The sequence below is a fragment of the Balaenoptera musculus genome, chromosome 11 (genome assembly GCF_009873245.2).
Source record: "Balaenoptera musculus isolate JJ_BM4_2016_0621 chromosome 11, mBalMus1.pri.v3, whole genome shotgun sequence".
Classification (NCBI taxonomy): domain Eukaryota; kingdom Metazoa; phylum Chordata; class Mammalia; order Artiodactyla; family Balaenopteridae; genus Balaenoptera; species Balaenoptera musculus.
Window position 1 is genome coordinate 27,297,824 of NC_045795.1, and position 72,089 is coordinate 27,369,912.

At 37.7% G+C, this 72,089-nt stretch overlaps 2 protein-coding genes across 4 annotated transcripts; both read left to right on the forward strand.

Moving 5' to 3' along the window:
* Window positions 1-6,141: 6,141 nt before the first annotated feature.
* Window positions 6,142-7,789, forward strand: PGK2 (phosphoglycerate kinase 2). The gene has a single exon (XM_036869712.1). The coding sequence runs from the start codon at window positions 6,257-6,259 to the stop codon at window positions 7,508-7,510; it is 1,254 nt and encodes a 417-aa protein (XP_036725607.1). The 5' UTR covers window positions 6,142-6,256; the 3' UTR covers window positions 7,511-7,789.
* A 21,919-nt stretch (window positions 7,790-29,708) lies between these two features.
* Window positions 29,709-59,269, forward strand: CRISP2 (cysteine rich secretory protein 2). 3 transcript variants are annotated; one of them, XM_036869997.1, is made up of 8 exons: window positions 29,717-29,837; window positions 41,917-41,987; window positions 46,352-46,468; window positions 47,260-47,347; window positions 51,126-51,271; window positions 52,002-52,099; window positions 56,308-56,396; window positions 58,649-59,269. In XM_036869997.1, the coding sequence occupies exons 2-8, from the start codon at window positions 41,919-41,921 to the stop codon at window positions 58,774-58,776; spliced, it is 735 nt and encodes a 244-aa protein (XP_036725892.1). In that variant the 5' UTR covers window positions 29,717-29,837; window positions 41,917-41,918; the 3' UTR covers window positions 58,777-59,269. The 3 variants fall into 3 exon arrangements, with proteins under 3 accessions (XP_036725894.1, XP_036725892.1, XP_036725893.1); XM_036869998.1 differs by having other exon boundaries at window positions 29,721-29,837; window positions 47,260-47,332; XM_036869999.1 differs by lacking the exon at window positions 56,308-56,396 and having other exon boundaries at window positions 29,709-29,837.
* The last annotated feature ends 12,820 nt before the right edge of the window (window positions 59,270-72,089 follow it).

A 72,089-nucleotide genomic window follows, 5' to 3' on the forward strand; every position in this document is an offset into this window, starting at 1 on the left:
TATTTATTTATTTATTTTCAGCTGCCTTGGGTCTTCATTGCTGCACGCAGGCTTTCTCTAGTTGTGGTGAGCAGGGGCTACTCTTCGTTGCGGTGCACGTGCTTCTCATTGCTTGTTGCGGAGCACAGGCTCCAGGGCGCGTGGGCTTCAGTAATTGTGGCTTCTGGGCTGAGTTGCTCCGCAGCATGTGGGATCTTCCCGGACCAGAGCTCGAACCCATGTTCCCTGCATTGGCAGGCGAATTTTTAACCACCGCGCCACCAGGGAAGTCCCTAAAAATACTCTTAAAGCAACATTTTTAAAATATTGTAAATGGATCTTTAGAAAAATAAATCTGTTAATGAGTTTGAACCCTCTGGCTTCTACACAGTAATCTAGTTAAAATTTTAATTGTAGGGATCACTTCTGAAATATTATTTTGAAACAAATATTTTTTATAACACAATTTTCTTGTTTTAGAAGTTAACTACAATTTGGTCCCAATGGGGAAAATAAAACACAATTTAACTTCAGCAAGACACCAATCCTCTCCTAGGATTTGTTTAAGATGGAGGGCTTCCCTGGTGGCGCAGTGGTTGAGAGTCTGCCTGCCAATGCGGGGTACGCGGGTTCGAGCCCTGGTCTGGGAGGATCCCGCATGCCGTGGAGCAACTGGGCCCGTGAGCCACAATTGCTGAGCCTGCGCGTCTGGAGCCTGTGCTCCGCAGCAGGAGGCCGCGATAGTGAGAGGCCCGCGCACAGCGATTAAGAGTGGCCCCCGCTTGCCACAACTAGAGAAGGCCCTCGCACAGAAACGAAGACCCAACACAGCCATAAATAAATAAATAAAAAAATTTAAATAAATAAATAAATAAATTTATTAAAAAAAAAAAATACACATTTGGGGTTGACCTAGCCGTGGGGTAACGTGAGTAAAAGTGGTGAAAGTGGCAGGGAGGCCTCCCCTGTTCAGACTTTTCACCCATAACAACAGCTACTAAGCATCATGCTCGCCCCTAAAAAATGTACACTTCTTGCTATACAGTGTCAACCTCTTCTGCTAATATTATAATGAGAAATCAAGTTTTTCAATATATTGGCTGATAAAGCATGGCAACTTGGGAGTGAATGTTAGTGTTTTAGTATATTTCGTCTAGGAGGCGATGTCATCAATTGTATGATACATAATTACTGTATAAGCCACTAAAAAGGAAAAAAGAAAAAAAATAAATACTATGAAACGTCTTCAATGCCAGGAGTATCCTGATTTCAAAGAAGTTAAATTGTGAAAAAAGCAAAGAGTATCTGAAATATGCCTGATATTATAACAAGTGTGCAAAATATTACTGGAAACCCTTGTCAAAGCCATTCAATTAAGACATGTGATATGTATAAGGGTAAGAAGGAAAGAGAAACTGATTTAATTATTTGGAGATTAAATAATCACTTAAGTCAATCATTTGTTGCTTCTTTTGAGTTTTCCGCTTAAACTAAGAAGCTTCAGTACAGAAGTCCAATATAAGGGACTTCCCTGGTGGTGCAGTGGATAAGACTCCGCGCTGCCAATGCAGGGGGCCCAGTTTCAATCCCTGGTCAGGGAACTAGATTCCAAATGCATGCCACAACTAAGGAGCCCACGTGCTGCAACTAAGGAGCCCAAGAGGCACAACTAAGGACCCTGCCTGCCACAACTAAGACCCGGTGCAACCAAATAAATAAATTATAAAAATTTTAAAAAGAAGTCCAATATAAGATCAACCTACCAACATAAACAGTGTTTCTCTATATTGGCAGTAACTATGGAATAATATAAAAATCAAGTTACCATTTACAACATTAAAAACTCTAGAAATTGTGATCATTACTTATTTAGACAGTAAGTGTCACTAAGATTTTAAATCATATTTCGTTCCCCAAACTCATTGCTTTATTCTGGATTTAAATTTAAATATTCTGGTAGAATAAACCTACCCAGAGTTGTTTTACTTTTTTCACAAAAAGACAGCCTCAGTGAAATTAACATTCTGATTTTTTGAGAACCTAAAATACCTTTATTTAACTCTCCTATTTAAATTATATGTTAGCTAGATACAAAGATTTTGGTAAAAAGTTGTCTTTTGCTTATTTTGATAAGTGGACTCTCAATCTGAAACTTTTTCCTCGCGTGTGATCTGCTTTTCCATTCTGGAAAGTTCAAAAAAAATGTTGTCTTTCTCTGTCTGACTTAATTCCCTTAGCATAATGCCCTCATTTCATCCATGTTGTAGCAAACGGCAGAATCTCCTTTTTTGCATATGAATAATATTCCATTGTACATATGTACCACCTCTTCTTTATCCACTCTATATTTGGAAGTTGCTAGGAGAGTAGATCTTAAAAGGTCTCATCACAAGTGAACAACACTTGTAACTATGTGTGGTGATGAGTGTTAACTAGACATTGTGGTGATCGCTTTGCAATATACACGTATATTGAATCATTATGTTGTCCCCATGAAACTAACATAATGTTATATGCCAATTATGTCTTAATATAAACAAATAAATAAAACTATGAAAAAAATTTTTTTATATAAACGTTCCTAAAACTCATTGTATTGTTTCCAGAGTGTGTGTTTTTGTTTCAAGTCTTGGCTCGTTTGTGTATTATGTTATGGACTCTTTTAACCTGAGATCTTATGTCTTTATTCACTTATAGGATATCATTTTTTTCAAATGTTTTATCACCTTCATATTTTTCTCTCGCTTTGTGACATCTCTGTGATGGAGAAACTATAGTTAGTTTCTGCACACCTTGGGTTTGTCTTTACTCTCTTCCTCTTGGTCCTTTTCTAATGCATTATGTAAATGTTCCTCCACAAATTAGCTGATCATTAATTCATCCTTTAGTTACTTTTATATCTATTTTACTATGCAACGTATCCCTTTGAGTTATACATTCCAACTTCTTTTATGTCCAGTGTGTTCAAGTGGTTATGCTTCCAACTGCTTCATCATCCCTGCTATTTCCATTATCTTTATTTCTCTAGGATTATTTTCCCATTTATTTTAATTTTGTGTTGAATTCCCATGAATTTGCCTTCTTTAGTATATTGTGCTATATGTTGCCTTTCTCCTATAATGTGGGAGCGCTCAGATATATTGAAATTTTTCCCCTGTAAATATTTTTTTGCCTTGGTTACTAATGTTGGCAAGGTGAGCCAAACTCAGGCACTAATTTTGTGTGTGTGTGTGTGTGTTTTGTGTTTGTTTGTGTGTGTTGAAATTGGAAAGAAATATCAAACAAGAAAGCCTCTTACGCTGAAGTGGATGATTCCCTTTTCCTTATTCCTATTTCCACCATGGGTGTCATTTGTCCTCCAGGAAATATTACAGTTCATCCACTGCAGTAACTTCTATCCCCAGATCATCAGTTGAGAGGAAAGCCTTCCAGACCTAAGCATAACTGTTCTTGGGTTCCCACTTCAGTCTAACCCTAGCATGGTCCTCACATTACTCTACAACTGGCACAGTAAGAGAGATAATTAGAACCAGTCCCAAGGCACTGGTTTATTGTTTCTTGTGTGGGTTTCCTTTTCCCTCTTTTTTCTTGTCTTTTGTTTTTTCTTTTCGTTTTTTTGTTTCTTTCTCACTTGACACTCTATTTTGCTGAGTTGTGAGGCCAGAACTTATGCGTCAAAGTTCACAAGTTGTACCCCTTTAGTGCTGCTCCAATTAAGTCCCTCCTGGCCACACTGGCCAACTTGATCTCAACAGGACACAAGGGAGAGAGAAAGAGTGCAACAAAAATCCCTGACAGCAGTCCAACTGCTCTCCTTGGGCTTTGGACTTCCACTGAAGGCTACTGCTTTCTGCCCCCCTCCCCACCCCAGGAAGTGCAAAAGCTCAATAATCTTAATCTTACAGAAATTACGGATGTCTGGCCATATGTTGAATACATATATATATTCTTCAACAATACTTTTCTTATGCTAAGTTCTCAAAATCAGTCATCCTTGTCCCCTGCAATAGGTCTCTCTAATAACTCTCCCAATTTCCCTAGTTCATGCTGGAGACACAAAGATACATTCTTATTATTGATCTTTCCTTTGCCTAGAGCTTACACAGACTACAATTCTCCTTCCCACCTGCACCCCTTCTCTATGGCAGTGTATCTTCAACATATTATAATGAATAAAGCCTCAAGAAGTATTATCAGTACAAGGCAAACGTTTTGACAATATCAAAGCTAATCAACTGGATACAATTGTTTAAGATTAGTAAGTATTTTTTGTATTATGCAGACCACTATCAGAGATATTACAACTATGATAAAGTAATTGCCTTAAGAAATAAAATGATTTGTTTTATGAAAATTCAGTGGATGGTTGCTCAAGAGATGTCATATATTTTTATTTTCTATTGAAATTTTTGAGCTCTGTAGTCATAAAAATTCATCTAATAAACTGAATCTTCTGTGTTAGATGGACAAGTAAGCCTAGAATTATTTTTTCATTTTGATGAAATAATTCATTATTTTATTGTAGAATAACAAAATATACTTAAAGCTATATGCTTAAAAGTTACTGAAATATCCTTATAAATATGACTCCGAAGTTATTAATAAGTTAAAAATAACATGTTACTGTGAATTTAAACTCTTTAACTTCAAATGTCTTTTATGAAATTTTTAATTAATGTGTTCCCGTTTGCAACACCTTTTTAAAACCTAACTTTCAGAACACATTTCCTTGTTACTCAGGGTGACAGCATCTGCAGTTTGGACTCCTTAGGGAAAACCAATCAAAACCTAACTTTAACAATACATCCATCCTCTCCTAGCATTAGTTTGAACTGGCAATGATTTGTCTTATTTTATAATATAATATTTATAATGTCTTATTAATCTCACTGTAGTGAAATTAAAATTCCCATCTTAGCTCTCACATCAAGGGTTTGTCCTATTAAGTGTTTACCTCAATTAATAATCAGTAACAAAGATCTATAAGAATCCATTGTGTCCTAAAGAAATTACCTATTTGTGATTTGGACAACTTAAGCCATTTATTTTGGGCCATATTTGTGTGTGCTCTTTGTATGTTCTATTTTAAAAAATAAGATTATAAAAACAAAATATGAAATAGTAAATGTTACCTAATAGTCATGTAACAGAACTATGTTAAAAGGATTGATGAACAGATGGAGGGACAAATAGGATAATATGCAAAAAAACAGCGATATACATTAAAATGTGTTCATTGGCTAATCTGTACATAAAGTTACTGCACGAGTTAATTTCTAACTAATTCTGCACTGCGTAAAAAGTTACACAGTTTTCATTCCTAAGCCAATCAGCCATATATAATTTCTCCAAAAATAAAAACTCTCACTCATTTTCAGTTCAAGTAGATGTTTTCATCCTCATGAAACCATGCCTCTTTTCAGATAAATTTTAAAGTTATGCAGGTAGTGAAACAGAGAAAGAGGAGAGAATAAGGTAAGCAGCCTCATCATAATTTCGTAGCCTGAAAGAAATGTCACCATTACCTTGAGTGCTTTACTCATACTCTCTTTGCTATGATGTTATGGGATTCTCCTGAAGAAGCCACCAAGCATTCTCTCACAGTAGACTGAGAATGGAAGAAGCAAGGTAATTAAAATATGCTATTCCCACCCCACCCTAGAATGTATCTAAAGCCAAAGGCTAACACCACGCTATGCTCTTAACAGAAATATTTGTCAAGACAAAGAAAAAAAACAGAAGCATATTATGTTGCCTTGAATAAACAAGGTTTCATAGACCCATTATTTCAAATCTTTCCTTTAACGTGGCATTGCACAAGTTTTTACACCTCAGTATAATCAGGATTTGACATGGGTGAGGGGGTATGTGTTTTGTTTTAAAAGAATAAAAGCAATCGTTAAAAGGGATCTGGAAAAGAACCAGCAGTAGGCTTAGACCTCAGGGCCGTTCTAATTCCAGGGTTTCTTGACCTCCCCAACTGTCACCCCAAGCCGCCAGTTACCACCACTCCGGGTTCCGCTTCAGCCCTGGCAGTTAAAATCTGCACCCTGCAACACACTCCAAATTCAGATTGACAGGACCATTGACCAATCGCAGAGCCAGGTCTCCTTTCCCCAGTCCAATCATGGCTGCCATGTGGGAGACAGCGCAGGGAAGAAAGGGGCGGGCCAAAGCGAAGGGCGTTAGAAAACACCACCCGTCCACCATCTCAGCAACAATAAAGGGGTTCTCATCAACACTGGGATCTGTGTTAGCCTGTCTTGGTACTGTCAAGATGTCTCTTTCTAAGAAGTTAACTTTGGACACACTGGATGTGAAAGAGAAACGAGTCATCATGAGAGCAGACTTCAATGTCCCCATGAAGAAGAACCAGATTACAAACAACCAAAGAATCAAGGCCTCCCTCCCAAGCATCAAATACTGCCTGGATAACGGAGCCAGGTCGGTGGTTCTCATGAGTCATTTAGGTAGACCTGATGGTGTTCCGATGCCTGATAAATACTCCTTAGAGCCTGTTGCTGCTGAACTCAAATCCTTGTTGGGCAAGGACGTTCTGTTCCTAAAGGACTGTGTGGGCCCAGAAGTGGAGACAGCTTGTGCTAGCCCAGCTACCGGTACAGTCATCTTGCTGGAGAACCTGCGCTTTCATGTGGAAGAAGAAGGGAAGGGCCAAGATCCTTCTGGAAATAAGCTTAAAGCTGAGCCAGATAAAATAGAAACCTTCCGAGCATCCCTCTCCAAGCTAGGTGATGTGTATGTCAATGATGCTTTTGGCACAGCTCACCGGGCCCACAGTTCCATGGTGGGAGTGAATCTGCCCCAGAAGGCATCTGGATTCCTGATGAAAAAGGAGCTGGATTACTTTGCCAAAGCCTTGGAAAACCCAGAGAGACCCTTTCTGGCTATACTTGGTGGAGCCAAAGTGACAGACAAGATCCAACTCATCAAAAATATGCTGGACAAGGTCAATGAGATGATTATTGGTGGTGGAATGGCTTATACCTTCCTTAAGGTACTCAACAACATGGAGATTGGTGCTTCCCTGTTCGATGAAGAGGGAGCGAAGATTGTCAAAGAGATTATGGCCAAAGCTGAAAAGAATGGTGTGAACATTACCTTTCCTGTTGACTTTGTCACTGCTGACACGTTTGAAGAGAACGCTAAGGTTGGCCAAGCCACTATAGAATCAGGGATACCTGCTGGCTGGATGGCTTTGGACTGTGGTCCTGAGACAAACAAGAAGTATGCACAAGTGGTGGCCCAGGCCAAGCTAATTGTGTGGAACGGACCTTTAGGGGTATTTGAATGGGATGCTTTTGCTAAGGGGACCAAAACCCTCATGGACGAAATTGTGAAAGCCACTTCCAAGGGCTGCATCACCATTATAGGAGGTGGAGATACTGCTACTTGCTGTGCCAAATGGAACACTGAAGATAAAGTCAGTCATGTGAGCACTGGAGGAGGTGCCAGTCTAGAGCTTCTGGAAGGTAAAGTCCTTCCTGGAGTGGATGCCCTCAGCAACCTGTAGTTGCCAAAGTGTCCCTTCCTACTGTTTTCTGTCCACAGCCTTTAAGCCAACTTAGTGCTTTTACATCTCAACTTGACTTTTGCTAAAATTGACCCCTAAATCAAGACTAAGGCAGTCACCAAGGGATGGGCCATCAGGACCTCTTAACATCAGCACAGCAACACAACTCATTTTAGTTCTGTCATGCATTTGCCTACTCTCTTCAAGATCTCATTTGAACTTCACTGTTGTGATTCATAGAAAGTGAGTTGCCTATTAAAGTGAGTTGAATAAGCTGAATCTCTCTCTCTTTTAATTTTAGACCAGCTTTATTATTGTTTCACTGCTTGAAACATGGAAACAAGACAAAACAAAAGTTGCTGAGGAAGGGTGGGGTAGAAGCTGACAAATTATTAAACAATGAAAGTGCCCAAATAAATTGAGAAAAATAATTAAATTTAAGAACTCGTGGGTACCATTAAAGCTCTGCTAAGAGGAAATTTTTACTAAATAAGAAAGAAGAGAAATAAAAGATACATATTAAACCTGAGAAGTTAAAAAGGGAAATAAATTAAACCCAAGGAAGGAATTATATCTGTGGGTGTGGATGTACAAGAGTACACATATATGCCTGTTAGAATGGGGGCTACAAATTAAATCCAGGTTTCAAATAAAGAAATAATTGTTTTATTTTTAAAGCAGATATTATTTAATAAATAGATAATATAACTGCTAAATCTTAAAACTGACGTTTTGAGACAAAAATACATACATATATATATATATATAGTTTAGTTATGGGAAAAGTAAAGATAGGAAAACTCTTCCATATTAGAAAATAGAATAATAAAATACTGAGAAATGTAGAAGAAATGAAAATACTTATTGGAGTATATTTCGCCAAATTCTGTAGACAAAGAGCTGGTCCAAAATGCTGTTAACAAATTAAGAGTGAAAGTGAAGAGCAATTTATCCCAGCTGTAATGGCCTATGTCCCAAAGCCTCTGATCAATTCTATATATTCAACATCCTGAATAATTAAGCTTAAAATTCAATCTTAATATACCTGAAATTTTGGCATATTCCTAAGGACAATATTAATGCCATGGTAACTCTAGGGAAGATGAAGGAGTTAAGATATAGACTTAAAATCAATATAGAAGAAACCGAAAATTAGAGTAGTTGAAACAAGCAGATAGCATATTACTCTCTTGCATAAAAGTCTGGGGCAAATAGGTGGTCTCTTCTCCACGAGGTCATCTAAGCAACCAAACTTGTGAAACAAACTTGCTAATCCCAATAAGGGGGTTCCACGTGCCTGAGCTGTCTGTCGGAGTTTTTATTACTTGATAGCCAGTCCAAAGGGGAAGTTAGTGCAGAGCAATGTATTTCTTTTAAATACAGGATCCCAAAATTTCAGGAATTTTTTTACTTATTCTATTGGCTATTAGTTGTGTGATATGTCCTTTTCTGCAAGGGAGGCTTGGGAATGTATTCTCTCTGGATGAATAACTCATATTCAACTACAAATCAATAGATTCTATTACTAAAAGAAAGTAGGGGGTGGGAATAAATACCAGGGGAATAGTAATGGCTTCTGATAGACTGGGACTCTGGCCACCCAAATATCCAAGTACAAGCATCCATGTATCCTTCGTCCTATATGTAGAAAACATGCCTTCTCCAAGAGGTACAATCAAATGTCTTGTTCAGTTACTGCAGTCCACTCAAAACTGGGTATCTCTGGGTGATACACAGTCTTTTCTATGTGATCCAGTAGGGAGTCCAACAGTCTGGTGAGCCAAAAAACTACAGTCATTTATTTTTCTTATACCTCCGAAACTCCTCTCCACACACACCCAATATACAAACGTGGAAAAGAACTAGAAAAACTGCAATAACATTCCCCACCTAAAAAAATCATCAGTTCATTACAATCCTGAAATAAATCATGCTGGATGGAAATTTTAAGAACTCCTTGACCTGATAGTAGAAGAATTTCCTTGGTTAGACTCTGGTTTTCTTCTTTGGGAGGAAGTTTCTTATTCATTGTCCTTTCTTGGCCCCAAGTTTGGTCATCTGGGAAATTTTCTTATTTCCTAATCTTCCATGCCATCTTCTGAGATATTGGAGAGTTGGGCCACATTAGACCACTGTACGGCTTTCCTGGCTTCCTCCTTGCTGGTGCAGTTTAAGAAACCAAGGATTTCTTCATGTATCACACAATTAAAAAGCCTTTGAAGGCCAGACTAGTGATTTTTCAACTTTCTCCAGAATCAAGATTTCTGGTCTACTTAATTCCCTGTGAAAGAACCTCACCCAAAAATCTCTTCTCTCTGTAACTCTTAATCCTTTGACTCTTGCTTTTAATTAATTGGCTTCTTTGCTGGGTCCACTTTCCTCTTCCTCATTTTAAGAGTGGTTAACTTGTGGCCCCCTGAAAATGTAGGCAGGGATTGTGGGGAGCGGGGGAGGGCAACACCTATAATCACATCTTTGCCTGTGGCGTCTTCATATTTTTGTCTGAAAAGCCAAATGGGAGACCTTTGAGAAAAAACTACGAGTGACAGTCTTTCTCTTGCTGTTTGTGGTATTGAGACAGTTTGCTTTTTCAACTCTGCTCTCAGACTTTCCTGGCCTTCCTCACTTTTCCTGGTCTATTGGCCAATCTAGATTGCAGGCAACAGGGAGATTGTCCAATATATCCTGACTGTGCTCATTGTTTGCTTAAAACCACATGTAACAGCCAAAACACACTGACATTCTGCCTCTTTCTAAACACTTTTCCTATCCTTTTAGGCTCTGTAAGGAAGTGTTCTGTCTACTCCATAACATAGGCAACAGTTTTACCAAATGCCACGGCAGAAAAATGATCACCACCTTCCAGCCCTCCATGTTGCTTTACTCACTTTCCTTTACCTGACCCCTAAGTGAATGTCATATTTCATGAGTTTTATTAAGGCAGTGTCCCACTTACCAGTGGCAATTTCTATACTAGTCAGTCTATAGACGAGTGGTTCTCAACCGGGGACAGCTTTTCCCCATAGGAGACATTTGCCAAAGAATGGAGACATTTTTGTTGTTCACGACCGGGACAGGTAGTAATGCTGGGGGCATCTTGAAGTTGCAACCAAGGATGCTACAAAACATCCTGCAGAACACAGGACATCCCTCACAACAAAGAACTATCCAGCCCAAAATGTCAACGTAGAAATTTCTTTCTTCCTCCTGTGACATTCCAGGGTGGTTATGGGTAAGTAGACACTTCTTGAGCTCATCCCAGGACCCAGGCTAGCGACTTGGCTCTGCCATCACCTGCACTTGGCCTGAATCTCTAGGAGCAGGAATCATACAGAAGCCCTCCTAAAGGTTCTCTGAAGAATTAAAGCACATAAGCACAAGGAACTCTACTCAATACTCAGTAATAACCTATATGGGAAAAGAACCTGAAAAAGAATGAATATATGTATATGTATAACTGAATCACCATGTCATACATCTGAAACTAACACAACATTGTAAATCAACTATACTCCAATAAAATTTTTAAAAAAGAATTAAGGCTCATAAAATGCTTCAGAAGATGCAACCTCTCATCATCTGAAAATAAATCTCATTTGAAAACAAATCTCTACCCAAATATGGTCTCTGAATGTGTAGGTGTTTAAATGCACACACACAAAAAAATCAACTTTAGCTTCCATAATGGCTCCACTCTTGCATTAAAATATGTTCCTGTGGGTCTTTGCACTCTCTACCAAAAAAAGGAAGAAAAGAGAGATTAAAGAGGACATGATGCCCTTCAGTGTCCCCAAGATGGGGCACTATCCTGTCTCACTATCATTCTTCATTTTCTCTGAGGATCTTCACGTCTGCCCAGAGGTGAGCAGAACAGGTAGTTGATTGAGAATATTTCCGTCAATAATCCTAGTTAAATTCTGTAAATGTTAGTTTTTTTCCTCTGAAAACATACATAATTTTTTTCATAGAAAGCAACTGGCATAAGTTAAATGTGTTATTTATAGTGGTTGATTAAAAAAATCACATTTTTAGAAAAGCAAAAAAGACCTTAAAATGTTAAAAACTATTTTTTTTTTAAATAAGGCAGTTACATTTGCTTGAAGCATTTAATATTTGTTTTCTTATATATTCCAAAAAAACCCTTGGAATTCTTTTAGACATTATGAGCTCTTTAGAAGAAGCATGATTTTTGTTGGTTTGTGTCTGTGAAACAAGAGAAAAGAAAAAGTATAATTATCGCAGGTTGATGGCCTACCTCTGGTATGGCCATCTGGATACAGGTACTGAAGCAGGGAGGGGAGGGAAGATGGAAGCAGTGGGAAGAGGTCAGGAGGAGATTAGAAATTGGACAGAATAATTCACAAACCTTGCTGCAAGGTTAGACCAGTTAGACAGACATGAATAGTGACGGAGAATAATTTTGATCAATTAAATTGAGGGTTATATGATAAAAAAGTCTTTTAGTGTTCAGTATTTTAAGAAGCATGCATACATTAACTGGCTTTAAATTAGATAAATAAGTAATTGCTCAGAAAACCTTCAGGTCTTAGAATAAGCCATTACCAAATAAAGGCTTTAAGTGCACTGCAAAGAGATGATATCTTACTGGAGGGAAAAGATGACATAGACCTACCCAGTGAGAAATGCTTAGTAGTAAATTCTCAGTGGCTTGGGATTGAGAATACTTACCCCAAACAGACTAAAGGACTCAAAATGCAAGCCGTAGAACAAGGTTCTCAGTGTGTTCTTCCCAGGCCAACAGAAACAGCACCCAGAGACTTGTTAGAAATGCAGATTACTGGGCCATCCAGCAAACCTACTGAATCACAAACTCAGAGTCGAATCCAGCAATCTGTGTTTTAACAAGCTCTCCAGTGCTCCTATTTCAGCTATTCTGAGAACCACTGGTATGGAATAAGGATCACTTTAAAGGCAAACAGGAATTAGTTCTAGTGACAGTCATGGCACTGTCTTGACGTTTTAATTGAGGCAAATCATTTCACTTCTCTGAGTGCCTATATCTGAAAAAAATGTTATATTAGCCATATGTTATCTGAGGTTTCTTCTAGTTCCCAAATTATATGACTCTGAAACCCTTATTGGTATATTTGAAACCACTGGCTGCAATTTTTACCTAAGACTCTTGACAAATAGGGACAAAGGGCCAAAAGCTAATAGACACAAGACATAGAGGTCTAATTTGGCTCTCCAATATAAATTCCTTTGCAACTTGACTGTAACTCTGTATACATGGAAGCAAATTTCCCCCAAACTACAGTATCTGAGAACTTAAAGAAGTACAGATAGAATAAAATATAGTGAAATATATCCAATTACTCTTTGCCTTATTAGAGTCATTTAGATAAAGAGAAGGTGAGTCCAAATTTCATGTCTGTAGGAGAAAACTGATTGTTCAGAGGATACCTGTACATTTTAGGGTTTGCTTTGTTTTTGTTTGCTTGTGTGTTTTCAGTGGTTGTTTAAAGCTGTGATTTGGTTGCTTGTGAAGACAGCAGAAATATATAGTAGGAAGAGGCTTAGTTTTCATTGAATGTTCTCTTCTATACTTTAAATAGGTGCATGGATCATCTTTTCAATTAGGAAAAATCATATACAATTGAGAAGAAAATGGATTTAACTGGACAGGCCCAGTTATTACCCCTGGAAGAAGCCTTACTTTAACTTCCCCCTGCCCAAGACACACATCCAGAGGAAGGAATCACACATTTGGGGCTTTTTGTTCTTTATGCAAAACTGTTATTTCACTCTTTAAGATTATTAGGACTTTTTTTGTTTGCATATCCATCTACCCCAGCTCTTGATGGTCAGAGACTACATCTTATTCAAAGGTTTTACTCCAGGGTCTAGCACAGTATTTAGCACATAGAAGGTTTCTGTTGATAATGTTGTGTTTTATAAATTAAAAGTATATAGCTCACATGATGTTTGAAAATAAGTGGTAAAACATAAGTTGCCCAATGAAAGCAGAAGTGTAACAATGTTCCCAGTGCCACATAACAGGAACTTCATTCTCACAATCAGGAAGTTTCTTTTACTTTCAAAAGAAACTGAGTATTCCATTTAGTATGCTACAGAAAAGAAAGCAAGCTGGCTAGGATACAGAATGATCAATTACTAGAGAAACACAGGAAGTGGAATTCGTGTATAACCATCGAGAACTCATTATTGAAAGTCAAGAGAAGTTGATATTAATATTCAATAATAAATATTCTGCATATTTTACTAGTGGGAAGACACATGCATCTTTAATTTCTTGTCTACAAAATGGAAATGATATTAAGGTATTAGTTGTGTGTGTTTGTGTGAAGATCATAGGAGACAATATTTCTAAAGCACTCACCACAGTGTTTGGCAGAAAGTTCTAAATATGTAAGTTCTTATATTATTAATAGTAGGAGAATGGTTTATCTGTCATACCACTCTTAGGGTTAAGAATATTTTCACAAGATCATAAAAGAGGAAGTATTTACAGGAAACAATATATATTTAACAACTATATGGGACATATAATAAAACATTGTGTTCCTTCTTCAAATTATGCTTCTAACAAAGCAAAGGATTGGAGGAAGCACTTTTAGTAGAACTGGCCTAAAAGTGATAATTGGAGAAAAAGCACAAGTCTTCTCAGAGAAGAAGGTGAAATTGGCCTGAGAAATTAGAATTATTTCCTAAAAACTGACATAAACTATTGCTACTTAAATTTTTCTGGAGAGTGCTAAAAGGACCAATGCAAAAAGGTCTCCTAAGAGTACTCTTCTGTGGTCCTGAGAATGTTAGGAATGAGGTTTCCTGGATAGGAAAGAACACTAGTGCTAACACAGGCTTGGTTAGAGGGTTAAGGGAGCTGAGAATTTCAAATCTGAAGGTGAGACTTAGCAGAAAACTTTGCCAAAGAGATAGAAATAGCTTGAAGAAATGTGATCTAGAATTAGTGCTTTGCATAAAATATTCCAAACAAAAATCCATACTTACCCCACTCAGGGAGAATGGTCAAACTGAGAAAGGGAATCAAACTTCTTTAGATATACTGGGATACTATAGACAGAGCAAAGATGTCAGTGGAAACAATATAAAAAATATCTGGCAAACTTGAATGATACGGCTAACAATGAAGTCAGAGCATTTACTCCTAATTGTTCAGTATCTGAGGTGGGAATACCTTGGAGGCACCCAGTGGTGTTTTGGAACCTATTCTTGCAGTAACTTATAATAATATAAGCAATTGCTTCTTAGTTTGAATTCCAAACTCTTGATACATACATATCCTTTACTCTCTAATGACAGTACTACATACGTGTAAAGTCAATTGTTACTGGTGTGATTTCATCCCACTTCTTAGGTATGGAGATAGTCTACACTTCAGAAGTAGAATCCAAGTGGAACTAACTAAAGAAAACAGTGTTTCCCTTCCTGAATCAACCACACGGTTTAAGTACTTGCACGATGATTTTGCAGAACCACAATATTACCCAAATCTGAAAACGCAATTATGCTAAACAAGGAAATGCCATTTATACCTCCTTTCCTTCTTTTTGTGTGATTTACCTTACATACCCAAGGCTGGAATGAACTAGATGGTGTAATGTCCACTTCATAGTTTGAACCAACATTTATGTCTGCAGAAATGCAGCTTACTTACAACTGTATTCTCCTTATTTCTAACCCAACAGAAATAAAATAATCTACAAAACTCACGCCAATAGTTATTTTGAGAGGACATATGAAATTTGAACAGTCCCAAAACACCTGTAAAATCCCTCTAGATTCACTTACACATGAGAAAAGCCAGAAAGACTTACAAAATTATATTTTTTGCAAGAATATGACAAACTGTTATGCATGGTCAATAATTAGTGATTTGTGGTCCAAAGAATTATAAGTCTTGAATGCTGAAGGGCATCCTCAACAAGTGGGACAAGAATTAGACTCAGGCTATATATGCCCTAAATAGGGAAACAAATCAGGCAATCGTTTGTCCAGCTCTTTACAGTGACATACACAAATTACCCTATATTTCATTTATTTCCCCACAGAATTTTCAATAGCTAGAAATTATACTTATCAAATCAGTAGAATAATTAGTATCATGAAGATAATCATATCCTGAAGACAAAAAAGTCTTGGTTTCTCTTTTCTGCTTCACTGCTGTGTCTTATCACTCCATATGTAGAGGATCGGAGAGCAACGCAAGGAAGGGAGATAAGCACTGGGGCCCACACAGATACTGGGCTGGCTTGAGCACTCTTCCTGGATGGTACTGTGGACTCTTTTCCATCCCAGACACAGGAAGGGGCCTTAGAAATTTTCACTCCAAAGCACAGTGGCCCCCTGAGATCCATATCATAGCACAAGGAATTATTTTAACAATGGATTTATAATAATGCTGAGCTCATTTACAAGGAATCCTTACTTTCTTATTTGTTCAGTTTGTCAGTCTTTTATTTGTCTTGCCTTGTAATCCTATTTAAGGTTATTTCCCCATTTCTCTTGTCTGGTCTTTAACTATCTTAATCCTATGTTTTCTGGTGTCCATCCACATCTCTGTCCTTTCATTTCTCTGTGCTTCTGGTACAGAATGGTTTGTGACATTCTTATTCTTTTCAATACAAATGTATTCATTAAAAGAAGCTGCAATCATCTGACAACTTCACTAAGTCTTCTGGCATTATTGTGCACCAAAATTTTTGTATTGAAGTATATGTAATTTGTTATGAATCAGCTTCATTTTATTTCCCTACGACATTATGCATGGCATTATTAATATCAATTTTTTAAAATTATATGCAGATATGTTATGTTCAATACCGTTCTTTGACATGGGCAAGCAGGGGTCCCTGCCCCCTATCTGGGTCTCAGGGGGCTCCTGTGTTTTGGGGAAGGTCCTTGAAAATATCTAAGTCCCCCTGAAGTGTATCCTAACTCTACATATGTGGGTCTCAGTTCCAGTTACTCCGCTATGGGCTGCTCTCAACCCTCTACCCCATAAATGGTGTCTAGATGCCCCCAAAAGCATCACAACTGAACCTATAGGGTGTGTCGGGCTCCATGGCAAGGCCTTAATTCCACAGGTGTGCTGCCTGGTAAATGGATTGCTCCCACTGATCTGTGTGGTATTTTTTTGACAGGATCAAATGATATTGGGCCACCAGAATGGTGTTTACATGCTGATTTTAGTTGAGTTAAATGGTTTACGTAGAAAGGAGTTCCATAAAATGTATTTTCTCAGGGTTTTGTATACCCTAGGAGAGGTCCTAGATATATTATTCCCTGAATTTATTTTCATGAAAGTAAACGAGGCGTTAAAAATATTTGTGATAAAAAGGAAGCATTGGAAGAAAAGGTACAAACTTCCAGTTATAAAAGAAAGAAGTCATGGGGATTGCAATGTCCAATAAAAAAAGGAAGCATCATATTTGATAGGGTTGAGAACCACTATATTAGACTAAGCATTGCTGAAATTTTTGTAGGGAGGTATTACTTCTTATTTCTTCAGTCTTATTAAGGATTTCAGGAGATGTCAGAGACTAAAGAAGTTTCTGAGTGCGAAGTCTCTAAGAAGAAGAACATAATCACTGTTCTTCCCTTCTTACCAGGAATACTAGCAATTCCCTTGCAAATGGAGTCAAGTCGTGGAAATGGACCAAGAGGTCTATTTACTAAGTACCTCACTGACATCTCCCAGGAGACACTAATCTCCTGGTTGGGGACCTCTATATTCAAAATATAATTTGCATATTAGTAAAATTCATGAGCAACATCAACTTTGGAACAATGTCAAGAGAAAAAAAGCAAACATACCCCCACTAAAACAAATTATGAAGAGTTACAAAACCTACACTGTATCAAATAATTCCAAGAGCAGGAAATTTCTAGTGTCTCTGTGTTTAATGTAAAGGGACACAAAGACAGTGTGTTCACCCATGCTAGATGTTGGGTTAGAAAGCAGATGAAATTTAATATGCTTTCAATCACTGATATATTATGATTCTACTTAAGTTCTGATCTTACTCTTTTGTAACTTATAGTTACAGATCAAATCCAGAAACAGTTAGATACACCCATTCTAGTATTTCCTGTTTAAGGCTGGCTGGAACCTCAGAAGAAAAGGGTCAGGGATCAAGCCACTTTCATTAAGGGTCTAAAGATAAAAAATAAAGAACTCTTCTTCCACGCAATTAATGATGGAAGTCCTAAAAAATTAATTACAAATAAGATGGTCACGTATTTTATGCTTTTAGTGTTCTATTGAGAGGAGAGAAAATCTTTAGGAAAGATGTAAGATAATTTTAATAACAATGACAAAAATCATAATGACAGTTTTCATGTATTAAGTATTCTGTGACAAGCAATATTCTAAAGCTTTACATATAAGTAAACAACTTAATTTTCACAATCACCCCAGGGAGTATTTATCCCCATTTTAGAAGAAAAAACTAAAGCACAGAATTAACAGTTGTTGATACAACTAGGAAGAGGCTAAGCTGGAGTCAGCACACAGGGCTGCACATGAGTTTTTTCTGCAGTTGGAAAGGTATTTGAATATCTATAAAAGTGTCCAACTTGGGATAATTGTCATTTACCTAATGTTGATATTTTGCCTAAAAACTCTATTCTCACAAATCTCAAATTTTAGTCAGGAGACTCCCACATGTCATGGAGAACAAAATATTAAATTTGGAAATAAGAATATAGTTTAACTTTCAACTCTTCCTGTTTATTAGCTATATGATCTTGAGATGTTTAACTTGTCTAAGCCTCCATCCTTGTGAAATGAAAATAGTCATAGTTTTCTATAACAGAGCTTTCATTAAGAACTTCTGTGTGGATGGAGCATTGCCAGGAAGGAAGGATGTGACTTTTAAGGGAAGCACAGGTGCTATTAGCAGAAGAGAACACTTTTGAGTTTGGAGCTGATAGAGGGAAAGTCAAAAAAACAGATTAGGCAATAAAATAAGGAGGCAATAAAATAAAATAATGGGTGAGTTCACAGCTGGCTCAGAACTAATCTTGAGAGCCATGCCTATAGAAATAGTATCCTACTTTCAAATGTTTCTTGAGGGAAGGGTACCCTTCAAGCAGTAGAAATACATGGATAAACAACCTAGAATAGCTGGAAACCCAACTCAAGACAGAGGAAAATTTTGAAAACTGGAGGACAGCAGTGGTAATTACATCTAAAAAGTTTTCCAGCAGGCAGAAGAGAAGTTTCTTTATAGGAAAGAAATATAGGAAAGAATATAGGAAAGAAATTTGCCAAAGGCTATATCACTTGAGTAAATAACAGGCTCTCACACCACACAAAGGGATTAGCCCTAGTTATTCATACGCACAAATCTATAATTATAGCCTGTTTTCTATTCCCAGGCCAGGATCCCGATGTTGTAAAAACTCTTGCTTTTGCTTAAGATTAAAATGAAATGAACATAGGTCACTTTCAATTTTGTGTAACTTGGAGGAAATAATAAAATCCCAGGGTAGAACTGATTTAACCTGATGGAGGCTAGATTGCTTTTACTCTGACTATGAGTATTTTAGGGATAATTATTCATCTTGAAAAGTTAGAAATAATAATAGACAACTGTAGTTAATCTACACACTCCATATTAAAGGCAGATGAGGTGTTTTCCTGAATAAGAAATAAGAAATACAGTTTCACAGCCACAAGATTGGCTTCTTTTGAGTCTTCAAACATCAGTGAGTTAGTAAACCTAACATAAAAAAGTCAGATGCCAAAGAGTACGGAACCAGTGCTGGGGCATAAATCACTAAATTGATTTCTTTATTCCTTGTGCCTTAATTCAAGGGGGATTAAGATTTGACAAAGAACCACATGCTTAAAGGACAATGAGACAGCAAGGCCCAAGCAGCCATCGGCTGACTTTTGAAAGGAGAACACGACGTGCTCAGGGAAGGTACATGCACAGGAAGATTAGTTAATGCTTCACACGGATTTGCATCTTTCTGGGACACAAAAGGTGATATTGTATGGAGTTGGAACCAAGCCTCAGGGAAGCACAAACTGCCAGTTGTAACAAACCCAAGACTATTGTGAGGAGATAAAGCTTGGATTTACCAGTTCCAGTAATGCAGCTCTGAACTCCTCAAACTGGCATAAAACGTATTGGGATAAATTTCTTACTTCTGTATCATTCACTTACTCATCCAAAATTGCCCTTCTCCACTCACCTATGTACCCATTTCTCTCTTGCTTTATTGGCCTCAGTAGGAATGGGAATTCCTTCATCCCCATTCCACCACATTTATTACTCCTTCAAAGTTCAGCTCAAAAGGTATCAACATTCGTGAACCCCTCTCTGACTAATCTTAACCAACTTCCTTTTTTCATGTATGAACTTTTTCAAATAAGCATTCTTGATTCATTATAAACTATCTCAATTTAAAAAAGAATTCACTACAGCAGCCATGTTATCCTGTTCCTATTAATATTTCAACGGCCAATGCCGCGTATTAGTCACGTGACAGAATTCTCAATGCTCCTGCGAACAAAGCCTGCTATTCAATTCCACTTCACATGCTAACACCCCTCCCACTGAAAACCAACCTCAAGGTCCAAACAGTCTACCAAAATCAAACGTTCAAACAACACATACTCTGAAAAGGAAGAGGAAACAGGTAAAACATGGCATAGAAATTCTTCCCACTGTTTTAAGCATATTTACTTACTGATGTTTTTTAATGGAGAAATAGAATTTTAAATTTCATACTCAGCTTCTTTAGACTAAGAATCTGGTCTTTAAAGATATACTTAAATCTATTAGGATATTTCCATGTTTTTCCTGTGAGCATAGGTTTTTGGAAACTGTTTCAGTTAAACCTGATAGATCAGGCAGTACTTTAATATGTGGCAAATCCTCCCCCCTTTAGGATGTGCAGGGACACTTCTTCATGGAATTGCTAATAACTAAAGAAACTGTCACATTCCTTGATCCTTGAAGAACAGGAAGCATATTGCTTTTAACAACAACAACAACAAAAAATGCTATTTTTTGCTAGCATAAAAGATGTATTTTTCTCCATCTACCCACCCAAACCCCCCCAAAGAAACCAGAAAACCAGAAGTCTCCGTACAAATTGGCCACTTTATGGATGAAAGGCCCAGCTCAGGGTAGCTCTGCTCCTGTTCTGAGACTCCTCTGACTTCTGATCCAAGTATCTAAGGCACTTTCTTTGCCCTAAAATTCTACAATCTTAGCATAGCTTGTTTGTTTGTTTATTTGTTTGTTTTGGCCGCGTCATGCACCTTGTGGGATCTCAGTTCCCTGACCAGGGATTGAACCCAGGCCACAGCAGTGAAAGCTCTGAATCCTAACCACTAGACCGCCAGGAAACTCCCAGCAGAGTTTGCATAAACAGTATCATTTGTTTTCATTGGAGTTTGTCTGTGGGATTAAAAATGGTCATTTTTTTGTCTAAAGATTATAATGATTCAGTTTCTAATATAACTTATGCCATGGATTAAGCAAGCCATTTGGATTCCAACATGGCAATGAGAATTTAGTCTTTGGATATAATCTTCTCTCTTGCTCAGAAAATGATTTTTTTGTGTTTTGTATATTAATGATAATTGTGAAGAAACTTACAATAATTTAGTTTTATTTTCCTGGCTTTTACATACCTAAGACGACCATCACTATTAAATTTCATTCATTTTCCTTTCATTGCTGTTCCTTGGAATTTATTATTTTTCTATAACCAGGTTTAAATTTTAATTACTCTGACTACCTCTGTGGAGTTCATTAAAATTTATTAAATCTTGCTACTCTCCTTCTACAGATGTTTTTCAATATATTTACCTTGTTTGACTGTACAATGTATAAGTTGGTTCAAATTCAGATTAGACTGTGCCTGGCTTTTTAGTTACTGGTGATCCCTGAAATATATTAATAGTAATTGTTTCTACAGCACCATCTGTGTGACATGGCCCTTCATTTACCAGTAAATTTCCCATGATGTTTTTTGATGGCTCAATACCAAGTATTCAATGATATCAATATATTTTCTTTTTTTCTAAGTGATTCTAATACAATTTTAAGGGCTAATAGAAGATTAACTACTTAATCATAATTTCTGAATGCCTAATGGTTTTCAGTGTCCCATAGTTACCGGACATAAAAATTTATTCCTGTAAAATACCTTGAATATTTTGCCAAAGAATGCTCTTGTTTTCTTATACAATGTGTAAGTTGGTTCAAAGAATGTTAGCAGCCCCAAAAAGCTGGAAGAGTCAAGGAATGGATTCCTCCCTAGAGCCTCTAGAAAAAAGCACAGCCCTGCTGACAACTTGATGTCAGGCCAGTGATACTGAATTTGGACTTCTGGTCTCCAGAACTGTGAGGTCATAAATTTCTGCTGTTTTAGGCCACAAAATCTGTGATAATTTATTACAGCAGTCACAGAAAACTAATACAACAATCATCATTACTTAATAGTTGGGTTAGGCAAGACAAATCATAGATGGATTTTAGGGGGAGAATTCATCAATAGTCTGTAATATCGGTGGCGACATTTCTTTATTATCTTTTTGGCTTCAACACGGTTCATTTCCTAGGTTACAAAGACAGGCCAGAAGTGCCGTCATAGGTATTTAAAATGGCAGATGGAAAGTAAGGATACCATATACAGTGACAACCAAAAGCGTAAAACATTGGAATAAACTTAGCCAGAAACATTCAAATACTTCAGGAGAAATAAATAAATGGAAAGACACAACATGGTCTTGTATAGGAAATCTCAATAGCATAAACCTGTCAATGTTTCTGAAGTTAATTTATTCTTCTAATATGATCTCAGTAAACAAGCCAAGAGTTTCCCCTCCTTACCAGGAAAAAGCAGTTTATTCAAAAGTTCATATATTATATTCTAAATGAGTTTTTATAGTTTATTAATACTGCTGACAGAAAATTACCAAATGAATTAAGTTAATAATATATATCAATTTAAATTTTAGTTGTACTTCTCTTTAAAAGGTGTGGTAACAAAAGATATTGTGACTTTTAGTGAATATAGAAGACAGGATAACTCACCACACCATCTTGTGTCATGTATATATATTGACCACTAAAAGAAAAAAATTATCACCATTTGAATGGATAGAACAAGTACTTTGAGCATCATTAAAGGATCAAGCACATGAGAATACACAAATGATACTACTGATAACTATAAACATTTCAATTTATAGAAATCAACGGTCAGGAGTTAAACTGGTGCTACCAATACAAAAGTTGAGGGTGAAATTAACTTTTTTATGATAAATGTATCTTGGAATGTTGACTAAAGAGGGAAAGATGAATGAGACCAGAAAGTAACAGCTATTAAAGCATTCTTGTCACTTGTAGGATACAATGCTTTTTCACAGTCAAGGATATTCAGCCTGTCTTGTTAGGTAACAATAATCAAAGACTGCATGAATAAATTTACACATGGCCCTAGGGAGAATAGCAATACAAACACCTGTACAAGTTGGCTGTACAGATAGCCATCTTTATTGGAAAATATTGCTAAGATTCTCAAAAGAGCATCAACAGGAAGTTTCTTTGAAAATTATTCGCCCTTAATTTCTCAAGGTACGATGTGTCATCATTACAAATCATGCCACTCATCTTTTAACTACTCACAAGATTCTCAGCCTATAAACTTCCTCTTAGGTAACAAAAGATATATTTTCCTTCCTCATAGTTTTTCAACAACAATGAAGATTTTAATCTCTACCCACAAGTTGCATATACACACAAATATAATTACCTCCATATTTGAAGATAACACCGTATGTGAAAGTAATTTCTGTATATCTAACCACTTGCTGCAAAACAAATTCTAATGAATGCTATATCCATACCCAGATTATGGGCACAGTCCCATCACACGTGTCAAAATTTACAAAGGGTGATCAAATTAATTTTAACTTGTCAGAAATTAAGACTTCAGTTTAATATTGCCCTTCAGATTCCTTAGTTCTTAAGAATCTACTATTTCTAGCAATTATTCAGTGCTCAGATTTTAAAACTTTGGTCTAGAGCATTGAGCATAAACATAACTCTAATTTATAAAATGATGGGGTCACGCATGGTCCTATACAAAGTAAGTAACATCAAGTCCATTTTAAATTAATATTTTATATAAGAAGGAAATTGTCACAGACTGCTTGATTAAACCCAATAAACATATAAACTGAATTATGTAATATAAAAGAAAGCCAAGAGATATGGTGTTTCTACTAGCTTAAAGTATGCTGAAATTTATTAATAATGTAGGTAATATCATATTCTGTCATAAGGAAGCTGAACACAAGTAAATTTTCTATAGTAATAAAGACACATCTTCTCCAGGGAAAATTAACATATAAAATCCAAGTTGTTTTGTTTTGTTTTGTTTTGATATGCCTGTTGCCTTGATTGTGATGGTGGTACTACAGATGTTTGCATCTGTCGAAACTCATTAAATCCTATACATTAACTATGTGCCCTTCTTTGTATATCAACTATACCTCAATAAAGCTATTTTTTTTAAAAATCCAGCTTGGATTTGGTAACTTCATTAGTGCTCAAAAGCTTATCCATTCTTTAATGCCACCTCACCTTCAAATTTCTCCATTTATATATGTTTTATTTACCCACAAAGTATACTTCTTTTCTTGAATTCTTACAACCACTGCAATGAGCACTGCACATATTGTCACCGATCATGTGCACTACCATATGGTCTGTATTTTTTTCAAATGCCAATCTTATCCCTTCCACAACTCAGGGACAACTTTTCACATTCCACTTAGCACTAACTTTATATATTGGGTATATCATACATAATGAATGAATAATCGTTGAGTAACTGATCCAGTTTTCTAGTGATTCTATTCTTTAGAACAGTGGTTCTCGACCTTGACTTCAATGATAACAATCTGGGGAGATTTTAAAAGTCATCCTGAAGATGGCGGAGGAGTAAGACGTGGAGATCACCTTCCTCCCCACAAATACATCAGAAATACATCTACATGTGGAACAACTCCTACAGAACACCTACTGAACGCTGGCAGAAGACCTCAGACTCCCCAAAAAGCAAGAAACTACCCACGTACCTGGGTAGGGCAAAAGAAAAAACAGAGACAAAGAATAGGGATGGTCCCTGCACCTCTGGGAGGGAGCTGTGAAGGAGGAAAAGTTTCCACACACTAGGAAGCCCCTTCACTGGTGGAAATAGGGGGTGGGTGGGGGGAAGCTTCAGAGCCATGGAGGAGAGCACAGCAATAGGGGTGCAGAGGGCAAAGCAGAGAGATTCCCGCACAGAGGATCGGTGTCGACCAGCACTCACCAGCCTGAGAAGCTTGTCTGCTCACCCGCTGGGGCCAGTGGGGGCTGGGAGCTGAGGCTCAGGCTTCGGAGGTCGGATCCCAGGGAAAGGACTGGGGTTGGCTGCGTGAACACAGCCTGAAGGGGGCTAGTGCGCCACAGCTAGCCAGGGAGTCCGGGAAAAAGTCTCAACCTGCCTAAGAGGCAAGAGACCATTGTTTCAGGATGCACAAGGAGAGAGGATTCAGAGCACTGCCTAAACGAGCTCCAGAGACGGGTGCGAGCCGCAGCTATCAGCGTGGACCCCAGAGACGGGCATGAGACGCTAAGGCAGCTGCTGCGGCCACCAAGAAGCCTGTGTGCGAGCACAGGTCACTATCCACACCTCCCCTCCAGGGAGCCTGTGCAGCCCGCCACTGCCAGGGTCCCGTGATCCAGGAACAACTTCCCCGGGAGAACACACAGCGCGCCTCAGGCTGTGTAACGTCACACTGGCCTCTGCCGCCGCAGGCTCGCCCTGCATCCGTACCCCTCCCTCCCCCCGGCCTGAGTGAGCCAGAGCCCCCTAATCAGACTCTCCTTTAAACCCCTCCTGTCTGGAGGGGAACAGACGCCCTCAGGCAACCTACACGCAGCGGCAGAACCAAATCCAAAGCTGAACCCCAGGAGCTGTGCGAACACAAGAGAGAAAGGGAAATCTCTCCCAGCAGCCTCAGGAGCAGCGGAGTAAATCTCCACAATCAACTTGATGTACCCTGTATCTCTGGAATACCTGAATAGACAAAAAATCATCCCAAAACTGAGGTGGTGGACTTCGGGAGCAACTGTAGACTTGGGGTTTGCTTTCTGCATCTAATTTGTTTTTGTTTTTAAGTTTATCTTAGCTTAGTATTTAGAGTTTATTATCATTGGTAGATTTGTTTACTGATTTGGTTGCTCTCTTCCTTTTTTTTTTATATATAGATACATATTTTTTTTTCCTTTTTCTCTTTTTGTGAGTGTGTATGTGTATGCTTCTTTGTGTGAATTTGTCTGTATAGCTTTGCTTTTACCATTTGTCCTAGGGATCTGTCTGTCCTTTTTTTAAATTTGTTTGTTTTAGTATAGTTTTTAGCACTTGTTATCATTGGTGGATTTGTGTTTTGGTTTGGTTGCTCTCTTCTTTCTTTCTTTTTTTTATTACTTTTTAATTTATTTTATTTTTAATAATTTAAAAATTTTTTTATTTTAATAATTTTTTTTTAATTTATTTTTTTCTTCTTCCTTTTTTTCTCCCATTTCTTCTGAGCCATGTGGCTGACAGGGTCTTGGGGCTCCGGCCGGGTGTCCGGCCTGTGCCTCTGAGGTGGGAGAGCCGAGTTCAGGACATTGGTCCACAAGAGACCTCCCAGCTCCAAGTAATATCAAACAACGAAAGCTCTCCCAGAGATCTCCGTCTCAATGCTAAGACCCAGCTCCACTCAACGACCAGCAAGCTACAGTGCTGGACACCCTATGCCAAACAACTGTCAAGACAGGAACACAAGCCCACCCATTAGCAGAGAGGCTGCCTAAAATCATAATAAGGTCACAGACACCCCAAAACACACCACTGAAGAAGAGATTGAGATGATGAGATACATGTTGTAAAAAGACAGGAGTGGAAACAAGAAATGAGTTAAGAGATTGTTGACTATAAATGAGATTAAGTTAAATTGTGCTAGATTATAGATGTATATTACACATCCATATATGTCTACCATGTATATTGTACAATTTCAAGATATGTTTCTTTATATCATGACAGAAACAAGGGAACTATTTCCCAACTCAGGCTAGTATTACCCTACACCAAAGCCAAAGACAACACAAGAAAAGAAAACTACAGACTATTATTCTTCATGAACATAGACGTAACATATAAGATTATTCACCATAAAAAAATGTTAAAATAAATCTAATTCATTAAAATAAATAAATAATGTAATTTCATAGAAAAGAAAAAAAGATTATTCACCATGAGAAAGTGAGGTTATCCCAAGAATAAAAGGCTGTTTCAACATTCAAAAGTCAATTAATGTAATATACCATATTAATAAAATAAATACATCATATGATCTTCACAGAAGATGCCCCAAAATGCAATTGACACAATTCAACACCTTTAATGAAAACAATTTTCAGAAAACCAGGAATTAGAAGGTAACTTCCTCACCTTAACGAGGAACATCTTATGAAGTCCTCCAGCTAACTTTATACTGAGTAGTGGATGACTGAATGCTTTCTCATTGTATTATTTTACAGGTGAAAACATCATTGTAGTACTTTTCAATCTGGGATCCACTGTCAAGAAAAACGCAAGGATGTCAGCTTGCACCGGTTTGTCCATGTATTAAGTTTACAGCTAATGCAATAAAATAATGGGAAAAAAATTAAAGGCATATTAAGGTTAGAAAGGTAGAAACTTTCTTTGCAGATTAAAATAATACTTTTTTGGTAAAGATCCAAAGGACTCTATTAAAAAGAATGAATAACAAAGTTTAGCAAGGTCACATGATAACAGGGGGAGGGGGTGCATCTTATACAGAGAGGAACAGGGTAAGAATTGCAGTGGATTTCCCATCAGAATCCATGCAAGAACTGAGTCCTCCCAATGCTCAGGCATTTTCAACACTGCTCCTATCAGCTCAGCACATTGCTAACTTCTGGTTTTACAGGAATATTTAGAAGTGCCTGTACCATTTCTCTCAGTAATGGAGATGTGCTTTCCAAATGTTCTACAAGTGGAGACTTAACACCTGGAAGCTTTTTTCCATTCTGGACTTGCCCTCCATACCAAATTCATCATCAACACTGCTTTATTATCTCTTCACATCCCAACCTTTTGTCCTATTTCTACTGCTCTAAAATTAAAAGGGAAATTGTCACCACACTCCTCTTTTTCCCATCACCAAATTCTCAGCTCTGTAAATCACCTGGCACAGTGATATCAGGTAGTTTTCACAAAATAATATTTGCTTATGTAATTTCCTAACTACCTCTAAACATCAACTTTGCCATGTTATACAAGGAAGCAAATCTCGTTAGACTTCTATACAAAGTTTCCCCAACATTTTCAACAGCCTATCATTCTGACTTAAATATGCCTTTTGATGCATATTTAAGTTTGTGTTCTTCCAACCAAGTCTTACAAACTCTTTTTTTCTTTCTGATCAAGTCATATATATTTTTCAAAGCAGTTCAAAATGTCACTCTACCATCTAATTTTTACCCAGATAAAATCAACGCACAGAACTCCCAATTACAATATATATTCTCTGTTCCAACTACTTAGCACTAAACTACACTACCTGGTAATGTTCATATACATGTATCTTTCCCTCAGTACTATAAGTCTTAGAAAAAAAGATGTGATGTGTCTTTCTCTCTGCACTCCCTAAGAATCTAGGCCAGGTCAGTACTTATTCACTCCACAAATATTTACAAGTTGCCACCTATGTAACTGGTCGGTGCTAGGCTTTGGTAATACAGCAATAACCAAGACATAGTCAGTGGCTCAAATACATGCTCACTGACAGTATCTTATCATTGCAACACTCAAGTTGCTCTCATTCTGACATAATCTATGGGAACAAGTGATAATTATATGTATGGTGTCTCCAAGAATGAAAAATATGCTAGTCACAGTAATTATAGACTATTGCTAGATAGCAATGAATTGTTTTGCACTAAAATAAAGAACCAATGTACTAAGCAATTTCATTTATTAAAAGTTGAGCAGCAATTCTGTGGATGTAAGTATTTAAAATGTTAAATTAATAATTTAAGCAAGATACGATAAAAATATGAATACAGTAGTGAGACATAGAGATCCGGGGATGGATTTCAAAAACATTCAGAAGGACAAACTGTCAGGAGTTAAATTTGATTGAATGTAACCATAAAAGTAAAGCAGTCTAGGATAACTTCTAAATTACAAGATAGTTTTAGTCAGCGGTACTGGAACTTGAACTAAAATAGCAGTAAAGGAAAACGAAAATAACGTCTGTGCTTTGGTCACTTGGAATTTTAACGTTGCCAAGGGAAAACAGCACTCAGTCTCAGGAAACATGGCAGCTATAGTTACAATTGCCTTCATGCATCTAAGAGTTGGAATGAGAAATGTCAAGCCTCTTTGCATGGGGTACAGAGAACTACTTTGTGATGGACCTTAATCTTTGGTTTGACATCTTTTGACCCAACCCATCCTCTTAGGTAATAGGTTAATTCATTCCTTTAAATCTTGAAAACAACTAAGCATAGGAGAAAATCATCTAGTACTCATCTGACCAGTATGAAGACAGGCAACATGTCTTCAACCAATGCCTGCTGAACTTGAAGCCAGCAGCCTGGGATCAGGAATTCTGGGCATGTTTCTGAAACTTGTCCCTGTTACCCTTCTTGAATTTCCTGACCACAAAACTGTCGTGGAAGGGAGGAGGAGGGGCAAGAACACGCGTGTTTGTGAGCAAACCTTCAAAATGCCAACTTTCTCTGAGTGCATTGTTGACACCACGCTGGTATTGGGCGTCAAACCCAAGTATCTATGGACTTTTCCAATCAGCTCTTTAAATTGTTAATTCAGGAGATCGTGTTGGGAAAGGAGGCCCTCCTTTTTTCAGCCACGCCCTGGGCATTTTGAATCCTGATATTATGCCCTGGGCATTTTGAATCCTGATATTATCTCCAACCGGCTCGTACTGTTCTGTTCACGTATGTGAGCAGACATTAATTTTCTTCCTCAAGTGATGGTAATGACGGTAATGAGAAAATGTGTAGGGATTTCACGGTGCATCCCTGGAGGGAGATGGGGGAGTTGCGTGAATAATTCAGTTGGCTCAGGACCGCGCTGATGGCATAAAGCCCGGTGACGTCGCCCGCACGTGGCTGGCAGGGTATTTAACAGCCGTGGCCGGAGCGGTGAGCAGCAGCAGGTCCCTGGCCGTCGCCCTGCAGCAGAAAGATCTGGGCTCTAAGCCAAGGTAAGAATTGGAGCAGGCTGGTTTAGACTAATTCTATTCTCCTTTAACTCAGAAATCTAAGAGCTCACATGACAGCTACCCAAGGGATTTTGTTTTTGTTTTTTCTTTAGTGAACTAGTAGTAAAACCTTAGCCTTCTGCTTCACTGTTCAAAGTAAATAATTTTATCTTACACCATAAAACTATGATTTCTCCTGTACTATTCCTTCAGGTACATTTTAATCTAATAGAACCATTTTGCAAACATATGAAATGACAGTGCAGTCTTCTCTAAGTCGGACTTCAAGCTCAAATATATACGTATAGCTATACAATGCATAAATACACCCACAAACGTACACACATGCACACTTCTTTATTACCTCAGAATGAAAATGCAAATGAATTTATTAGCCTAAGAGTGGCACCAAATGGAAATTTATGCACATACATTTAGATAACAGAACCCTTGAAAATAAAGCAGTTGCAGCTATTAATTTTCCTCTGACAGTTTTTTAAATTCCTCGTAAAAAATGAAACAGAAGAAACGAAATTGAGTTATTTGTAGTGAGGTGGATGGAGTTAGAGTCTGTCATACAGAGTGAAGTAAGTCAGAAAGAGAAAAACAAATACAGTATGCTAACACATATATATAGAATCTAAGGAAAAAAAAAAAGTCATGAAGAACCTAGTGGCAAGATGGGAATAAAGACACAGACCTACTAGAGAATGGACTTGAGGATATGGGGAGGGGGAAGGGTAAGCTGTGACAAAGTGAGAGAGTGGCATGGACATATATACACTATCAGACGTAAAATAGATAGCTAGTGGGAAGCAACCGCATAGCACAGGGAGATCAGCTCTGTGCTTTGTGACCACCTAGAGGGGTGGAATAGGGAGGGTAGGAGGGAGGGAGACGCAAGAGGGAAGAGATATGGGAACATATGTATATATATAACTGATTCACTTTGTTATAAAGCAGAAACTAACACACCATTGTAAAGCAATTATACTTCAATAAAGATGTTAAAAAAAAAAAAACAGCATGAATACTGTCAATATATCACAAGGGCCACATTAGGTTTTGTGATATACATCATAATATAAAGAGCACTGTTAGAGCACAAGCTGGGAGCCATTAAATCATTCTAAATCACTGTTACATTCCATTAGTGTCAATGGTGAAACCACATAATAGGCTTTACTACAAACTTCACCTTGGTAGGCCATTGTCTCTAATAACCACTTCTCTATGATGTGGTATCATACACAGAAATCCAGGGAGATAATAAAGTCTCCCTTATTTCTTTTTTATTGGATAGGTAAAGTTAAATTTAGCTGTAAGTAAAAAAAAAATCCTGAAGCTTTGTTCACTAACTGCGAGTTGCTGCTATTTGGACAAAAAAAAAATTAGGCAGACTTTGGAAGAACAGTTTGAAATACATTTAAAACCAGGCAATGCTGAGGCCAGGGTAGGCTGGGCAGTGCCAGCAATTACGATGTCATTTTTGAAATGCAGTTTAGCACATTTGTGCGCCTCTTTACACTTTGGTTCAGGAGCAGAGTATTGATTATAGAAACACTGTAAGTTTCAAACCTGCCCTTTCCCTCATTCTCCCCTGGTTTGCGCTGTACCCTTTTAAAAAGTCATTTGGGCACTTTGTTGAGGTGAGGTTGGTAAGGACTTCAGCTCAAACTGAGATCAATTCTCAAATGTTTCAGGGAGACTTGTTGTACAGTGTTCTGTGCCCCTCTTCTTTACAAAGAGAACCATTTATTCCCCTCCCCCTACTACGAATTTAGTCACAATCCCTTCACTCTATTTCTTAGATACACTTACAAATATAATGCTCACTGCAAAGATTTCTACTACACAATAGACACCTTTGTTATTGGCTAAGGACGTATTAGGATAGGATAAAATAAGTGAAAGTCAGATGCAATTGCATAAATGAATAATAATATAATGAATGACTGAAATAATTCATCATTTAATAGACTACCAGATCAAAGACAAAATTCTTTATATTCTCTCTGTATTAGCTTTGATAAATTGTAAAGTGTTTAAACAATTACTGATTGTAAATAAGTACTTTTTTTTTTAACATCTTTATTGGAGTATAATTTCTTTACAAAAACAACAATCTACCCTTTGCAGGTGAGCTTTGAATAAAGCCAGTTTAGGGCATTGAAATAGATTATTACTCTAATGGGTCCACTTTGCTTTTGGTCCATTCTTTAGGAACAGACTTAAAAAAAAACAATAATACTACATGTATCCCTCTGATAAGATGATGTTTTAAACTTAGGAAGAGAAAGCAATAAGGCAAAGAGGAACAAATAACAAATACATTAAGGGAAGTAGAAATAAGTCACCAGGAGTTGAATACTTCAGAAGGATAAACAAATAAAAATCATAGGGAGGAATCTGGTAGATGTACGTTTATAAGAATTATCTAATAAAAGGGAAAAAAATAAATAAATTTGGAAATTATAAAGTAGATAAAGTATAAGAAATATAGAAATCCGGTCTCATACCTGGTAGACTTATTTAAAGTGTCCTCATGCCATGAAACACTTTTAGATTTCTCTGTTAATAGTGTTAGATTTCTTTGTTAATTTGCTTACCCAAATCAGATGTACCAGATTGACATAAAAACATGTCTCTCCATCCCTCCAATTTCTCTTCCCTTCCGTTTTCTTTTCTTCTTTCTCTCTGTCTCTATCTCTCTACCTGCCTCCCTCCCTCTCCTTTCCTTATCTTTTTCCCTCTGTCTCCCTCCCTTTCCCTCTTCTTTCCCATCTCCCTCCTGTTAGCTCTCTTGCCCCCTCTTCTTCTTTCTTTCCTTCCTTTTTAAAAAATTAACAGTCTTATTCAATGCTGGGTTATGCATAATATGTTTGGAAATAGCAATGCAGGAAAGTGTTAACATAGCACTTCATGGAAGGAAAATTAAAAATAAAAACCTGAGCTATTACGGCTTTTTTTTATGAGGATTCGAACAGAAAAAAGCATAAGCTTGATTTGCTGTCTCTGTTGCCTAAAGAAAGTCTTTTAGCTAAAGCCTCACCTCTGACCTTGTTTTTTACTTTCAGGGTATATTGTATTTCTCTTTTTTGTTACATGTCTGGTTTGCAATGTCACTGGTGTTAATAGGAAAAAGAGAGAATTACTGTTTGAAAAGTCCATGCTCTGCTTTATGAAGGCTAGCTTTATTTTATATTTTTGTGATATTTTCTTTTTTTGCTTTTGAAAAAAAATCATGATAAAGGTTAACTCTTAAATACGCTGGAAAACTTACCTGAGTCAAAATTACATTTAAGAAATAATAGATGTTATCTTCTGATGTCAAATTGGCATATCAGATTTTATCACTTAAGAATTTAATCTCAAAGTGTCATAAATAAACTGGTATCAGAATTAAAAGGAAAACATTGTTGATGTTTGTTCTAAAGCGCTGGTTTTAGGCTTCAAATTGGGAACACACTAGGTTTGATTTGTATCACACAGTTATCAGACAGAGTAGTTGTGTCTTCCAGATCAAAGGAAAAAAAAAAAACTCCAAGTCAAGCCATATATTATTGCTTCTTAATTTCCTTTACCTTCTGATTCCAGAGAAGATTTTGCTGAAGGCTTAGTAAGAGTAAGAATCTACAGGGAATGCTTCACTTGTGGCTTTGCCTAATTCTACATTCCTTCTAGATGGAAATGGTGACGGTTGGAAAGTTGTGGGGAAAACTTTGCAGTAGGATTACACTATGGCTAATCTGCCAGGATCAAATAACCTACTTATTACTGAATATGCTAATCTATTTTCCATATTCTATACATCCATTCCAATTTTAAGAAACAGTGCTTAAGGAATCTGGATTAATATGTGATCATAAAGCCTGCATGGAAAACCAAGAAAAGCAATGCCATTAAATACTCTTTCATAGAAAAAAAAAATGAATTAGAGCAGGCTAGGAAACTGGAAATGCCCAGCCCGGGGATGGGGGTGGGGAGGTAGGTGGGTGAAAACAGGGGAGAGAAAGATCTGTGGGGTGAGGGGTCTTCTGATCCTCCATGCCTCTTCAGGCACTCAGGTTGGTACATGGCCTGATTCGGTTCAGACAGACGACAGAATGGTCAGTTTTGTTGCTCAGCACCTAGCCGCCAAAGACTCAACATCCTGTCTAAGATATCCTATTGAAACTCGTTACCTATTGTAAAAGATAAATCATTCTATTTATGTGAAACACTGAGTCATAGCAGAAACCTGAAGTCATTTCTAACTCTGGTTTTTCATGAGATCAAACTAAGTTTTAGTTTCTTATTTATGTTTTGAACGAACAGTTATTAGAAACTGTATATTACAAACAATTAGAATTGTGACTGAGGACTCTTCTGGACTTTATGTAATCTGCTGGCTTCCAGGAAAAGACATGAAGAGATATAGGTAGGACCCCCTAAATCCACTCAATACACGCCTGGCTATTTACAGAAATTACCTTCTAAAGAGTGTATGGGTTGGAGGCCTAGATAAGGAGTTGAGAGTCTTGAAAGTGTGCTGTGATATTCCAAGGAAGTTGGTCAACCAACAGTTAACTGAGCTTCTTTAAGAAGCTCATATCGGGAGTAGAAGGACGTGCTCTCACTCCCTCTTGCGAGAGCACCAGAATCACAACTGGCTGCTGGACAATCATCAACAGGAAGACACTGGGATTCACCAAGGAGGATACCCCACGTCCAAGGACAGAGGAGAAGCCACAGTGAGACGGTAGGAGGGGCGCAATCAGAGTAAAATCAAATCCCATAACTGCTGGGTGGGTGACTCACAGGCTGGCGAACACTTATACCACAGAAGTCCACCCACTGGAGTGAAGCTTCTGAGCCCCACGTCAGGCTTCCCAACCTGGGGGTCCAGCAATGGGAGAAGGAATTCCTAGAGAATCAGACTTTGAAGCCTAGTGGGAATTGATTGCAGGACTTCGACAGGACTGGGGGAAACAGAGACCCCGCTCTTGGAGGGCACACACAAAGTAGTGTGCGTATCGGGACCCAGGGGAAGGAGCAGTGACCCTGGGGGAGACTGAACCAGACCTGCTGGTGTTGGGGGGTCTCCTGCAGAGGCAGGGGGTGGCTCTGTTTCACCGTGGGGACAAGGACACTGGCAGCGGAGGTTCTGTGAAGTGCTCCTTGGCATGAGCCCTCCCAGAGTCTGCCATTAACCCCATCAAAGAGCCCAGGTAGGCTCCAGTGTTGGGTTGCCTCAGGCAAAACAACCAACAGGGAGGGAACCCAGCCCCACCCATCAACAGGCAAGTGGATTAAAGTTTTACTGAGCTCTGACTGCCACAGCAACAGTCAGCTCTACCCACCACCAGAGCCTCCCATCAAGCCTCTTAGATAGCCTCAACCACCAGCAGACAGACAGCAGAAGCAAGAAAAACTACAATCCTGCAGCCTGTGGACCAAAAACCACAGTTACAGGAAGATAGGCAAGAAGAAAAGGCAGAGGGCTATATACCAGATGAAGGAACAAGAAAAAACCCAGAAAAACAACTAAATGAAGTGGAGATAGGCAACCTTCCAGAAAAAGAATTCAGAATAATGATAGTGACGATGATCCAGGACCTCGGAATAAGAATGAAGGCAAAGATTGAGAAGATGCAAGAAATGATTAACAAAGACCTAGAAGAATTAAAGAAGAAACAAACAGAGATGACCAATACAATAACTGAAATGAAAACTACACTAGAAGGAATCAATAGCAGAATAACTGAGGCAGAGGAACGGATAAGTGACCTGGAAGACAGAATGGTGGAATTCACTGCTGCAGAACAGACTAAAGAAAAAAGAATGAAAAGAAATGAAGACAGCCTAAAAGACCTCTGAGACAACATTAAACGCAACAACATTCGCATTATAGGGGTCCCAGAAGGAGAAGAGAGAGAGAAAGGACCAGAGAAAATATTTGAAGAGATTATAGTCGAAAACTTCCCTAACATGGGAAAGGAAATAGCCACCTAAGTCCAGGAAGCGCAGAGAGTCCCATACAGGATAAACCCAAGGAGAAACATGCCAAGACACATAGTAATCAAAGTGGCAAAAAATTAAAGACAAAGAAAAATTATTGAAAGCAGCAAGGGAAAAACGACAAATAACATACAAGGGAACTCCCATAAGGTTAACAGCTGATTTCTCAGCAGAAACTCTACAAGCCAGAAGGGAGTGGCATGATATACTTAAAGTGATGAAGGGAAGAACGTACAACCAAGATTACTCTACCCGGCAAGGATCTCATTTAGATTTGATGAGAAATCAAAAGCTTTACAGACAAGCAAAAGCTAAGAGAATTCAGCACCACCAAACCAGCTCTAAAACAAATGCTAAAGGAACTTCTCTAAGTGGGAAACACAAGAGAAGAAAAGGACCTACAAAAAAAACCCAAAACAATTAAGAAAATGGTCATAGGAACATACATATTGATAATTACCTTAAATGTGAATGGATTAAATGCTCCAACCAAAAGACACAGGCTTGCTGAATGGATACAAAAACAAGACCCATATATATGCTGTCTACAAGAGACCCACTTTAGACCTAGGGACACATACAGACTGAAAGTGAGGGGATGGAAAAAGATATTCCATGCAAATGGAAATCAAAAGAAAGCTGGAGTAGCTATACTCATATCAGATAAAATAGACTTTAAAATAAAAGAATGTTACAAGAGACAAAGAAGGACACTACATAATGATCAAGGGATCAATCCAAGAAGAAGATATAACAATTATAAATATATATGCACCCAGCATAGGAGCACCTCAATACATAAGGCAACTGCTAACAGCTATAAAAGAGGAAATTGACAGTAACACAATAATAGTGGGGGACTTTAACACCTCACTTACACCAATGGACAGATCATTCAAAATGAAAATAAATAAGGAAACAGAAGCTTTAAATGACACAATAGACCAGATAGATTTAATGGATATTTATAGGACATTCCATCCAAAAACAGCAGATTACATGTTCTTCTCAAGTGCGCATGGAACATTCTCCAGGATAGATCACATTTTGGGTCACAAATCAAGCCTCAGTAAATTTAAGAAAATTGAAATCATATCAAGCATCTTTTCTGACCACAATGCTATGAGATTAGAAATGAATTACAGGGAAAAAAACGTAAAAAAGACAAACACATGTAGGCTAAACAATACGTTACTAAATAACCAAGAGATCACTGAAGAAATCAAAGAGGAAATCAAAAAATACCTAGAGACAAATGACAATGAAAACACGACGACCCAAAACCTATGGGATGCAGCAAAAGCAGTTCTAAGAGGGAAGTTTATAGCTATACAAGCCTACCTCAAGAAACAAGAAAAATCTCAAGTAAACAATCTAACCTTACACCTAAAGAAACTAGAGAAAGAAGAACAAACAAAACCCAAAGTTAGCAGAAGGAAAGAAATCATAAAGATCAGAGCAGAAATAAATGAAATAGAAATAAAGAAAACAATAGCAAAGATCAATAAAACTAAAAGCTGGTTCTTTGAGAAGATAAACAAAATTGATAAGCCATTAGCCAGACTCATCAAGAAAAAGAGGGAGAGGACTCAAATCAATAAAATCAGAAATGAAAAAGAAGTTACAACAGACACTGCAGAAATACAAAGCATCCTAAGAGACTACTACAAGCAACTTTATGCCAATAAAATGGACAACCTGGAAGAAATGGACAAATTCTTAGAAAGGTATAACCTTCCAAGACTGAACCAGGAAGAAACAGAACATATGAACAGACCAATCACAAGTAATGAAATTGAAACTGTGATTAAAAATCTTCCAACAAACAAAAGTCCAGGACTAGAGGGCTTCACAGGTGAATTCTATCAAACATTTAGAGAAGAGCTAACACCTATCCTTCTTAAACTCTTCCAAAAAACTGCAGAGGAAGGAACACTCCCAAACTCATTCTATGAGGCCACCATCACCCTGATACCAAAACCAGACAAAGACACTACAAAAAAGGAAAATTACAGACCAATATCACTGATGAATACAGATGCAAAAATCCTCAACAAAATACTAGCAAACAGAATCCAACAACACTTTAAAAGGATCATACACCATGATCAAGTGGGATTTATCCCAAGGATGCAAGGATTCTTCAATATACGCAAATCAATCAATGTGATACACCATATTAACAAATTGAAGAATAAAAACCATATGATCATCTCAATAGATGCAGAAAAAGCTTTTGACAAAATTCAACACCCATTTATGATAAGAACTCTCCAGAAAGTGGGCATAGAGGGAACCTACCTCATCATAATAAAGGCCATATATGACAAACCCACAGCAAGCATCATTCTCAATGGTGAAAAACTGTAAGCATTTCCTCTAAGATCAGGAAGGAGACAAGGATGTCCATTCTCACCACTATTATTCAACATAGTTCTGGAAGTCCTAGCCATGGCAATCAGAGAAGAAAAAGAAATAAAAGGAATCCAAATTGGAAAAGAAGAAATAAAACTGTCACTGTTTGCGGATGACATGATATTATACATAGAGAATCCTAAAGATGCCACCAGAAAACTGCTAGAGCTAATTAATGAATATGGTAAAGTTGCAGGGTACAAATTAATGCACAGAAATCTCTTGCATTCTATACACTAATGATGAAAAATCTGAAAGAGAAATTATGGAAACACTCCCATTTACCATTGCAACAAAAAGAATAAAAATTACCTAGGAATAAACGTACCTAAGGAGACAAAGACCTGTATGCAGAAAACTATAAGACACTGATGAAAGAAATTAAAGATGATACCAACAGATGGAGAGATATACCATGTTCTTGGATTGAAGAATCAACATTGTGAAATGACTATACTACCCATAAGCAATCTACAGATTCAATGCAATCCTATCAAATTACCAATGGCATTTTTTACGGAACTAGAACAAATCATCTTAAAATTTGTATGGAGACACAAAAGACCCCGAATAGCCAAAGCAGTCTTGAGGGAAAAAACGGAGCTGGAGGAATCAGACTCCCTGACTTCAGACTATACTACAAGCTACAGTAATCAAGACAATATGGTACTGGCACAAAAACAGAAACATATCAATGGAACAAGATAGAAAGCCCAGAGATAAACCCCCGCACCTATGGTCAACTAATCTATGACAAAGGAGGCAAAGATATACAATGGAGAAAAGACAGTCTCTTCAATAAGTGGTGCTGGGAAAACTGGACAGCTACATGTAAAAGAATGAAATTAGAATACTCCCTAACACCATACACAAAAATAACTCAAAATGGATTAGAGACCTAAATGTAAGACTGGACACTATAAACTCTTAGAGGAAACATAGGAAGAACAGTCTTTGACATCAATCACAGCAAGATCTTTTTTGATCCACTTCCTAGAGTAATGGAAATAAAAACAAAAAATAAACAATGGGACCTAATGAATCTTCAAAGCTTTTGCACAGCAAAGAAACCATAAACAAGACGAAAAGACAACCCTCAGAATGGGAGAAAATATTTGCAAACGAATCAACGGACAAAGGATTAATCTCCAAAATATATAAACAGCTCATTCAGCTCAATATAAAGAAACAAACAACCCAATCCAAAAATGGGCAGAAGACCTAAATAGACATTTCTCCAAAGAAGACATACAGACGGCCACGAAGCACATGAAAAGATGCTCAACATCACTAATTATTAGAGAAATGCAAATCAAAACTACAATGAGGTATCACCTCACACCAGTTAGAATGGGCATCATCAGAAAAACTACAAACAACAAATGCTGGAGAGGGTGTGGAGAAAAGGGAACCCTCTTGCACTGTTGGTGGAATGTAAATTGATACAGTCACTATGGAGAACAGTATGGAGGTTCCTTAAAAAACTAAAAATAGAATTACCATATGACCCAGCAATCCCACTACTGGGCATATACCCAGAGAAAACCGTAATTCAAAAAGACACATGCACCCGAATGTTCATTGCGGCACTATTTACAATAGCCAGGTCATGGAAGCAACCTAAATGCCCATCAACAGACGAATGGATAAAGAAGATTGTGGTACATATATACAATGGAATATTACTCAGCCATAAAAGGAACGAAATTGAGTCATTTGTTGAGACGTGGATGGATCTAGAGACTGCCATACAGAGTGAAGTAAGTCAGAAAGAGAAAACAAATATCGTATATTAATGCATGTATGTGGAACCTAGAAAATGGTACAGATGAGCCGGTTTGCAGGGCAGAAGGTGAGACACAGATGTAGAGAACGGACATATGGACACCAAGGGGGGAAAACTGCGGTGGGGTGGGGATAGTGGTGTGCTGAATTGGGCGATTGGGATTGACATGTATACACTGATGTGTATAAAATTGATGCCTAATAAGAACCTGCAGTATAAAAAAACAAACAAACAAAACAACTAATACTAAACTTTCATTGGGTTATTTGTATGGAAATATGTTAATATAAATGTTTCAGAAATTAAAAAAAAAAAAAAAAAAGCTCATATCTTGGGACTTCCCTGGTGGCGCAGTGGTTAAGAATCCACCTGCCAATGCAGGGGACACGGGTTCGATCCCTGGTCCGGGAAGATCCCAAATGCTGTGGAGCAGCCAAGCCCATGCGCCACAACTACTGAGCCTGCGCTCTAGAGCCCGCGAGCCACAACTACTGAGCCTGTGTGCTACAACTATTGAAACACCTAGAGCCCGTGCTCGACAACAAGAGAAGCCACCGTAATGAGAAGTCCGTGCACCGCAATAAAGAGTAGACCCCGCTCGAGGCCACCAGAGAAAGCCCGCACGCAGCAGCGAAGACCCAACACAGCCAAAATAAATAAATAAATAAAAATAAATAGATAAAAGAATTTACCATTGGCATAGGTTAATTAACTCTTATAAGCCTCAATTCCTTCATCGGTAAAACACCACCACACCTGCGAAGGTATGAGAGTGAAATTAGACATTGTATTTTGCCCCACACTGTCAATAATGTTCATTCCTCTCCCTTTGATAATCACACTACTGAGAAGAAAGGCAATACATGGAAGAGGTACCAGCTGTCCACTATTTACAAATCAATAAGGCCTGAGAAGTACTGCAGATAAATAGTTTAGAATTTTCTTTTCCTCCAAGAATTTGGGAGTAGCAATTGCATAGGAAGACAGTTAATCTAAGCAGTATTCCTTTAATTTACAAAGTGAGTAATTTTTATATGATGAATGGTGGGGAAGAGAATATGAATGCTTCCTAAACTTCATATTCTTGTTGCTTCATCTAAAGGACCAAGGATTTTTTGACACATTGAGAAAGCACAATGTGGGCAACCCAATGCTGAGTGTCTTTTAAAAAGTTAATGAAGATATTAAGTAACCTTTGTACCCAATCATGGATTCAGCAAATTCGAACAGGCTAGATTTTCAATATATTAGTTCTATTTGTATTTTTTCTATACTGGGAAATTTGAAAATATAGACAAGTGTAAGGAATAAAACAAATATAACTTCTAATGCCTCCATTGGAGAAATAACTACTACTAAAGTATTTGTACATTTCTGTGTAATCACAACCCTGAAATCTTGATTAGAGTTGTGTATAAATAAAAGGACAGAAAGATCTACTTTTCATAGACAAGAGGAAAAAAACTAAGAAATGGTATACACTAAAAATAAACTTTGCCCTAAAATTGAAATGAATAATCGATGCAAGATCATAATTGTGTCGAAATCTGTTTTTTTCCATATTTTTTTTCTGATGGGCTTAGGAGCAATAGAAGTGGGCAGAAAGAAGTGGTATGTCCCTCGCCTTTATAGGTATAATTCAAGTGCAACAGTCAAGTTTTTCAGCTTATTTTTTATTGTCCCTATCAGAGACAAGGTTGGTTCTATTATGATTCTACTGGCACCATATGACAGTCCTCTCTTGTTACATTACTTATAAATTTGGGAATCACGGCTCCTTTGAGATAATCAAGATCATTACGTTAGTTCTTCCCTCCTAGTTAGAGGTCCATGTACTACATGTTTCAATGTAGACTTTTGTCTCTTTGACTTACTTCCTAGCAATGGCTTTACTCCCAGTTGTGCTGTTTCTGGCTGCTGTGCTGCTACCATCTTTCCCCACCGAAGCAAAGGTAAGGTTAAAGTGGAAAAATCTTTCCAGAGCTATGAAGGCAGCTCTGTGGGATGGCAAGGCACTTTGAGAGCGGAAGTAATGAGAGTGTCTAGTACATCACAGAGTACTCATTGGTAGCTCAGAGCACTTAACGCAATTATCTAGATGAAAGTTTAAGGATGAGCAGTCCAGTACAGCAGCCACCTGTCACACATGGCTATTGAAGACTTGAAATGTGGCTTTTCCAAAACAAGATGTACTGTAGGTATAAATTACACACCAGATTTCAAAGATTTAGTACAAAAAAAGAAAAATATTGCATTATTTTTATATGGAGTGTATGATGGAATGATATTTTACAAAATTAACGCATTAGGTCCTTAGGGCTGTTGTAAGAAATTAACACAAGTTTGGTGGCTTAGCCCAATAGAAATTTATTCTCTCACAGTTCTGGAGACCAGAAGTCTGAAATCAAGGTATCAGCAGGGCCATGCTCCCTCTGGAGGATCTAGGAGGGAGTCTGTTCCATGTCTCTCTCCCAGCTTCTGGTGGCTTCCACCAATCCTTGGCTTGTGGCTACATCACTGAAATCTCTGCCTCCATCTTCACATCACCTTCTCCTCTTGTGTCTCTTATAAAGACATGTGCCATTGGATTTATTTTTCATTCAGTATTGATCCCTGTCCTTAGGAACGTACAAGTAGGCAGGAGAAATGGACGCACAATGAGATCATGGAGATAAAATGTGGTCAGACCCATGTTCACAGTATTTGCAGAGCTTTGAAGGGGACTCAGTATTGGGGGAGCAGAGAATAACTTATCCCAGGGTGTCAGGGGAAGATCAACCAAGGACCCTGTCTATTCAGACTTACACTTCAAAAGCTTACTCATGCTGGAACTTCCCTCGTGGCACAGTGGTTAAGAATCCACCTGCCAATGCAGGGGACACGGGTTCAAGCCCTAGTCCGGGAAGATCCCACATGCCGCAGAGAAACTAAGCCCGTGTGCCACAACTACTGAAGCCTGCATGCCTAGAGCCCGTGCTCGGCAACAAGAGAAGCCACCACAATGAGAAGCCTGCACACTGCAACGAAGACCCAATACAGCCAAAAATTATAAATAAATAAATAATATATTTTAAAAAAAAATCTTACTCATCCTCATGTAACATCAGCCTTTTGTGTAAATTTAGGCTATCAAATTGCTATACCTTGTGGGAGCAATTCACACACCCTACTCCACCTCCAGGTTTAGGACCCATCCCCTCCAACACACACACACACACACACACACACAAAGATACACCAAAAATATCAGCACCTGATTTAATACCTTATCAGTTATATTTCTGTTTCTAAAAGGAACAAAGTCAGCAATAGTCCATTTACTGGATGGCTTTGCTCCCTCCAAATGGCCTTGGAGATTTTTTTAATGGGGTCTTTTGAGCGACCCTATAAAATCTACCTATAACAGGTAGAATCACCCATAGTCAACATCGTTCTCAATGGTGAAAAACTGAAACCATTTCCACTAAGATCAGGAACAAGACAGGTTGCCCTCTCTCATCACTGTTATTCAACATAGTTTTGGAAGTTTTAGCCATAGCAGTCAGAGAAGAAAAAGAAACAAAAGGAATCCAAATCGGAAAATAAGTAAAACTGTCACTGTTTGCAGATGACATGATACTATACATAGAGAATCCTAAAGGTGCTACCAGAAAACTACTAGAGCTAATCAATGAATTTGGTAAAGTAGCAGGATACAAAATTAATGCACAGAAATCTCCTGCATTCCTATACACTAATGATGAAAAATCTGAGAGAGAAATTAAGGAAACACTCCCATTTACCATTGCAACAAAAAGAATAAAATATCTAGGAATAAACCTACCTAAGGAGACAAAAGACCTGTATGGAGAAAACTGTAGGACACTGATGAAAGAAATTAGAGATGATACAAACAAATGGAGAGATATACCATGTTCTTAGATTGGAAGAACCAACATTGTGAAAATGACTATACTACGCAAAGCAATCTACAGATTCAATGCAAGCCCTATCAAACTACCAATGGCATTTTTCACAGAACTAGAACAAAAATTGCACAATTTGTATGGAAACACAAAAGACCCCAAATAGCCAAAGCAATCTTGAGAAAGAAAAACAGAGCTGGAGGAATCAAGCCCCCTGACTTCAGACTATACTACAAAGCTACAGTAATCAAGACAGTATGGTACTGGCACAAAAACAGAAATATATATCAATGGAACAGAATAGAAAGCCCAGAGATAAACCCACGCATATATGGTCACCTTATCTTTGATAAAAGAGGCAAGAATATACAATGCAGAAAAGACAGCCTCTTCAATAAGTGGTGCTGGGAAAACTGGACAGCTACATGTAAAAGAAAGAAATTAGAACACTCCCTAACACCATACACAAAAATAAACTCAAAATGGATTAAAGACCTAAGTGTAAGGCCAGGCACTATAAAACTCTTAGAGGAAAACATAGGCAGAACACTCTGTGACATAAATCACAGCAAGATCCTTTTTGACCCACCTCCTAGAGAAATGGAAATGAAAACAAAAATAAACAAATGGGACCTAATGAAACTTAAAAGCTTTTGCACAGCAAAGGAAACCATAAAAAAGACGAAAAGACAACCCTCAGAATGGGAGAAATATTTGCAAATGAAGCAACTAACAAAGGATTAGTCTCCAAAATTTACAAGAAGCTCATGCAGCTCAATATCAAAAAAACAAACAACCCAATCCAAAAATGGGCAGAAGACCTAAATAGACATTTCTCCAAAGAAGATATACAGATTGCCAACAAACACATGAAAGGATGCTCAACATCACTAATCATTAGAGAAATGCAAATCAAAACTACAATGAGGTATCACCTCCCACCAGTCAGAATGGCCATCATCAAAAAATCTACAAACAATAAATGCTGGAGAGAGTGTGGAGAAAAGGGAACCCTCTTGCACTGTTGGTGGGAATGTAAATTGATACAGCCACTATGCACTGTTGGTGGGAATGTAAATTGATACAGCCACTATGGAGTGGGAATGTAAATTGATACAGCCACTATGGAAAACAGTATGGAGGTTCCTTAAAAAACTAAAAATACAACTACCATATGACCCAGCAATCCCACTCGTGGGCATATACCCTAAGAAAACTATAATTCAAAAAGAGTCATGTACCACAATGTTCATTGCAGCTCTATTTACAATAGCCAGGACATGGAAGCAACCTAAGTGTCCATCAACAGATGAATGGATAAAGAAGATGTGGCACATATACACAATGGAATATTACTCACCCATAAAAGAAACAAAATTGAGTTATTTGTAGTGAGGTTGATGGACCTAGAGTCTGTCATACAGAGTGAAGTGAGTCAGAAAGAGAAAAATACCATATGCTAACACATATATATATGGAATCTAAAAAAAAATGGTTCTGAAGAACCTAGGGGCAGGACAGGAATAAAGACACAGACATAGAGAATGGACTTGAGGACACAGTGAAAGGGAAGGGTAAGCTGGGACGAAGTGAGAGAGTGGCATGGACATATATACACTACCAAATGTAAAACAGTTAGCTAGTGAGAAGCAGCCCCATAGCACAGGGAGATCAGCTCAGTGCTTTGTGACCACCTAGAGGGGTGGGATAGGGAGGGTGGGAGGGAGATGCAAGAGGGAGGGGATATGGGGATATATGTATACATATAGCTGATTCACTTTGTTATACAGCAGCAACTAACACAACAATGTAAAGCAATTATATTCCAATAAAGATGTTAAAAAAATAAAACAGGTAGAATCATTTTACTAGAATACTGAATGCACTTCGACTGAACCTCAACATTCCTTCTCTAAATACATTCTAAATATATTCTTTCTCTAAAAACAGATACCATGTCAGGTCAAAGTTCCCCTTAAAGTCTAGGATGAGTCTTGATGTCCACTCTTACCCCACTGCTGCAACCTGATTGAATGTGGATGAATCTGTCTTCATGTTCTTATTGTATACCTTTGTACACAATATTATAAAATATTATAAAACATTATCACTTGTATGTCTAGAAAAATCACACTGAGGGTTCCCTTGAAACTAGAAATTGGCATTTGCGGCCTCAGAGGAGTTTTTAATTTGTCATGCCGTGAATTCCATTCCCATTCTCAAAACTTCAAACTACTTCTTCCCTATTTGTCATTGCCTTGGTTCAGTTCATTGGCAGTGCTTAACAACTCATAGTGGCTTGAACTGAGCACTTTGTAAAGTCATCTCAGAGCCCTTGAATTAACTTATTCACCCTTAAATGCAATTTTCAAAAATGTTTTAAAAATAACCCTAATTTTATTTCCCTGTAGGATCCAACCTTTACTGCTCTGTTAACCACTCAAACGCAAGTCCAAAGAGAGATTGTAAATAAACACAATGAACTAAGGAAATCAGTCTCTCCACCTGCCAGCAACATGCTAAAGATGGTAAGAAGCAAGAGTATAAATAAAGTGGTGTGAACCAGCAGTGGTAAGAGCAGGCAGCTAACTGGCATCTCTTAAGACTTTTGTGGCTTACAAAGTTCTGTCTCTATTTTTCTATTTCATTTAGCTCTGTCATGGGCAGGGCAGAAATGAATTTTCCTTTATAATGGTTAAAGAACTTGTCAAGATTACAGGGCTCTTAAGTTGGGAAGGCAGAATTTGGAAGCCCAATCTTCAGACATCAAATGTGAAGGTGTTACATTTTTGGTTCACTATCTTCCCTAGTCGAAAATAAGAAATCTCCTATCCTTCAGGATCAATGCCATTTAGGGTAAATAACAGCCCATTTCCCAGGGAATAGTCCATAAAAGCTAGATATCTCCCATGTGGACACAGCGGGCTACAAATGGAATTGGCTATAAACTAGGTCAGCTTATTACTATTGAAATGTAGTCAGACTATCTCACATGTTAATTAGTATTTAGAGCAGCACCATTATTAAAAATCTTAGGTGTGGCTGCTATGCTATCATAGTCAGATAATATTGTATTAGGTATTTCTCTCGGTAGACATAACTGTGGACTTGTCTTTGTGCGGAAACTGGCACTGGGACAGATAAAGACACACACACACACATACACACAAACAAAAAGGTACTTTCATACCAATGATAATTAGATAATACATCTACAGAAGTTTTAAAGTAATGCAAATCAGCCTACCAATTAGACTTTAAAGCATATACTTCACTGGAGTTGAATCTTTGTGTATTTTGTTTTTCTTGTCACCTTTAGGAATGGAGCAGAGAAGCAGCAGCAAATGCCCAAAAGTGGGCAAACAAGTGCACTTTAGAACACAGTAATCCAGGTGACTGGAAAACCAGTATGTAAATGAGTCAATGTTTGTTGAATAAATGAGCAAATAAAATATTAGATAAATAAAATAGGATAGACCATTCTGGGGCATTGTATTCAGAAGACTTTGTGAATAAATGTTGCTTATATGGCTGTATTTTTAAAATTAAAGTATCTGTATATAGAGAGATACGATAAGTACTATTTCAACTGTAAGTTGATTATTTACGTTATGCAAATTATTTCTTAAGCAGCATCTCATTTGCTCCTCTTGATCAGCTCATGGTGAACAGGTCATGCATAATCATTTTCCCGATTTTAAAGATTAAAAAATAAGGATGCGGAAGGAATGAATTATGCAAGAACACAACTGGAAGGAGTATCATATACTGGAAAGTTAACCAGGCTTCCTGATTTCTCACCCTTTGCTCTTTTTGTGATACTGTGTAGCTGTATGGTGTTTTGAAATCAGATTATTTTGCATTCACAAAATGTGTTAAAATATGTTGAACTGTTCCTGAATTTTACTCTAAAAATATTTAAGCTTTTTTTAATCAGGATGAATATTTTGGGTGTGTTGATTCATTTTTTAAAGTTTTGATAACAAATTGTCAAGTATTTTGTATAGACTGTGTGCCTATAATGCATAGAATAATATACTAGACTCAAAAAAACTTTAAGACGTATCTTACCAATGATCATAAAAGCCATGAGAGAAAAAAAACTTGTATTCACAAACCTTACATAAAATGTTTCACATTATCAAGCATGATATACACATAGGTAAGCCCAATTTAAAGGTAGTGAATAACTTACCTGTTATTTCAGTAGAATTATTCTTGTTTATATTGTTGATGCAAACATTATGATGAAATTACAACAGGAGGCGACTGTGTTCAGTAGAACATTGGAACAAATGGTCTTAAAGATCCAAGTCTACTGTTAGTTTCTTAGTTTCTGTCTTTCTCTATTAAAGGAGATATCCAAAAATATTTTATACTCTCTTTAAGCAGCACATAAACATTATATTTCAAGTCACCAAAATGTAAATATTAAGAGAGGGCTGAAAAGGGTAGAGAAAAGTTTCTGGACTGCAAGTCACTTCTTTCTTCTTTAAATTAATTTTACTGTGGTAAGAACACCTATCTTTTTTTTTTTTTTTTTAGTTTTTAAAAAATTTTATGCTGCTAAGAACACTTAACATGAAATCTACCCTGTCAAGAAATGTTTAAGTGTATGATACAATATTGTTGATTGTAGGTGCCATGCTGTCCATCAGATATCTAGAAATTATCTTGCTTACCAGAAAGTTTATGCCCATTGATTAGTAACTCCCCATTCCTCCTTCCCCCCAGCCCAGCAACCACCATTCCACTCTTTGATTCTATGAATCTGACTATTTGAGATACTTCATATTGATAGAATCAGGCACTAGTTTTCTTTCTGTGACTAGCTTATTTCACTTAGCAAAATATCCTCAAGGTTCATTCATGTTGCTGCATGTTGCAGAATTTCCTTCTTTTCTAAGGATGAATGATATTCCATTGTGTGTATATACCACATTTTGTTTATCCATTCATCTGCTGATGGACATTTAGGCCATTTCCACATCTTGGCTATCGTGAATAGTGCTGCAGTGAACATGAGAATGCAAATATCTCTTCAAGATCCTGATTTCAATTCTTTTGGATAAATACTCAGAAGTGGGATTGCTGGATCATTTGGTAGCTCTACTTTTAATTTTTTGAGGAACCTCCCTACTGTTGCCTACAACAGCTACACCATGTTTTATTCTCACCAACAGCATACAAGAATTCCAATTTCTCCACGTCCTCACCATCACTTGCTGTCTTTTGTTTTTTGATAACAGACATCCTGACAGGTGTAAGGTTATATCTCATTGTGGTTTTGATCTGCATTTTTCTGATGATTAGTGACATTGAGCATCTTTTCATATACCTGTTGGTCATTTGTACGTCTTTTTTGGAGAAATGCTGTTCAAGTCCATTTTGCTCAAGAAAGATTCTTAGTCATTTCCTCAGGCAGCCCCCAGAAAAGATGGATCTCTGACAGTCCATCCAACTCTTTCCCTCCCCAGGGAGAGGCTAAGAGCTGGAGTATTTTGTTTGTTCACTCTGTGCTGAACCAGGAAGGGAGGCTATGGCAACTGCCAGCCCAAGTATCTGTCTCTGTTCTCACTAGCCGCAGGCAGCGAGTTTATGCTAGGTCTTGATAGTATTCCAAAACAGGCAAGTCAGGAGCCAGTCCTTCAGGCAGCCTCTGGAAAATGTGTGGCATCAGATGACCAAACCAGCTTCTTCCCTCCCCAGGGAGAAGCAGGCAGCTGCGGTTTTTGTCGGCTTGCTCTGTGCTGAGCTGGGGAGAAGGGCTATGGCATCTACCAATCCAAACTGCCATCTCTGTTCTCCCCCAGGGAACAAGATTGTGCTCCAGGACTGGCAAGAAAGATGCCAGTTCTTTGGGTAGCCCTAGAGAAACTGGAGCACTGGACACGTTGATCAACTCTGCCTCCCAGGGAAGAAAGGAAAAAATGAAAGGATTTTTTCATTTGCTTGCTCTGTGCTGAGCCAGAGGGAGGAGTTATGGTGTCTACCAGCCCAACCACCATCTCCATTCTTAGCTGACTGTCTGACCTCCAAGACTAGCAAGACAGAAGCCAGCCTTCTGGGGCGTCCCCTTGGAAACGTTGGGTTGCTGGACACATGAGCCAACTCTTTCCCTCCCCTGGGAGAAGCTGGGAGTTAGAGGGTCTCTTCCTGATTGTATAACACTCTGCTGAGGGTAGAGATTCTCGCAAGAGGGTTTTCCAATCTTCTAGAGGTTTCAGTGAGTCTGGTTTCATATCCCTCAGGGTAAGGAAGCCTTTAGTTTTGTTTTTGGATTTCTGACAAGGGCAATTTGTTCATGAATTGTTGCTGAATCAGTGTGTGTATTGGGGAAAGGAGAGTCCAGGGCTTCCTACCTCACCATTCTGCTGATGTCACCCTCTGCAAGGTCCTTCCTGCCTAACTCTCTGAGGGGAATTTGGCCTTGTGACATTATGATTCTCGGATTAAGGGAAGATCTACAAGTTTTGAACACCTTCCTGATGTCAGTTGCCTCTTGATTGGGACTCTTAAAGACTGCCCATAAACCTTTTTTTTCAAAGTTTATGCAGATTCATAATCATAAATATTTATTCTGGGTCCTATATGTGAAAAATCTCTGCTGAGGGTGGGTAAGAGGAGAGAAAAAATAAAATTTGGTTGTTGCCTTTCATAAGCTTACAATACAAAGCTGAGAGCACACACATTATACCTGTAAAGAATTTAGCATGAAAAAGAATGCATCTTTGACAATCCAGAGGGAGAAGGATTTTGTTTGGTTTGGTTTGGTTTTAATTTTTATTGAAATATAGTTAATTTACAATGTTGTGTTAGTTTCAGGTGTACAGCAAAGTGATTCAAATATACATATATATATATATTTTTACATTCACTTCCATTATAGGTTATTACAAGATATTGAGTATAGTTCCCTGTGCTATACAGTAGGTCCTTGTTAGAATAAAGTCTTCTCAACCTATTCAAAGTTTGCATATTGTGGCCAGCCTCAGTGGGCTAGGTAGATCTGTCTTCTATTCAGCTTTACAGTTGAAAAGGAATGGAAGCATCTTTTTCATGTATTAACAGTTAGCAAATACAGGCACTGAGTTTGAAGGGCAACATCCTTGTGTTCATATAGTTGACTTCTCTTGCCACGGCATGCTTTTTTGTTTTCTTCATGAGTGATCTGTTCACACTTAGGTACAAAATGTGGTGAGAATCTCTACATGTCAAGGAACCCTACTGCCTGGTCAGATGTAATCCAAAACTGGTTTGAAGAGCACCACAATTTTGTCTATGGTGAAGGACCGAAGAGCTCCAGTGCAATTGTTGGACATTATACCCAGGTAACCAGAACAAATGAAAAATTTCCGCCACAAATGCTCTAACAGAGAAAGTTTCTCCTAATGATGACCAACTCCAATGTTCAATCTGGGGGAAGGGCTTGAGTATAATAGAGTCCTGGCATTTGGCTGGTATTTCATCTAGAACTGTCTTTTTTTTTCCCATGGGCTGCAAAATTCTTGGCAAGGAAGTACACTCTGTACTTTTCCAACATTATAAATGGATAAAGTAGTGAATGTACATGAAATTTAATATTTTTAAAGTTTGTGACTTTGTTTCAGTAATTTAAATATTTCCATAAGGTGTACGGCTACAAACTATAAGAGTCACTTTTTTTTCAAATATTTGGCTGCGTTGGGTCTTCATTGGTGCACGCAGGCTTTCTCTAGTTGCCGTGAGCGGGGGCTACTCTTCGTTGTGGTGCGTGGGCTTCTCATTGCAGTGGATTCTCTTGTTGTGGAGCACAGGCTCTAGGCACGCGGGCTTCAGTAGTTGTAGCATGCAGGCTCAGTAGTTGTGGCACGTGGGCTTAGTTGCCCCGAGGCATGTGGGATCTTCCCGGACCAGGGATGGAACCCGTGTCCCCTGCATTGGCTGACGGATTCCTAACCACTGCACCACCAAGGAGGTCCCAAGAATCACTTTTTTGTTTTACATTTGCTATTATTTGTTTTCTCAGTATTTTCCCCTCTTCTTTAATGTACTCTCATGTATTCCCTTATGCATTTGTAGCTTGTTTGGTACTCATCTTTCCGTATTGGATGTGGAATTGCCTACTGTCCCAATCAGAAGAGTCTAAAATACTTCTATATTTGCCAATACTGTCCTGCGTAAGTATATACTTTAAAGTCTAATGCCAATAATTCCATCAGCAATTTAATATTTTAAAATACTCTTACATTTAACCAACCAAAATAAAAAAGCATATTTTAATAAAGAGAAAGGATAAACCTTTGGAAATACTGCTTAAGGTAAGATACATTCAACTTATCAGAGAAGAGACCAAGTTCTCATTTCCAAGAGTAAAAGCTGAAACTCTCTTTCCTCAATTATGAAGTCATGTCTTTTCTCTCAATTGCCTTTCCCCAGGGCTCAGGGTTATTCTCTGGGCACGTGTAGTATGCATTTCTCTAGATTTGATGTCATCAGTTCTCACTAATTTCACACCCTAGGTGGGTGGAAGCTTGATGATTAAGCAAGAGGCAGTAGTGGAGTGAAAAATAAGGGATAGTAAATTGTGATTTCAGCCCTTTCTGCTGAAACGTTCCTATTCTTACTTATCTTGAAAACCACATATGTTATTATCATTAGAAATGATTCATTCTTCTGGGTCTCAAAGGTTTTTCAAGAGATCTTTAATATATTTCAGAGTCCAGAAAAAGGAAACATCTTAAGCTTTTGTTTCTCAGAAGTTTTCACAAAAAACTCCATAATGAATAATTCCTTACAGTCTTTATTTATAACAGGAAACATGCTCTTTCATTAAGCAAAATGTTTGAAGTTCTCCACAACAAATCCTATGGATAAACTGAAGACCTAACCTCAACATATCTGCTAGTCTTAATTTCTTTTAAAATTTGAAGTTCTTGACCACTACAGGCAGGGAGGCCCCAAACCAAGCCTCATACAGGATTTATTTGATACTATAGATGACCCAGGGGTATGGGTCTCCAGTTTGAGAAATATGACCTCCAAAGTCATTTTCCTGAAAACAGCTATTAGAGTTTAGTAGAAAGAATAGATAGGTCATTTGGGGAAGGACAACACGGGCCTAGGAAGACCCTGAGCTCACCTCCTCCCATGCACACACTGAATCTACACCTACACATATAAAGAAATTGCTCCTGAAGACCTGAAGGCTGATTTAGCAGCTTCTGTAGATAGAAGGACCACACAGAAATTAGTAGGAAAGATGGAGACACTGTATCCATGGGAACCCCACCCCCATTTCAGTGATCTGCAGTAGGAGGGATATAGCTGAGGGGCTTGAGAACAGAGTCACCTGCCCTGGGACACAGCAAAAAAAACCCCAGCAATTTAAAAAGCACTCAGACTATACAGAAGGAAAATCCATCTACTATCCTGAGAGCTTCTTCCAAATGAACAGGGAACTGCTGGAGCCCTCTCCAGAGTCGGAGACACCAGTGAGCACCATTGTTTGGTCCTCCTGGGACTCCCCCAGTCCACACCTTCCCCAGCTGCAGCCCTAGCCATCCCACCAAGGCAGCCTTAAGCACAGTGCTCCCCAGGGACTTCCTCTAGCCTGGCCCATTCCAGTTCAAGCTGGTCTGCTAAAGCCACCAGTCACAAGCAGTCATAGGGGATGCTCTTACACAAGGCCACTCCTTCAAGACCAAGAGCAGTAGCTGTTTAGCCTAAATCATAGAAAAAAACCCAAAATTTAGCAACTGTACTCCAATAAAAAAAATTTTTTTAATAATAATGAAAACAAAATTCAAACAAAATGAGGAGACAGGAATATGTTCCAAATGAAAGAACAGAATATAACCCCAGGAAAAAACTCTAATGAAATGGAGATAAGTAATTTACCTGATAGGGTTCAAAGAAATGGTTATAGGATGTTCACTGAACTAGGGAGAATAATGGAAGAACACAATAAGAATTTCAGCAAAGACTTAAAAAATAAAAGAACCAATCAGAAATGAAGAATATAGGAACTGAAATAAAAAATACACTAGAGAGAATCAATAGCAGATTATATGATACAGAAGAACAGATAAGCGATCTGGAAGATAGAATAGTGAAAAATCACCCAATCAGAACAGCAAAAAGAAGAAAGAATTTTTTTTTAAATGAGGAGAGTTTAAGGTACCTCTGGGACAACAGCAAGCTACCAACATCTAGGGGTCCCAGAAAGATAAGAAAGAGAGAAAGGAACAGAAAACATTTAAAAAAAATAATGCCTGAAATCTCCCTAACCTGAAAAAGGAAACAGACATCCAGGTACAGGAAGCTAAGAGAGTCCCAAACAAGATGAACCTAGAGTTACACCAAGACATAATTAAAATGGCAAAAGTTAAAGCAGAAATTTCTAAGGCAACAAGAGAAAAACAACTAATCACACAAAAGAGAAACCCCATAAGACTATCAGCTGATTTCCAGGAGAAACTTTATAGGCTGGAAGGGAGTGGTAGGATATATTTAAAGTTCTGAAAAAACAAAAACAAAAAAAGCTTACAACCTAGAATATTCTGTTCACCAAGGTTATCATTCAGAATTGAAGGATAGATAAAGAGTTTCCCAGACAAGCAAAACTGAAGAAGTTCATCATCACTAAACTGGCCTTACAAGAAATGTTATAGGGTCTTCTTTAAGCAGAAAAGAAAAGGCCACAACTAGAAACAGAAAATACATATGAAAGAAAAAATCTCACTGATAAAGGCAAATATATAGTAATGGCAGTGGATTAGCCACTTAAAAAGCTAGTACGAAGTTTAAAAGACAAAAGTGCTACTATCAATTGTAACTGCAACAAGTAGCGAAGGGCTACACAAGGTAAAAAGATGTAAAATATGACACAAAAATCATAAAACAGTTGGGGGTAGTAAAAATTTAGTGCTTTTAGAAAGCCTTCGAACTTAAGTGACTATCAGCTTAAAACAGACAGCTATAGATACAGGCTGATATATATGAACCTCACGTTAAGTACAAAACAAAAACCTACAATGGAAACACAAAAAATAATGAAAAAGAAGTCCAAAGATAACACTAAAGGAATCCATCAAACCACATGGGATGTACAGATGGTAACTGGAATTATTGTGGTGATTTCATAATGTATAAAAATATCAAACCACTATGTTATACACGTGAAACTAATAGAATATTGTGTGTCAAGTATAACTTAATAAAAAAATTGATAGATCCTTGGAGAATGCATCCAAACTCACTGCCTGGCTGTGAGAGGGGAGGCATCGGGAACCAGGCATCTGAAGTGACAGCTGAAGTGAATAATGAGGAAAGCGGGAGTGAGAGAACCTCCAGAACACTTTTGTGTCTATGTCACAATTTTTCCAAGGGCTACCACATGGACAGGAAGACAGATTCAAATACATCACTTTGGGCCCTTGGCTCCCTTGACACTACTGAGATTTGCATTCCCATGTGTTTTCCGATGAATTAGATAAATTTAATAGCCAATAGGATAATCATCATCGATGAGTTACAAGTTAGTCACTGTAATTGACTACACCCAGGCTACTGGCATTTATCAAAACTTTTTAATCTAACGTTCCTTTTTCGGTAAACATAAAAATCTCTCACGCGCTACCTCTGGAAACTCACAAACCTTCCCCAGCTCTCCCTGACCCACAAACACGCACACCACAAACTACTTAAATAGCACAATGCCATCTCGAAATTAAAAATATATATATTGGAGCTTTACTGCCCCTAGTTCATATTAGAGGAATTAGGGTATTTATCCTTTTTCAAATATAAAATTATATTGCAATATTGAGTATTCTTTTTCATACTGCAAACTCCTGGCCCCAGGATCTTTCCCTGTCTCTCAAAGGGATATATTTATCCCTAGCTAGCTCTTTGCGGGGCACGGCCTTACCAATCTGACCAAGTCTACTGGGAGATGAAAAGTGTATTGCTGCAAAAAAGTTATCTGAATGCTTTAGACTAGTTATGCCAATGTAGCTGCCTAGCCTGAAGAATTAGAGTCAAGGAGATGGGTCGATGTGTGTGAAGTATTTTCTTAATTTGGATGTTATGTAAATTACATGTTGGGAATTGTAATTTTTCAGTTTGGTTTTGTTGGTTTTTTTTTTTTTTTTTGGCCCGGCGGTGCGGCTTGTGGGATCTTAGTTCCCCGACCGGGGTCGAACCTGGGACCACAGCAGTGAAAGTGCAGAATCCTAGCCATTGGACCGCCAGGGAATTCCCCTCAGTTTTGTCAACAGAACTAAAAACATTACTTATATACTTATATATATTTAGTGATGATGTTGCCCTTGGCAACTAAACAGTAAAGTGAAAAATATTTGACAGTGTGTATTTTACATTACAGTGGTAATAATGTGAGTAAAAAGAATACCCCTTACCAACAAGGAACACCTTGTGCCAGTTGCCCTGGTAACTGTGACAGTGGACTATGCAGTAAGTTTAAAGTGATTAACTTGCTATTATAATCAAGAATTGATGTTTAATTTTCTTTTTATGGATAAAGAAATCTCCCAAAGTAACCAATTTAAATAACATCTTTATGCCAAGACAAAAAGATTACCCAACAGGGTGTGTTTAAGTAAACATTTTACACATTTCAATAACCTACATATTCTCTGTAATGAAAAGAATACAGGCATACCTCAGAGACGTTGTTCCAGATCACTGCAAGAAAGAAAATAGGGCTATTAAGCGAGTCACACAAATTTTTTGGTTTCCCAGTGCACATAAAAGCTATGTTTACACTATACTGTAGTCTATGAAGTGTGTAATAGTATTATGTCTAAAAAAAAACCAATGTACATTAAATCAAAAATAATGCTTTTGGAAAAATTGCACCAATAGGCTTGCTCAATGCAGGGTTGCCACAAACCTTCAATTGTAAAAAACACAATACCTGCAAAGTACCATAAAGTGAAATGCAATACAATGAGGTATGCCTATATTACCATATGTAAGATACTGAAACATCTAGCATCCATTTGTCTCTGTGACCTCACAGAGCTTATTAATAACTATACATTCATGCTTCTGATAAATAATTTCATCAGCGTTAGTATCATTACACCAAAGGTAGTATTTTGAAAGAATAAAAATGTATAAATCTAAGGATGTGAGACCACATTGTGTCTCAGTCTGTACAGGCAAACTGAATGTTTCTTTTGTGCAAATGAGTTCCTCATGCTGATTACTGCATTTTTTTCTATAGTATAATTGGAAGCATGGTGATTAACATAATAAATGATTACTTGCCCTATAAATTAATCATGGTTTTGTGCACATTTTTAATGACAAAATCCAACCTGTATATGATATGGGTTCATAGAATCCATAAAGATATTGTTGCAAAAGGAGGGAATAAAATAAATGTCATATGTGTCATTTCTAAAGTTGTCACGATCTGAAGTAAAAATAGCTGTTGGTTTTTAATAGTTGGGATACTTTTATTAAAATTATTATGAACAATAGAGTTGACTCATTCCCTGAGATTTTTACCTTTCAAATGCATTCACCTTTAGTCAACATTCTTTCTTACTGAATTATAGAACTATAATTCAGACTATTGATGATGTCAAAACTATAAATTAACTAAAGGAAAAAAATCAGCTAAAAAAACATGGAATATTTCTACCTCTGCTGAATGCTATATTAGCTAAGGAGCTTGGAATTTATCCTATTAGCAATAAGCACTCAATTGAAAGGTTTTCAGCAAAAGAGTGACAAGGTCAGAATCATGTTTGATAAAGAGCTTTCTAGCAATGGTATGTAGAAACTATTGGATGGAAGTCAGCAAGAAAACTATTGAAAAACATGGGTTAAAAAGAAATTGAATGTCTTAACCTCATTACTGGGAAAATGAATGAAGAACAATGGACAGGGCTGAGAGACAAGAAGTAAAATAGCCAGTGTTTGTTACCAGTGCTGGTTGGTGCTGGTCAGAAGTAGAAAAGAAGGAGTTCAGATTGATTCAGTTCCTGGCCTGAATGACTGAGTAGTCAGGGAGCCATTCCCCTGGGATTGTGGGAGGAGAATAGTCACCTTGGATCCACTGTGGGTAGGAGGATGAGTTTAGTTTGAGATTTGTTGGGTTTGGGGTCCCTGGAGAACATCCAAAAAAGAAACATTAGAAAGAAAGAAGGCATATTATCATTGTTTTACATCTCTATCTTCCCACTGGAATCACTTTCTCCTGAAAGAAAGCATTGGTATCTGAGGCAGTGTGTCCAATAGGATGAAATGACAAGGATGTTCTCTATCAGCATGTATCTTACAAGTAGCCACTAGTCACACGTGGCCATTGAACACTGTGGCTGGTAAGATTAAGGAACTAAATTTTTAATTTCGCCTAATTTAAAATAATTTAAGTTTAAATAGCTCTATGTGTCTAGTAACTCCTTCCATATTAGATTCTGTAGGTATTTTCATTTTACTCTCTTTGCTAAGGGAGAAAAATAGGTCAATTCATTTTAGAAACATGTCACCAAGTTCAAAATAAAAAGTGATGGATTAATCAGTGAGCTCAACTAAGGCACCTCATATGTTCCTCAAGAAGTGAAAGGCCCCTTGTGGTGTAAGTGACGCTGACTTGTTTGTCCAATCTTACCCACTCATACACTTTGAATATGTGGATTGTTTTTTTGCTACTGAGAAAAATGATAATGAGGTAACATCTGTTTTTGTTACAGCCAATTCTTGCGAGTATGAAGATCTCCTTAGTAACTGTGATTACTTGAAGAAAACAGCTGGCTGTGAACAGGAATTGCTCAAGGAAAAGTGCAAGGCTACTTGCCTATGTGAAGGCAAAATTTACTGAAATGCCCAATTTGCATTGTGCAGGACTAAGTGGAGAAAATCTGCATCATTTAGTTGACACATACCAAGAGGGAAATTGTAGGCATGTTAGTTACAAATTTGATTCCAAACAGTAACGAACCTTTTTCTCCAGGATATTTACAGAGATGTCTTTCATACAACGATTTACAAAAGTAAGCTAGTTTATGACAACAACTTTGGACTGATACAAATTTGTCACCTTACATTTAATTAACTGAATCAAGTTGAGAATTTTGAAAGTTGTACAACCACAGGACTTAGTCACTAGAACTTTGGATTAAAATAAAGAATTACATGTTTCCTGAAACAACATGCCAAAAAAAAAAAAAAAGACTGTAACATTGTCATTCCTACTCCAAGACTTTTTACATGTTTAAAGAATGAATTCAAAGATTGACAACTACCTTTGTCTTATGACATCCTCTTTAAATAAAAGCAAACAGCTTTTAAAATAAAGAATTTATCTAAGCAAACACATGGATGTGATTCTTGAGTCATATTTTATAATATTAATATATAACCCCAGCTAGACTAGCCCAATATATGATTAGACAGAGCAAAATTTCCGAAAACATTTGCCTATAAAATTAAATTTTGGGAATTCCCTGGCAATCCATTGGTTAGGACTCTGCACTGCCACTGCAGGGGGCCAGGGTTCGATCCCTGGTCAGGGAACTAAGATCCTACAAGCTGTGTGGTACGGCCAAAAAATAAAAAAATTTAAAAATTTAAAAATTAAATTTTAACAATAACAAAAAGGAATCAGTTGTATTCTCATTTTGCTTTTTGCTTTTTGACATTTTGCTCCCTTCCGCACTGGTTTGATATCCTACCTTTTGTATAAAAAGAATAGTAAATACAGAAATACACATGCAATTTCACATTTATGCAAAATGTACATGAAACATGGGAAATATATACCAGAAACTAACGAGATTGGTTATATAGAGTGGGTGGGTGAGAACGGGTTGGGCAGGATGGAGGGTGTCAGAAGGCTAGGAGAAAATGGGTGGGGTGTGACACTTCTCTATTTCCTTTTATATAGTTTTAGCTTGTGAATTTTGTTTCACATACTCTTTAAAATAAAATATCATCAACAAGGGTGGGGAGAAAAATCCAAAATGAAATAAAAACAAGAATAAAATAAACTGTATTGCACATAGATCAAATAATCACCATAAAGGGTGGGAAAAAAGAATCAATTCAACTGTTTGAATGTCATATTTGGACTGTATGTCTTCTATATTTATATAAACAAATGTTCAACTCTAGTCAATAAGATTTTGTTTTGTTTGTTTTTAACATAGACACATGGATTAGTAATTCTGAAACTACTATGTATCCTACAAACACACAAATAAATATAAATAATGGAGCCAGGATTCTCACTGTTGGAGAAAGGCTTTACACACATGGAAAGAAGGAATACAGGATTAAACCCTGTGTTGTTGCATTGGAATTGGAGGTATTAGTGTGAATTTGTAGTTTTTCACATATACATAGAGGTGTTAGAGAAATAGTGAACAGAACAGAAGGAATTCCTGCCCTCCTGCATGGATAATTTTTGAAACTGGAGGATAAGAACATAAGGGTTCCCAGAGTCACTAGGGACACAAACCATTCTTTGGGATGATAAAAATTATTCGTAAAATGTAACAACAAAATGTAGTCTTAACCACTTTTAAATGAAACACATAGTGGCTTTGAGTTAAAGAAAGTTCCAGGGATTTCCCTGGTGGCGCAGTGGTTAAGAATCCGCCTGCCTATGCAGGGGACATGGGTAAGCCCAGGCGCTACAACTACCGAGCCTACGAACCAGAACTACTGAGCCCACGTGCCACAACTACTGAAGCCCGCGCACCTAGAGCCCGTGCTCCGCAACAAGAGAAGCCACCGCAATGAGAAGCCCACGCACCGCACCGAAGAGCAGCCCCCGCTCGCCGCAACTAGAGAAAGCCCGTGTGCAGCAATGGAGACCCAATGCAGCCAAAATATAAAATACATAAATAAATAAATTTAAATCGATGTGATGCTAATTAGAAATTAAAAAAAAAAGTTCCAGAAAAAAACGGTTTCACGTTGGCCCCATGAGGTATTAATCCTTATCCCGGCAAGGTTGGCAGCCAGCAACAAAGACGGTAGTAGCTGGCGAGCAGTCACTTCAGTGGCGTCCAGAAGACAAACTCATCTTTGAGATCTGGAGCTATTGGAAACATGTTCACTGAGAGTCCCCAAGCATCAGAATCCTTAGAGTCCCAGATCTGTGAAACAAGGTGGGGTAGAAAAGTAGACAAAGAGCAGATGCTATGGGGGAGGTAACAGGATCTGTTAGCACACGTGAGAAAATCCCTGGGGGCACCCAGTAGCAGTTGGGTGAAAAGTGTAGGGTTTATGGCTCTTTCAATAGCAGGCAGAAGGGAACGCTCTCTTCCCTGTCACATACATGCACACACATACATGAAAACAACTGATGGAAACTGTCTTAAAACCAAACCCCCTAGTACTGGGAAATACGATTATAAAATGTACCCTGGATCTATGTATAGAATATTTAAATGTCATCAGGTACTGATTTCGCCATTTCACATTGAGATCATGTTTCTCTTTTGTAAGTGAAATAACGCATGTAAGATATTTAGGAGTAAGAGAGACTAATGGTGCTCAGTAAACTCTAATTTACTTCTCTGTTTCGCCTTAGTGCTACCAAAGTTAATTAGAAAACATTCTACATTCCAGGTGATATGCTGATTTTTTTACGTTCATTTTTTGCACTTCATCCTCGCAATAGTCCTTTTGTCTGCGTTTTGCAGGTGAGTGAACAGGGACAGTAGGGTGAAGTATTTTGTTCTGATAGGGACTGCCACCCAACATCAGAGCACAGACTCAACCCTCACGCTTTTAGGGAATACACAATGCTGTTTCCTGATCTAGACTGAAATTAATTGACAGTTTGGATGAAAAATGCATTCAGAAGGAGGATTTAATGGGAAATGAAATAAAGTTTTATACAAAGTTCTTAGGTTCTTTGTTCTATATTCATGGAGATGTGTTTACTTTGGACAATGTGACATTTAAGACTTGTATTAATAGTTCAATGGTAGTCAGGCATGGAATGCCTCCTTAGAATTTTATAAAATTACATCATGACTCAAGCCTATTGACTTCCATTTCTATTATCTTAAAAACCTGTTCTATAGTTATAAAAAAGGTGACAAGAAATAAATTAAAACTTGAAGAGAACTAATTAGGCTGGGTGAGAGCATGAAGGAGACTTCTGGAATTAGTATAGCTGGTTTCATAGCTATACACATATGTAAAAATTAAAGTGGCTATATACCCTTAAGATTTTGTGCATTTATTGTATATTAGTTATGCTTCAATTTTTTAAAAAAAAGATGCAGGGAGGGAGGGAGGGAGGGAGGAAGGAAGGAAGGAAAAAAAAGGAAAAGGCAAAAAAAATAAAAGAAAATAGGTTACTATGATATGGCAAAGAGCACAGGTTTGGGAAGAAAATCTGGTTTTTGTTTGGTGCATATTATGAGTGGAGGTATGGAGTGGCAGTTGAATATATGAGTCTAGGATTCAGTCTAGAATGGAAATAAAAATTTGGAAATCATCTCTGTATAGTTGATACCTACAGTCATGATATTAGATTAGATTCCTAGGAAGTGACTGAAGGAATGTGCTAAATCCCAGAATATGCTGAAGCTTGGAAAATAAGATATAAACGTTCACCAAAAGTGTCAAAACAGGAGAAGAAGTGGAAAGGACTGAAGAGTATAATGTAAATGAATGTCAGAGAGACAGATTACTGTGTAACTCCTATCATTTTTTTCAATCAAAGAAATGAATCTTTAAATTCTCTATGCCTGTGCAATTACCTGAAGGAGGAAAGGAATAATTCAATCTCTAAGGAGACAAAAATGGATCATCCAGATGCTTGGGGAATACTGAAAACCTTTTGAAAATGATCATGAAATTACTGTCAGTTGATAGCTATCAGTTAATCTTGAAAAATGATGAGGAAGGAGAGCCATATAAGGTGACTGACATGACAAATGGAAGGAACCAGAAAATCTGGAAAGCTTGATATTAACCTGTGGGAAATTCCTATGATTTAAAATATTTTTCTTATCTTCTTATATTTAAAATATTTGACTTATCAACCCAATCAGGTTATACAAGCTCCTTGGAGTTATGGACGACTTTTCTCTTATGTCCCCTAAACACTCAGCACCCTGTAGAACAATATTTGATGTTCAGGGGATGTTTGTTGTGTTGAGTTGTTTCTAAACTCCTTTTCTATTTCTTATGTTATTATTTTTATTTTTAAATTCCAGATGGATTTTTTGGTATATTCAACCCTGCAAATATGAAGAACCAGAGCTTAAAAGGACCTTCAGAGGTTCTATGGCCTACTCTCTTTTTAGAGATGAGAACACTGAAACCCTGAAAGAGGTTACAGAAGTAATTAGTGCAAGTTACAAGTCTAACATTGATTCTAAACCCAGGTTCCCTGAGTCCAATTTCAGTAAGTGTTTCACTAAAACTACACTTATTCTTAAATATCATCATTGCTTACCTCTCTACCATAATCATATTTGCCTTCATTACCTATTTCCTTATTCAGTATCAATCCCTCAAAAGATTATCTGCTTTGATTTTTTGGCATTTCCCCAAGTATATCTTTATTCATTGTTAAATTTGGTCTATGTTTAACTAGAACTCTGTTCAGTAACCCACACCCAGTACTCTGCTCAACATTAGCTACCGAGTAGCAATTTAATAAATGGATACATGAACAAATAAGTAAATGAATGAAAAAATAACTCATTAATTGCTACAGGAATGTATTTTGTGAGACTGACACAGATTTTTTCAGAATCCAAAGGGTTCTTTACCAGAAGGATGTGTTGCCAAAGAATTCCTTAATGTACTTCTTGCTAAAATTGTACGTGAAAGAACACTACCTGCTCTCTAATTTAACAAAAAAAAGAGAATAGTGTCGGCTCCACCTTTTTGGTAAACATGGACCATCACTACTGTTTCTGTGGGGAAGAGGAAATAAGAGCCAGCTTCCCTTTGAAACATAGTAAATACAAGGAAGAATCATACATAAAGGAATACTGAAAGTTTAGTTGATTCCCAAGTCCTCTCTCTCTCCTTAATACGATGTTTATTGTTTTAAAATGTTAAGTTGATATATTGGTTGTTTGGTGCCTATAAAATTGAAAGAGAAAGTAACAGTGTCTAAAAATGTAGCATAAAGGAACATACCACAATATATTTATTTGATGGAACAAGAACACTGAAGTTAAAAGGCAACTCTGAGCATTGATATACATCATTATATTTATAATTGAATATCCAACTGAATATCCAATACCATTATGCATATCTCTGGTAAAAAAAAAAAAAGGATAGTCTTTCATTCAAAAATATATTAAATATATATTGAGGATCTACTATATCCCATATGTACTGATTAGTTGCATTGGGAAAGCCTGACTTTATGGAAGGTATGGATCTCCTCAACATCTTAAAACAATGTGGGCAGGTTTTATAATGTTTTCTAAATATAAAGAACTCCAGGACAGGAGGTCATCATTATTATCAGGGATGCACATTTGATTCAGCTTTTTTATTGGCAACTTGGAGTTGTGAGTTAGGATGCTGACTTGCCAAGTTTTAGGTCGAACTAGAGCTGGAGAGGATAACAAACTCAAAGGCAACATGAAAGTCATCTGTGGGGTGAAGTCAAACCAATGTACAAAAAGAAAGGAAGGAAAGAAGGAAGAAAGGAAGGAAGAAGGAACATTAATTGCATAACTCAATAATAAAAAAAATAATATGAGAAAAGACAAGGGATACCTAAAAAAATTATGTGACCATCAGAGGGATAATTTCTGCAACTTGCCAAGTCTTACTGCAAAACAACATAAATAAGAAAAACCAATAGAAAGATAGGCAGAAGTCCTTATCAGATGATAAAAAAATAAATACAATCACCAATAACATATGTAAGGAGGCCTGGCTTTATATATAGATATAGAGAAAGAAAACTTAACATTTTTCATGTTTCACATTGATGAGAATTTAAAGTTTAATAGTACCCAGGGTAAGGGAAGAAAGCAATCACTTTCTTATGGGAGTACACATTAATGCAAATTTGAGAATAATTTGACGATTTTTTAAATGCACATATTCTTTGATCAGCAACTTCACTTCTGGGAAATTCTCCAATAGCTATATTTACTTTATGTGTGTGAAAATGTCCGAACAAAATGATTTGATTGCAGTATTGCGTGGAATTGTAAAAAATTTTTAAAAAGGCTGAAAACAGCCTACCTGCTTAAATCTACATCAGGAAGGAACTGAGTAAAGACCTTATGGGATGTCTACAGGAGGAGTCAACACATTTTTTTTTAATTTTATTGAAGTCTAGCTGATTTACAATGTTGTGTCAATTTCTGCTGTACAGCAAAGTGACTCAGTTATACATATATATATACTTTTTTCATATTCTTTACCATTTTGGTTTATCACAGGATATTGAATATAGTTCCCTGCGCTATAAGGTAGAATCTTGTTGTTTGTCCATTCTCTATATAATAGTTTGCATCTGCTAATCCCAAGCTGCCAATCCTCCCCTCCCCCACCTCCCCCTTGGCAACCACAAGGCTGTTCTCTATTTGACGAACTCTTTTTGTAAAGGTCAAGATAGTAAAATTTTTAGGATTTGTGAGCCACATAAGATCTCTGTCACATAGTCTTCATTTTTTTTCTTTAATATAGTATTGGCACAGACTTCTGATCTAGAGAATGGGATACCATGGCCAATAAAAATCATTCATGTACAAAGAAGGAAAAGTCATGTGAAATATTGTTTGGCAAAACCAAAAAGAACAAAACGTGTTTTCTTTATCTAAAGACCTTCTTTCTTATAATACTGGAAAAAATGGTATCCATCAGGCATATGTACATATATTTACCTTTTTCCCTCCTGTTCAAATGGGAAAATTGTCCTTGCTCCATCCAAAGCCAACCATGGCACCCATGCTCTGGAGCCCAATTTCTTTTGCTCACACGAAAAGCTTTTTTTTTTTTTTTTCTTCCTTCACAGGAAAATTTCACATTGTTGTCTTTGTTAATTCCTTCATTTAGACTTTCCCATTTTTCTCCTCAACCCACTCCATTCCAGCTTTCATCTCCTCTAGGCCTCTAAAATCATTCTCATTAGGGTAAGTAATACCTGAAAGACTTAGTAAAAGAGCACCAAAGACAATTAGCCGAAGAAAAAGAACAACAGTGTCAGAGTCAGACAGACTTGCATTTTAATTGAGTCCTGGAACTTTTCTAGGTGCTGTTAGATTTTGGGAGTGATTTAGTTTCTTGGTTTTCCCATTTGTACAATGACAATAAGAAACAAACCTACCTTGATGGACTGTTTCAAGGATAATAATTAACCTGTGTAAACACCCTGGCAGCTATCAGGTGCCAGTGGACGTTTAAAAGGTCACTAAATGCTTACTGGAAAGACACATTAGTGCCTGAAGCCCAGTACGCTGATGTACCTTGATAAAACGCAATGGGGAAAGAACCAAGTTCCGGGAGGAAAAAAAAAAGTTCTGCCATACTTTCTGGGAGGCCCTTCAGTTCTAACCTTATCTTTGGAAAGCAGCTTGCTCAAGACCGTGCCTGGTTTACACGACTCCCCTTTCATTTTAGCTGTACCCTCCCTTGGGCCTAACGGCCAGGACCCTAATCAGGCGGGATCTCCCTGGAACCCAGATACAAGTTTCTGTCCCCACCCTTCTCCTCTACTATCACCTCCTTCTCTTTTGTTCTTTATTTTAATTTTGTACAGTGGAATTGCAGCTACTGCATTTTATTATGCGTGAATTTAGGGAAACATGTTTGGGACCTAATCCTTTCTTGGCAAGACTGTGGAGAATGAATATTTTTCAACATTAAAACTCTTCTTCACCTTAACCAAGTAACCAAGGTTAACATCACCAGTGATAAAACATATCCATATCTCATACTCCGTGATATGATAGGAGGAGAAGGGCAGTTCACCTCTGGAGTAGTTAACCCTAAAATCCATAACCCCAGTCTAATCATGAGAAAACATCAGGCAAACCCAACTTGAGGAACATTCTGCAAAATATCTGAGCAGTACTCTTCGAACACATCAGAGTCTAAGAAGGCACGATGACTAAATGCAATATGGGACCGCGGACTGAACCCTGGAACAGAAAAAGGACACTAGCAAAAAAGTCTGGAGCTAATAGTATTGTACCAATGTTAATTTCCTGGTTTTGATCATTGTACTATGATGATGTTAGATGTCAACATTAGAAAAAAACTGAATGGAGGGTCATAATGAACTCTCTGTTATCTTTGCAATAGAGATAAATCTTAAATTATTATTCTAAACCTAAAATTATTCAAAATAAAAAATTTAAAAATCTCTTCTGATTCCTAATGTTGATAGGATATAAACACTTTAGTGGCTTTATTAGTTAAATAGTATGCCTTCATTTTTCCAATTTATTGTCCTTATACCAAGGTTTCAAATTTTTCCCCCAAACTGCCCCATACATTTGCCACTTTGTTAGCTGTTTAATAACCTAGATTTCACATCTCTTTTTGATTGATAAAGTACCTGCAGTATATTCTCTCTCATCTAGTCTTTACAGCTTCTTGAGATGGAAAGGAGTCCTCACTGCCACATTAAAGATGAGCAAAATGGTGACAAAGGCAGTTTGAGATTCACTTTATGGTCTATGAGTTAGCAACAGAGTTTTGTCAAGAACCTGGACTGGTGCAATTCAACAACACTTTAAAAAAAATTATGAGCAAAGGATCTGAATAGACATTTCTTTAAGATATACAAATAGTCAAAGCACATGAAAAGATATTCAACATCATTAGTCATCAGGGAAATGCAAATCAAAGCCACGAGGTCATAGCACTAGAATGAATGGCTGGGTCAAAAAATCAGACAACAGCAACTGTGGATGAGGATGTGGAGAAATCAGACTCCTCATACACTTCTGGTGGGAACATAAAATGGTGCAGCCACTTTGGAAAACTGTCTGGCAGTTCTTCAAATGATTAGTCTTAGACCTAGAAATCCCACTCCTCAATATATCCCCAAAAGAAAAAAAAGTATATCTACAACAAAAACTTGTATGTAAATGTTCATTGCAGCATTTCTCATAATAGCCAAAAGCTAGACTGAAAATTTTTGAGGCAGCAAGGAGTGACCTCCTTAAAAAGGGGATGTTTTTATAGAATGTCAACTGTGGCTCAACACTTAACCCATAGTAATGATCAGATTTGAAGATTCTTTGTACCTGATCATTGGTTGATGAGATTCATCCATTTAACAGGCAGGGGTAAATACATGTTAGTGATCCCCACTCTTTCCATAGTAAAAACTACATTTAAATAAATATAGAATTATATTTTAAATATATAATATATAAGTGTATAACAGTCCTCAACAGGATAGAAATGTAGTTTTCATATCTTTTGATTTGAAAAGTACATAGGGCATATTTTTTTTTCTCAGTGCAAAGTTTGAAGTTCATAGCAATTTTTAGTATTCTGTAATAAAGCCATTATGTATCAGGGACAAAGTTTGGGGACATCTGTCGAATAACTATATGCAAACATAAAATATTCTCTATTATCTAGATGTCCTCACTGGGAAAAAGAGTGCCCCAAGTAAGAAAGTTGACATCTATCTTAATTTGATAGTACCTTCCAAATTAAAGTAAAATAAAATATAATAAACAGAAGACAGAGCTAAAATTGGAAATGTCTTCCTTTAATATTTCAGAAGATTCTTTGACATTTTTCAGTACCTTGAGATCAGCAGGAACCTAAATTATCTTACATAGAAAATGAAATGGTATAGCTGAAAGAAGTTAAATTTAGGAAATTGGACAGACATGTCTGGCCAAGCTCTGCCTTCTACCTGCTGTGCAACCTTGAGCAAGTTGCTTAAACTCTCTGAGCCTCAAGTTTATTATCTATCTATAGAGTTCTCTTCTACTTGGCAAAGTTAGTTTTACTGTCTTTGTTAAGGATCACTTCACAGGTCCTCTAGCTCTTCTTATGCAACGCCGATCATATGAGGGATGTTGAATTAACTTTTCTAAGGTGCACAGTATCTCCTAGGAAGATTTTGACTAATATTCCTCTAATTGTCCCTGGGATGTAGAGTTAAGGAGATTTATTGCTATAAACTAAGGTGTCCATGAGAATTACCAAGGACAAGAAATGATGAGGAGATTCCTGAGGTAAAATTACATTGAAACAAAGGGGAAGTAAGGCCAAATTTAAAACGGACTTTTTTTTTTTTTGGCTGCTTTGGGTCTTTGTTGCGGTGCGCGGGCTTTCTCTAGATGTGGCGAGCAGGAGTTGCTCTTCATTGTGGTGCACGGGCTTCATTGCGGTGGCTTCTCTTGTTACAGAGCATGGGCTCTAGGCGCGTGCTTCAGTAGTTGTGGCACGCGGGCTCAGTAGTTGTGGTTCGTGGGCTCTAGACCGCAGGCTCAGTAGTTGTGATGCACGGGCTTAGTTGCTCCATGGCATGTGGGATCTTCCCGGACCAGGGCTCAAACCTGTGTCCTCCAGCATTGGCAGGCAGATTCTTAACCACTGTGCAACCAGGGAAGTCCCCAAAACAGACATTTTTAACCAGGGTTCCATGGATAGAGTGCAGGTGGTCCATGTACTTGAGCAGAGAAAAAAGTGCATTTAATTGAAATTCAGTATTTCCATTAGTAGTTTTATGACTTTGTCACCAATAGACATCCCAAATAATTTTCTCTCATATTATTCTTGTTCCAAATATCTTAAAATAATGAGTAATAATTGTTTATACTCCTACTCCTACTTTGAAGTTATGCTAGTTATTAGAAATGCCACTAGATCTTGTTATTTTCTATATTATGAAGAAGCATCTACATCAGACTTTTGGATTTTATTATATTTTGATCAATGAATTTCAATGCAACTGGTTACCTTGATAATTCTATGCATGTTATTTTGTACATTTAAGAAATATTTCGAGAAGAAATTCAGAGGCTTCAACAAACTGCCAAAAGTGTCCATAGCACAGAAATGTTAAGAACCCTTGGCTTAAGACAAGGGCCTACACCTCAGACAGCTGCTTTGGGTGTGCTGGTGCTCACTCTGGTCCTGTAACCCAGCTCGGTGGTAATATTCTGGGAAATAATTCCACAGCCATGTAGGATGATGAGGAAACACAGGGCCCCCCAGCTATAGCCCTGAGAGGTGGAAAGAGCCTTTTTGGGGACAGGAAAACTTTTTCTTTTCTTCACTAGATACATATGGGATCCTAGTTCCCCGACCAAGGATCAAACTTGGAATTCAGGCCCTCTGCAGTGGAAGCTCAGAGTCCTAACCACTAGACTGCCAGGGAATTCCCTGTTACTTGGTTTTTTACAACCTTGTGTAGAGTTTATCAGCGTAAGTACTTTGCCTTTATGATCTGTTGGAGTTATCACAAGCACCCTTTGGGCCACTGCAAAACCAGAAATCAAAGTGGGGGACGTACACGTGTGTCCCCGAAGTTAACCATCTGAACCCACTCCTGTGGTGCCATCTTTCACTCAGTATGATAATTTCTAGGTCCTTCCGTGTCACTGCAAATGGCATTATTTTGTTCTTTTTTATGGCTGAGTAATATTCCATTGTATATATGCAGCATTCTTTTTTTTTTAATTAATTAATTAATTTATTTTATTTTTATGTCTGTGTTGGGTCTTCGTTTCTGTGCGAGGGCTTTCTCTAGTTGTGGCAAGCGGGGGCCACTTTTCATCGCGGTGCGCGAGCCTCTCACTATCGTGGCCTCTCTTGTTGCGGAGCACAGGCTCCAGACGCGCAGGCTCAGTAACTGGCTCACGGGCCCAGTTGCTCTGCGGCATGTGGGATCTTCCCAGGCCAGGGCTCGAACCCGCGTCCCCTGCATTGGCAAGCTGACTCTCAACCACTGCGCCACCAGGGAAGCCTATTTAGCATTCTTAATACTGAATGCAAGACCCTTTATAATCCAGCCCAGCTACCATTACAACTTTATCACCAGCTACCCCACACCTGGTCCCTCCCCATTTCTCCCAGCTTTACTTAACGAACTGCTATTCCTCAAATATGCCATGTTCTTCCAAGCCTTATGCTAGTCCCTCTTTCTGTTTTACTGGTAAAGCCTATTTATTTTTTTAATGCCTCCATCCATAGCATTTCATGTGCTAGTAGTGTTCTTGGGCCAAGACAAAATGAATTGCTGCCTTATTTATGTTCCCCAATACTTTTACAAACACTGTTATATTACTTATCTGTTTTTATATGATCACTTGCTTACATTTCTGTCTTCCCAACTAGATTAACTTCCTCAAGGAAGTTAATAGACCCATTCTATACTTTGCGTACTTTTGTGTCTCCTAGAGAGCCCAGCTCAGTGCCTGTCATACAATTAGCACCAAGTTTCTGCTGAATTAAAGTTACATTAGAGTCTAGACACTAGGAATAATGCCACTTGCAGCAACATGGACGGACCTAGAGATTGTCATACTGAGTGAAGTAAGTCAGACAGAGAAATACAAGTATCATATGATATCGCTTATATGTGGAATCTAAAAAATGGTACAAATGAACCTATTTACAAAACTGAAATAGAGTCACAGATGTAGAAAACAAACTTACAGCTACCAAGGGGAAAAGTGGGGGGAGGGATAAATTGGGAGATTGGGATTGACATATACACACTACTATATATAAAATAGATAACTAATAAGAACCTACTGTATAGCACAGGGAACTCTACTCAGTACTCTGTGATAACCTACACAGGAATAGAATCTTAAAAAGAGTGGAGGGTTTCCCTGGTGGCACAGTGGTTGAGAGTCTGCCTGCCAATGCAGGGCACACGGGTTCGAGCCCTGGTCTGGAAGGATCCCAAATGCCGCGGAGCAACTGGGCCCGTGAGCCACAACTACTGAGCCTGCGCATCTGGAGCCTGTGCTCCGCAACGGGAGAGGCCGCGATAGTGAGAGGCCTGCGCACCGTGATGAAGAGTGGACCCCGCTCGCCGCAACTAGAGAAAGCCCTCGCACAGAAACGAAGACCCAACACAGCCAAAAATAAATAAATAAAGAAGCTTTCATTTAAAAAAAAAAAAAAAAGTGGATATATATATGTATAGCTGATTCACTTTGTTGTACAGCACAACATTGCAAATCAACTATATTCCAATAA

What these genes read in the sequence shown, in the direction of transcription:
- PGK2 (XM_036869712.1), top strand. Translation starts at nt 6,257, where the DNA reads ATGTCTCTTTCTAAGAAGTTAACTTTGGACACACTGGATGTGAAAGAG.
- CRISP2 (XM_036869997.1), top strand. Translation starts at nt 41,919, where the DNA reads ATGGCTTTACTCCCAGTTGTGCTGTTTCTGGCTGCTGTGCTGCTACCA. An exon ending in CCAGCAACATGCTAAAGATG is followed by an intron (nt 46,469 to 47,259) that starts GTAAGAAGCAAG and finishes TGTCACCTTTAG; the next exon opens with GAATGGAGCAGAGAAGCAGC. An exon ending in CTGTGACAGTGGACTATGCA is followed by an intron (nt 56,397 to 58,648) that starts GTAAGTTTAAAG and finishes TTTTTGTTACAG; the next exon opens with CCAATTCTTGCGAGTATGAA.